The 72,089-nt window shown below is 38.0% G+C and overlaps 4 protein-coding genes and 1 pseudogene across 7 annotated transcripts in view; 4 read left to right on the top strand and 1 right to left on the bottom strand.

The window, feature by feature from the left end:
• Window positions 1-1,976, top strand: part of LOC137715008 (cell division cycle protein 48 homolog) — a 5,216-nt gene extending 3,240 nt beyond the window's left edge. The window contains exons 7-9 of the mRNA XM_068454207.1: window positions 1-273; window positions 524-883; window positions 1,426-1,976. The exon at window positions 1-273 is cut by the window's left edge and continues 9 nt beyond it. Of these exons, the coding sequence (XP_068310308.1) occupies window positions 1-273; window positions 524-883; window positions 1,426-1,719 (927 nt within the window). The 3' untranslated portion in view covers window positions 1,720-1,976. The remainder of the gene's footprint in view (window positions 274-523; window positions 884-1,425) is intronic.
• A 17,464-nt stretch (window positions 1,977-19,440) lies between these two features.
• On the top strand, window positions 19,441-22,347 carry LOC137716109 (uncharacterized). The gene is made up of 5 exons (XM_068455504.1): window positions 19,441-19,692; window positions 19,817-19,976; window positions 20,468-20,693; window positions 21,113-22,040; window positions 22,136-22,347. Exons 1-5 carry the CDS (start codon window positions 19,664-19,666, stop codon window positions 22,140-22,142), a joined length of 1,350 nt encoding a protein of 449 aa, XP_068311605.1. The 5' UTR covers window positions 19,441-19,663; the 3' UTR covers window positions 22,143-22,347.
• A 15,891-nt stretch (window positions 22,348-38,238) lies between these two features.
• Window positions 38,239-43,642, top strand: LOC137716216 (uncharacterized). 2 transcript variants are annotated; one of them, XR_011065655.1, is made up of 4 exons: window positions 38,239-39,433; window positions 41,878-42,032; window positions 42,262-42,418; window positions 43,124-43,642. XR_011065655.1 is itself a non-coding variant. In XM_068455636.1 (4 exons), the coding sequence occupies exons 1-4, from the start codon at window positions 39,388-39,390 to the stop codon at window positions 43,212-43,214; spliced, it is 441 nt and encodes a 146-aa protein (XP_068311737.1). In that variant the 5' UTR covers window positions 38,239-39,387; the 3' UTR covers window positions 43,215-43,633. The 2 variants fall into 2 exon arrangements, 1 of the variants encoding a protein (XP_068311737.1); XM_068455636.1 differs by having other exon boundaries at window positions 42,270-42,418; window positions 43,124-43,633.
• Window positions 43,643-48,041: 4,399 nt separating this feature from the next.
• On the top strand, window positions 48,042-50,523 carry LOC137714196 (high-affinity nitrate transporter 2.1-like; annotated as a pseudogene).
• Window positions 50,524-52,997: 2,474 nt separating this feature from the next.
• On the bottom strand, window positions 52,998-57,336 carry LOC137715940 (SNF1-related protein kinase regulatory subunit beta-3-like). 3 transcript variants are annotated; one of them, XM_068455306.1, is made up of 5 exons: window positions 57,105-57,336; window positions 56,774-56,867; window positions 55,304-55,360; window positions 53,796-53,883; window positions 52,998-53,721 (listed from the first exon to the last, which is right to left on the bottom strand). In XM_068455306.1, exons 4-5 carry the CDS (start codon window positions 53,820-53,822, stop codon window positions 53,395-53,397), a joined length of 354 nt encoding a protein of 117 aa, XP_068311407.1. In that variant the 5' UTR covers window positions 53,823-53,883; window positions 55,304-55,360; window positions 56,774-56,867; window positions 57,105-57,336; the 3' UTR covers window positions 52,998-53,394. The 3 variants fall into 3 exon arrangements, with proteins under 3 accessions (XP_068311407.1, XP_068311405.1, XP_068311406.1); XM_068455304.1 differs by lacking the exon at window positions 55,304-55,360 and having other exon boundaries at window positions 53,000-53,721; window positions 57,105-57,331; XM_068455305.1 differs by lacking the exons at window positions 55,304-55,360; window positions 57,105-57,336 and adding an exon at window positions 56,995-57,040 and having other exon boundaries at window positions 53,000-53,721.
• Window positions 57,337-72,089: the final 14,753 nt, after the last annotated feature.

The following is a 72,089-nucleotide window of genomic DNA, read 5'->3' as shown; positions in this document are numbered from 1 at the left end:
TATCCTGTTGAGCACCCGGAGAAGTTTGAGAAATTTGGCATGTCACCTTCTAAAGGGGTGCTGTTCTATGGGCCCCCAGGATGTGGGAAAACTCTTTTGGCCAAGGCAATTGCAAATGAATGTCAAGCTAACTTCATCAGTATTAAAGGCCCCGAACTTCTCACCATGTGGTTTGGTGAGAGTGAAGCCAATGTGCGAGAAATCTTTGACAAGGCTCGTGCATCTGCACCATGTGTCCTTTTCTTTGATGAGCTTGATTCCATTGCTACCCAGGTCTGTTTCCTCATTATTTAATTTAATATTCTGTCCACATAATTTTGCATAAATTAAAGCTATCTGAAGCATGAACTGAAAAGTTGGTTCTATTTGTCTATAAGTTTGAGTCACTGAAAGTTTTTGATTTCATAAAGTTAATTGGCTGATTAATATTAATTTACTTCTTGTCGCGATGTCTTTATTTGCACAGCAGTTTCCTTTTGGTTTGTTAGTCTTACTTCTTTTTACTTTTTACTGATTGTTGCAGAGGGGAAACAGTTCTGGGGATGCAGGTGGTGCTGGTGATCGTGTTCTTAACCAACTCCTGACTGAAATGGATGGCATGACAGCAAAAAAGACTGTTTTCATTATTGGGGCCACAAACCGACCTGATATTATTGACCCGGCACTTCTGCGCCCTGGCCGGCTTGACCAGTTGATCTACATTCCTCTTCCAGATGAAGAATCACGTTTCCAAATCTTTAAATCTTGCTTGAGAAGATCACCTATTTCAAAGGATGTGGATTTGAGAGCACTGGCCAGGTATACACAGGGCTTTAGTGGGGCTGATATCACCGAGATCTGCCAGCGGTCATGCAAGTATGCCATAAGAGAGAATATAGAAAAGGTACGTCCTCATTTGTCATTTTAGTTCTTCAAAGGTTTAATAAGTGTAGCTTCCCATTGATGCACGTTTAGGGTGGTAATGAATTTTGATAACGTAAATTTGCATGATTTCACCATCAAAAGAGGAATAAAAAAAAAAAAAGGGATTGCGTGTAGTCTTCGTTGGGCTTTAAAGATTTAGTGCAAACTTCAGTGTCGTGTGAGTTTAGGAAATTACAAATTTTGCTTATCCAAGTCAGTTCTGGAAATTGCAACCTCTGCTTGTTTGTTAATTTGGTTTGGTTTTCAAATCTGTGCATGTCTGATTTTGTTCTGCTCCTCTTGGGTTGTAGAGGGTAGGGAGCTTTATATGGCAATATTCTCTTTATGCAGACAGGGAATAACTTGAACGTGGTTCCATGTGCCAAAACGTGCAAATCTTTGTTGTTTGCATCCCGAAATTGTGGACCTTGTAGACTTGGCTTGATATTCACTGCATGTAGACATCGTAAAGTTAAGTTCTGCACAAGTTCTATATGTCATTAAAGTTTGGTGCGTTTGCAGGATATCGAGCGGGAGAGGAGGAGGGCAGAGAATCCAGATTCTATGGATGAGGACATTGACGATGAAGTGGCGGAGATTAAAGCTGCTCATTTTGAGGAGTCGATGAAATATGCTCGTAGGAGTGTCAGCGATGCTGATATACGCAAATACCAGGTCTTTGCTCAGACCTTGCAGCAGTCCAGGGGTTTCGGAACTGAGTTTAAGTTTACTGAAAATCCACAAACTGGGACGACCGGCTCTGATGCATTTGCAACTTCTGCCGCTGCTGCAGATGAAGATGATTTGTATAGTTAATATTATCATGTGCATGGTTCCGGAGGCGGTTCCGTCCGCGGATACGCCTTTTGTAGGCTCATGTTATCACCTTTGTGGAAGGCTTTCCTTTTCATGGTTATGACTCTCAAGTCTTTAATGTACTAAAGAGTTTGTGGGGTTTGTAGGATAACATGTTGTTTTTAAGTATATTGTGCTGTTAATCTTATTTGTATCAATCAACTGATGGATTGGAGAAGGCTAGTTACTTTGTTAATGAGATTTGTTCTCTTTAAATACCTACGTTGTTTGTATTGGACGAAAGCTGGTTAAGGTTGGCTGTTTGTGCTCCCTAATTTTACAGTGTTAGGTTTCCATGTCGTTTCTGAGGGGATGGTAAATGGAATATTTCTTTCTCATGTTTGGTAATGTTGGGAAAGTAACTAGAAAACTTCATTTTATGTCTCGTGTAGGAATTATAAACAAATTTACGTACGGCCGGTTTGATAATCATTTTGTTTATGAAGTAAGCCTGTAAACCATTTTTGTTTTTTGAATAAACGATGTTAGCTATAATAATATGGTTCAAATTTATCTTTAGCGAGAATCAAATTTAAGACCTCTCACTTACAAGTAAAGAGAAATACATCTAGATCGTAGTACTAAATAGCGAATGAAAACAAATTTGTTTTTGGTTTTGTTTTTTCCTTTGTCTTTATTACATTTTGCATCTTCCCCATTATCCTCTCACTCTTTCCATATGCCTTATCTCTAGTGTATTTCTCCTATGTTTCTAGCACAAAATGAAAACTACAAATTAAAAGTAAAAAACAAAGTAATTGACGAATAGACCATTAGATTTTTGATTTCATCTCTACATTATAGATCTGGCTACGATACATCCATATACTTAGTACAATCACCTATTTAACCGTTACATATGTCGTAATGAAATCCAACCACCATACCTAATTTCGCATGACATTTTAACTGTTTGTGGGGACATATTGGTCACAAAAATGTAATTAATGCTTACCTTGATTTTCACGGGAAAAGAAACTAACACCCAAATTGAATGGTGAGTTTGGTTTTTCCCTCTCATTTTTTAAAGGGAAGTGTTATTGACACTCCAAAAATTTTATTCTACACTCCTCATAAGTGTATTTTTCTTTCCCAATATAGAAAGTTTGAAGTGTAAAATGAGATTTTTGGAGTGCTAATAACAATTCCTTTTTTCAAAGGCAAGAAACATTTTCCCAAACATCGGAATGGAAGTGATTTTTCCAATCCCAACCCCTTTCCCGCCAACCAAACGCCTGGATTGATTGCAAATTGGATAAATGAGTTATGGACAAATGAAAACTTGATGAAACTCATATGTCGCGATCGCAAGGAGTGTAGTTATTTTGGTTGGTGAATTGCTCTGCACTTTTTAAGCTAGGCCAGGTTCTTACTGCCCTCAAGTTCCAATTTAAATTGGCCTCTATCTTCCTGTACTCTTCATATGAAATAAATTAGGTAAATAGCTAAAATAATTAATTACTTTTTCTTAAAAATTCATATGAAGTATAGTTGAAAATCAGAGTACCAAACGAACGAACAAACAAACTATGAAACTAAGAATATTATTAATGGAAAACAAACAAATAAGAATGCCGAGATGGTTATAAACGAAAGACGACGTAATGACTAAATTAATTTCTCAAACTAAATCACAAGCAATAATTATAGTGATCAAACCTAAAAAACCCTAATACGTAAAATATCAAAATTATTCAAATAATAAAACATCTAAGGAGACCAACAAGTATTTCCATTTGGTATTCCATGATTAAACTAGTCATGTGGGAGATTAGGGAGAGATGTATCTCAAAAGCAAAAGAAAGAATCACATTGGAGAAGCTTTGGTTAAAAAACTTCGTAAGTTGTTAACATATACATAAGACAAATATAACCATCACCTATGTGAAGAAAAACGGCACAAATTAAACTCATACAATGAAGTTTTGAGAAAAATAAATAAATCCACACTTCTCGCATTTTGTCATCATGACACAAAATTATATTTTAAACTCATAACTTTCTTCGTCCATCTCTTTTCAAAAATCATTGTATTCACCGATTATATTCTCACAACATACGATGTAGATCTACTATAAAATAGTAAGACCCACATGCATACTATGAGTGACAATGTTATGTGTATAACCGGCACATACAATGACACTTGTCCCCCATTCAATCCACCACGGATAAATGCCAAAATCATATACAAAGCATCCCTTGAATCCCTCTCCAAACTCTCCGTCATCAAGGTTTCTGGGAACTCTTAGCAGAAGAGCACCCCGAGCCAAGTGCGTGATAGTTCACAAACCGGCTAGGAGCCGAGGCATGCCTAAACCCTTTTGGCAAGCAGCCCTTCACTTCCCTCCCATGAAAAACTTGTTCCATGGGATTCAAGTCCCGAGGTTTCATACTCACATAGCGGTCTCCTCCTTCGGTGACGAGAGGCCTCACTATCGTGCTCGGAGCGCTAGACGGGATGTTTCTCGCAGCCATAGAGATGTCAAAATAAGAAAACAGGAGTAGGGAATGTAAGAGAAGTGCAATGCAAAGAATAGAGGTAGACATATCTGAAATATGTTCTTAGTTTTTTTGGTTCGTGAGGGTTTGAAGTATATAGAAGTTTGGAGGGTTTGAGAGGTTTATTTAAGGAGGGGGAATTGGAAAGGGGTTTTAAATAAGCTCGTGAGTAGCTGAACAATGCAGGAGGTTGCACAGCTCATTGTCATCGAGATATTAGTGTTGGGGTTGTGGTGGGTACATGCTTCTTTAGACAGTGGAGGAAGGAGGATGTCCGTGAGTTTTCTGTCATTGCACGCTTTGCACTCGGCTCCTTAATATCTTCCATTATTTCCCTCCAAAGTAACCTAATGCCCTCCCACCCAAAAACAAAATAAAAAGTGAAAAATTTTGATCGAGAGAGAGGTGCTAAGTGAAACTTCTTTTTAGTGAAAAGGAAACTTCATAGAAGCTCAATAACTTTTGTTCTTTTGTAATTTTGAGCATTATGAAAGATGAATATGAATTTAACAAAATAAGAGAATGAAAATGAATGTGAGATTAACTAACAATTTAGAAGGTGTGTCAAAATCAAATTATCATTGCATATAGTACTTAGGGTATAACATATGCCAGTAAGTTTGAGTCTTAATTCAAACTACATTAAAATGAGTTAGCTTGAAAGTGGTTGATAGTTTAGTTGGTTTAATTATAGCATTTTCCCTTACATCTCATCTGAGGACTCGAATTCAAATTTTCATCCCTCAATATTGTTTGTATAAAAACCACGAGCTGGTGACCCAGTGATAAAAAAGCAGATTACGAGGCTTCCTTAAAACTAAACTGGAGGTCTTGAGTTCGAAACTCGTTGCTGGTGTGGAAGTCGGAATTATGCCCAGGGGGAGGCTGAAATGCCTCCGTGAGTATTCCCGGCCCTTGGAAGGGGTCGATAACGTGGCTTACCACCAGTTGTCCCCCTTTTAGAAGAAAAAAAAAGTTTATATAAAGTGTTTATCTTCTAATGATTAAGAAGTTAAACAGTTTCAATTATGAAATTTGGAAAGTAAAAATGCGTTAATTCCAAGTTTGTGGATAAGATGGCACACCCGTGAGACGGAGAAATTTTTTTCAGCGTGCCAGGAACACCTCCAGTACACCAAGTGTCATAATACAAGTGGTCAGAAGTTTATTTATTTATTTATTTATTTTTTCAAGTATCCAGCAACTTGTATTATAACACTTGGTGTACTAGGCGTGTTCCTAGCACACTAATAATCTCTCTCCATGAGATGGGATGCAAGTAAGAGAAAATTTTTAACGAGAAATTTCAACCACTTGTATTATGATACTTGGTGTATCAAGTTTTGTTCCCAACACACTAAAAATTCTCTCCTCATTAACATCATCTACCCATAAGCAATCAATTATTAAATTGTACAAGGGTAGAGTTAGGGTTGAAAAATAGCCCAACTACTTCTTTGGTGAAGATAATTAGGACGTTTATCCACCACCATATTAAAATTGCCTCCCAACAAACAAAATGCTAATGCCTAAAATTTATATCAGATTTATGAAACAAGTGGGAAGAAATTAATGTATTTTATATCAGTAATAAATTAAGACATTAATGTAATTTATGAAAGAGAATTAATTTGCATGCTGCAATCATCCTTCATCGCAAATCTTTAGCATCATGTGTAACAACTTTTAATTGGACGCCCTATAGTCTCTATGGTAAAATGGCACTCCCTGAGGAAGTTGGGTGGGTTTGGTTTTGCTATTGTTGATCACAAAAGTTGGTTTGATAAGTGTAGATATCAGCAGCTACAATGCACATAAAATGTAAACATCTTAATGATACCAATACGGTAGGACGTACACTCATTCAGTGACAAATTAAAGCTAGGATTTATGTATTATTTGACATCTTTTCTTATCCTCAACTACAAAAGCTTTGACGATAAAATACTAAGTATGAAATGAGTTGTAAACTTGAACATCTAAATTTAAACCCCTACGATCCGTAAAGAACAGGATGAGGCTACGCATGCATGCATGCTGGCTGCTTGCAGATGAGGGCATGCAATCGCAAATAGTGCTGTGGAATGTTCCATGTTGCAGAAGTAGAGACATTTTTGAAATTTAAAAAGTATGAGATTCTTTTTGTTTTTGTTTTTTGTATTTTTGGGTTGAAAACAATCACACATGTCCCATGGTCATAATAACTGCGCAAGTACAAATATTAGATTTGAAGCACAACAAACATGAGGAACGTCGATACGTATTAATACGTTTGCCCATGGTAAGTGGCCTTGGATAGTTTCTCTACCAACAAATGGATCAGACTTAAAAGGAAAATATAAAGATTTGTACATGCTATAACTCTCTATCAAATTTTGAAAATTAAAACTTTTTCGATGAGTAATTCAAGTCTCAGTTAAAAAAAAAAAAATGATATAAGTAAAACTGATTTTAAACTCTTCATAATTAATTTTAGTTTTCAGTTTTTTCTCTTACAATATTTTAGGTCACATGCATGACACTCTAGTTCTAAAATTTGACATATATAATCTTCTGAATTAGACTGAACCGCTTGACTCTTGTTGATTGCAAACCCGTTTGAGGCCTCGAATCCTTCATAACAATGCTACATATATACTGTGTATCACATTCACATACACTTTCATTATGACCTCAAATTCATAATTAGAACCCTAACAAAATTTCATATTTGAATAGTTACCATTTTTTTGTTAAAATCAAAACTAAAAAGTAGAAACTTAAATTAAAATTTTAATATTGAAATAATTAGAATAGGAATCCTTGATGTATGATGGAGTCACAAATGTCCCATCTTCACCAGTTTCCTACCACAAATAAATGCACATTTTGAGATCCAAAAAGAAAATGGCATTTCTGAAATTGTTTGCAAAACGGGTGTTATAAAGACCAGACCCAGTAGCCAAGATAAGGTAGGATAACGGAACTACAATCTTACTCCTAGAAGCCTGGTGTCTTGCCTTACTCACTCGGAGGAGCAGTAAATGATGGAGTTAGTTGTGCACCAAATATCATTTTCTTCCCTTCCTAGGAGTATGATATCCCAATCTTTATTAATTTCAACTATCAAACCTTCATACTTCTAAGCTTTATGTATGTATTTATTGTGCACTTGCATATCTTCTTGTTTTTATGCATGTGCTCATCATGGATGCAAATTTTCACCGTCTTCTTCTTTGATGAAAATGCACCTGCAAAATAATAACACCTAAGATTAAGGCCAAAAACCTCATGGGCCCATGATGAATTTTTTGGGGGGGGGGGTCTTGGCCGAAGAATCTCCGATGCCAAAGTTTGAATTTGAGAAAGTGATGAGAGAGATTTGAATAAATACCATTTTGATCACCTTTGACTCTTCCTTGATTGAGCCGTTGTTGTCTGTTGCATGTGCGTGGGAATCCCGGTGTGCCTTGATGGTAATTTTGTCATTTTTACCCAAAAGTCAACATGTCACCTCCATAATTTTCTTGATTATTTTTGGTTCCACAAATGCCCCACACTTGTTGGGCTGCTCGCAGGAAAAGGGCTGTGTAAAGATCTTCCCTTACTTTAGGAAACAAGTAGAGATCTTCCATTGCTTTAGCAAACATGTAAAGATCTTCCCTTGCTTTAGGAAACATAATATTGTTTCCTATTTTGATGTAGATTCCCACATTAATTGGAAATTAGATCTTTCAAGGAAAGGGAAATAAATTACTTCTAAAGTCTATTTAAGTCTACCTTAAGTAGATGATTAAATCAACTTTAGAAAACATTTTATTCTACCCTATAAGAAAGAGAAAGCTAGAGGATATTTGTTCCCCCTCCTCTAGCAATCTTCTACACTTACCTGTGCAAAGGACTGTCTTTCATTGCTTTCTTCGTCTTCATGTTGCACGAAGGTAAGAAAAAATTAATTCTCCTTGTCTTCTTAATTTTTGGGAGCCTCAGGGCTTAAAATTTGGCTGGACGGGGTCGAGAATGTGTCAAAAAGTGGCTTAGAGAGGCCATGGCACTGTTGCCATGGGTGGCGTGGTGCAGCGGTGGCTCAGCTTGGGCCGAGGGCTAGAGGTGTGAGCCTAGGGCTCGGCGCATGGTTGGCTTGGGCCAAGGCGCTGGAGCACTTGGGTTTAGCCCGTTGTGCTAGGGCTTGTGTAGGAGAGAGGAAGGGAGGCTCGGGCTTCCTTCTTAGGCTGCCTTACGGAAGGCTGGGCTCCGACTTGTGCTGGTGTGATGGATTGGGCCGAGGAGGCACATGCCTCATTTTTTTTTTTTTTTTGATGGGCTCAAGCTCGTGTGCGAGAGAAAAGAGAGAGGGAGGTGCCGGGGCGCTAGGCCCCCTCCATTTGGATTGGGCCGCAAGGCCATTAAGCCGAGAATGGGAGATCCAGGTCGTGGGGCTTAGCATGGCTGCCCATCAGTTATAGGCCGTGGGGCCTGGCACATTTTTTTTTTTTTTTTGTGCAGTCGTTTAATGATTCTTTTTTTGCGTATTTGTAGAATTTCCTCAAGCATGTCTTCTTCAAGCCACAAGAGTGATGATGATGTGCCGCTATTGTATCATTAAGGTGGGTCTTTGAGTAAGGTGGGTTACTTTAAGGCTACTTACTTCAAAATTAGCTCCGATGACTCGTTTAGAGACTTTCTTGAGGCATACAGGCTCAGAGAGCCATCAAGTTTTACCCCTACTACTTTGTGTTGGGATTTACTTTTTCCATGCTGAGTTTCTTCCAAGAAGTTCTTTGCTCCATGAAGTGCGCCCCTGTTCAATGTCCTTTAAATATGGTTTATATGATGGTGTGGTTCTTCTATCTAAGCCAATTCTTCGACTTGGATTTGATTGTCAACGAATTTTGGTACTTTTTTGACATAGGCCACATTGAAGGAGTTGGGCAGCTGCGATCCCGCCATAGGCTTTTCGATCATTCAAGCAAAGGAGATCATGAATGAGCCAATGAGACTTTGGAGATAAGTGGAGAATGAGAGTCAGATTTTTCCCTTGAGCTGCATGTTTTGACGATTTTCATCACCGGTAAGTAGGCTACTTAGTCTCTAGGCTGCTTTGTACTTTTGCTGAGATGCTCTCTGATTTATTGATTGTCCTCATTTGCTTATGTAAATTCGGAATTCAGTTTAACTTCTAAGACTTCTCCAAATATGAAGAAGGTGTATATCGCTTTGGGTATCTTTATTGTGTACTGTGATTGGGGTCAGTTGGTTAGTCATCTTCGTTGGGAGAAAGATGGGATGCACCCGAGAAAAGGAGATAAAGTGAATCAAGGTGGAGGCATTATCTCGTTCGATCGTCGCCATAGAGCCTGTTGTGAATGAAGGTCAGAAAAAGAGATATTCCCCGCCTACTCAAGAAATGCCTGATGCGACAAACCGAAGACTTCATCCGCTACTTGTGAAGGTTCGCGTGCTGCCCCTAGGCTTATGATTGACACAACTTCTTCCAAATGGAAGAAAGATGAGGCTGCTAGATCTGAGCTAGTGACGCTTGCCATGCCAATGATAGCTAGTTCAATTGCTGATAGGATTGCTCAGCGTAAAGGTTCTGTCGTGCCTCTAGTGTCGAAACCAGTGCCAAGATGTTTGCTAGGAGCTAAGTTCTGGTTCATTTTTGGAGAGGCTCACTACCATGAAGAGTGATAAGGTGGACTCTGCTGCTAAAGTGGCGCCAATGCCTACTCCTTTTGGTATTGAGATCGATTTATCTACTGAGAAAAATGAGACTGCTTGCGTGGGCAGTTGTGAGAAATCCACCAAGCCTGTTTCTAGGGAGGCTGCAGAGATTGGTGCGCTCTTGAAACCAAATATGCTTGAAGATATAGACACGTGTGCCAAGCTTGTTGATGGCATTATAGGAGTTGTTTGCCTAAGTTTCTTTGCGAAGCATATGATTGAGTATACGAGAACTACTCTACTTGTTATGATACAGAAGATGATTATTTTGGTAACCGAGCTTGTGCTCGCAAATGCTATGACAGCTGAGCTTATTCCTTTGCCGAGAAGATCAAGAAGTTGGAGTCTAAGCTCGCCACTTTAAAGGGGTCTAATATCTCTGTCCCTACTTCTCTGCAACATGATATCACTCCCCAAGAGATTCTTGTCTTGAAAACCTTGACGCGATCCAAGTTAAGTATGAAGGTGCAAAGAAGGAGACCAGATGTTACATACCTCAGATTCAAGATCTTGAGCGTGCCATTTCTAAGCTTCATTTCGCTGCTTACGCAAAGGATGAAGAGTTGATTGCTGCTTATAACCAAGTGATCCACTTCAAGAAGATCGTTGATAGGGTCGAACTCCAAGTGTTATAACTCCAATGTGCGCTGAAGATCTACGAGAGTCTGAAGAAGGAAATAGATAATCTGCAGCACGTCTGTGTTGGTATACTGGAGGAGAACGAGCAGCTAAAAGGTTAGAAGGCTAGGCTTGAGGCTTCGCTTGCTTAGAGTTAGGCTGATTTCTAGAAGTTGGGTTATGTAGATCATCTCTTTGGTAGACCGTCTGACTTTGAGTTTACTGGGAAAAACTTCGAGACTTTCTTTATTTCTTTGAAAAACTTGCTTGCCTTTATTTTTGAGGCCTCAATTGGTGAAATAGTTGGAGAAGTTGGTGCCCAGGCTAGAGCAGCCAGGGGTGAAGCACCGGATGATGCTGCTGCTAAAGGTGTGGCACGGTCGAGTAGTCGTGGGATGTCCAAGCTGCTGAAGAGTAGTCTTCTAAGTAGCCTTTAGGATTTTCTTTGTTTTCCTTGTTACTTTTGTTTTGCTTAAACTTCTTTGGCCTTTGTTATTTGTTTATCAATTTTGCTAGAAAATTTAATAAACTTGCTTCCTTCGCTTTTCTCCATCTTCGCTTCTTTTGTTTACGCCCAACCTTTGACTTTTAGGCCAGCGGCATACATGCTACTTTTCTATAAGCAGACATGCCCGTGTAGCCTATGCAACTGTAGGTGTTGGTGTAGAATTTTTGTAAGGTTGTTAACCATAGGGTCAGCAGTCGGATGCCTTACTTACAGAAGCAAACGAGTACGCATGACCACTAGGCTAGTTAACCTTGGCTTTCTTCAATCCTTTGAGCTACGTGGCCTGCATCACAACATACTAAAGATTTTTGGGTCATGAAATTCGCTAACCTTTTGTATCAAAAGTATGTGGTTGTATGGAATTTCGTAGGCAAAGGTCCGAGAGAACTTCTTCTTCTTTATGTAACCAATTCCATGGGTCGCATAACAAGTATCACAACACTTTACGAATTAGTGTAGACCTTAAATGATCATTCCACGCTTGGCAGAGGTGAAGCTTATCGACTGCGTAACATGTCGGCAGTGGATATAGTTTCGCATATGCGCACTAACTTGTTTAACCTTTCACAAAAATGTGTGATTATGGAAGTTTAGCGCGACTTACTGCTCGAAAGGCAAGCTTTAGGCAGTCTTCCGGAAATCGTAGGCTACTTTAGTGCACTCGATAGCAGTTTTAGGGCTCCAGGACAACCGTCCGTAGAGCATACTACATAATGTGTTTCCCCCATCTCTGAGGCCCAGTTCCCTGCGGATTAGGCCAAGAGACCCAAAATCCTTCAGATAGCTAAGCCTTGAAAAAGACCATTGTGGCTACTTCCAGGAATCTCGACGCAAGCCATCGTGCACCTAGTTACACTAGGGTAGCTCGACTCATCTATGTTTGGATATTCGGAGTGTAAAGTTTATCTTCTTGCATTAAAGAGCAGACCCATGTGGGTGTTAGGGAATTGGTTTACTCTCTCACACTGGAGAACATGGTTGGTCCCCAGGGGGGGTGCAATTTTTGCGATAAGTCTCTAAGAAAGGTGCGATCTTCTTTTGAAGTGCAGAAATGATCAGTTATTGTAAGTATGCAGCTGAGCTAGGTTGTAAATTATTTCTGAATTCTTCATTGAAAAACGAGTGAAAAGAACGAAAACTTAGCTGTAAGGTAGAAACTACATAACGACTAGATAATCCTCAGCTTGAGAGGTGGTACTCGTCGAGCCGCTTGAGTCTTCGGGCTTTGATGTAGTGGGAGGTCACACATAGTACTCGTTCAGATTATAAGTTTTCCATTGCTTTTCGATCTCTTTGTCATTCATGGTGGTGAGGGTGTAACTACCTTTACCGCCTACTCTACTGATCTTGTACAGACCTTCCCATATGGAATCCATCTTTTTAGAGCCTTCTCTGTGGGCAGTGATGAAGGATTTTCTTAGGACTAGATCTCCATGCTAGAACTACTAGATTTTGGCCCTTTTGTTGTAGTTGAAGATGAGCTGTTACTGGTAGGCTGCGATACAGGTGATGACCTTATCGTGTTTCTCTTCTGCCGGATCTAAGTTCGTGACCATCTCCTTTTTGTTCTGCTCGATGCTTGGTAGTAGAGTATTGATACTTGGTATGATGATATTGGGATGAATGATTATTTTTGAACTAAATGCCAAAGAGAAAGGAGTATCACCGGTTGCTCGTCGTTTGGTGGTGCAATATACTCATAGACATTCGAGGAGTTCGTCTAGCCATTTTCCCTTCTTGTTGGAGAGGGATTTCTTGATGCAGTCGAGAATCATCTTGTTGGATGCTTCGGCCTGATCATTGCCTTGGGGATATTATAGTGTTGACATGTGCTGCTGGATGAACGACCAAGAACTCGTCTGGTGGTGTAGTTCGCTAACAGGCAATGCTTGTACCGGCTTGTAGCATTTGCAGCGGTCGCACTTTTGTACTAACTTCTTAGAGTCTTGATTCATAGTAAGCCATTTGTAGCCTATGTTACGAGCCTTTTGTGCCAAGGATCGACTTCCAGAGTGATTCCTACAAACGCCTTCGTCGATTGAACTTAAACCTTTAGGTCGTCGGGAGGCGTTAGGTACTGGAGATGTGGTCCGGTGTAGGATCTTAAGAAGAGAAAACTGTTCCACATGTAGTAGCATGCTGCATTTGTTTGGAGTTTTCTAGACTCCAATCTTTCCATAGGGAGTATGCCATTAACTAGGTAGTCTATAATGGAATCTTGCCAGTTTGAAATTGTACTAACCTGTGACACCTCGGCTGCTCGCTCAGACTCTATGCTTGGCTTGTCTAGATACTTCACCAGAATAACGCTTCGAGCTGCTTTCGTACCTTTTCTAGGTATTGTGTCATCTTTGGATGCTTTGCCATGTACTCCCCAGTAGTCTGGCTAGTGATTAGCTAGGAATCAAAATGAATTACAAACTTTTTCACCGCCAAGTCTTTCGCCATTCGGAGGCTTGCTAGAAGGGCTTCGTAGTTTGCTTTGTTGTTAGATCCTTTAAAGCTTAGAGTGATTGCCTGCTCGAGCATCGAACTGTCTGGAGTGACAAAGACCACGCATGCTCCCGAGCCATTGTAGTTGGATACACCGTTGATGTGTAATTTCCAAAGTCTTCATTGGGTGAAGCAGGCGTGGTTAGGGTATTCTTGGTTACCTTTGGGACGTCGTTGAGTCGCTTTGTTGCGTTGCCTAGGCTAGGCGTGAATTCTGCTATGAAGTTCACCAATGCTTGGGCCTTTATCATCGTAGGGAGTTGAAAAACTAAGCCGTATTGGCCAAGTTCCAACACCCACTTCATTACTCGTTAAGAAGCATCCGGACCATTTAGGATTGATCGTAGAGGATACAAAGTCATGATGATGACTGTACGAGCTTGAAAATATGGTTTGAGCGTCCGAGCCGCAACAATTAGCACCAAAGTCAATTTCTCGATCTTCAGATATCTGGTTTCCGTATCGAGAAGAGCTTTAGAAGTGTAAAATACCAGTAGTTGGGCCCCAGTTCCTCTCGTATGAGGGCAGAGCTTACTGCTATTTCTGAGACTGCCTGGTAGATGTATAAGTCATTTGTTGCTTCTGGCTTGGATAGTAAGAGAGGTGATGTGAGATACTTCTTTAGGTCTTGGAAAGCTCATTCGCATTCATCATCCCATTTGTCTCGTTATGCCCTCTTGATTGCTTTGAAAAAAGGCTTGCATCGATCGGTGGACCGCGTGAGGTAGCGGTTGAGCGCGGCTGCTCCTCTGGTCAAGTTTTGGATCTCCTTCAAGGTAGTTGAAGACTTCATCTCTAGGATTGCTTGGATCTGCTTAGGATATGCTTCAATTCCTCGTTGGGTTACTAGATACCCTAAGAATTTTCCTGAAGATACTCTGAATGTGCATTTGGCGGGATTGAGCTTTATCTTGTACTTTTTAAGGATGTCGAAAGTTTCCACCAAATTGCTGATGTGGTCTGCTGGCTGTTTTCCCTTCACCATAATGTCATCGACGTAGACCTCCATGGTTACTCCAGTTTGCTTCTTGAACATCGTGTTTACCAGTTGTCGGTAAGTGGCTTTCGCGTTTTTGAGGCCAAAAGGCATGACCTTATAACAATAGGTTTATCGCTCGATCACGAATGCAGTTTTCTCCTTGTCGGGCTCGTATATAACTATTTGGTTGTAGCCAGATTATGCGTATAAGAAACTAAGCAGCTGGTTCCCGAAAGTTGAATCTACTAGTAGATTAATTTGGGGAACTGGATAAGGATCATTTGGGCATGCTTTGTTAAGGTTGGTGTAATTTACGCAAACCATCCATTTGCCATTCTCTTTTTTCTTTACTAGCATGACGTTGGCAAGCCATACTGAGTGTGCTACCTTTTATATAGATCGCCACTCGTTCGGGTGCGAAATATTTTCTCTTTTGGATCACTGATTTAGCAATAGGGTCAATGTGTAGCTTGTGACAAGGTATCTTGGGTTCGATGTCAGGCATGTCAGAATATGACCATGCAAAGACGTCACAATTTTCTTTGAGGAAAGCCGTAAGTTCCTTTTTTTCTTTCGGGCTCAAGCGTAAGCCGATTTTAGTAGTCTTATCTGGCTACTGGGGATCAAGAATGATGTGCTTGGCATTCTCTTCGGGATTCCATCCCATTTCGTTTGCTGGCACATTGATTTAGACATCATCTTCTTGATCCGACTGCTGTAATTGCTATTTGGTAGCTTTATCGTCCCCTTGGACCTCGGTAGTTTCTACGGGGGTAAAGGTATTCTTTTGTGACTCCTTCATTACTTGCACAGTGCATCGTTGAGATATGGCTTGGTCAGAGTTGATTTCTCGTACTCCTGGATGCGAAATTAGATTTTTTGATACTTAACGGAGGTTACAACTTCAAACTTTATTAGCCAAGGTTTCCCTAGAATCCCATTATAGGGAAACGAGTCGCTTATTATCGTGAACATTTACTTTGAGACAACTGGCGGTGTTCTCAAGTCAAGTGTAATGTTGCTGATGGCAGTAGAGGTATGTCTGTTAAATTCGTTGAGTACCTCCACTCGATGTATGATTGTGCTTTCTAGGTCAATCTTCTGAATTACTGGGAGCTGAAGTAGGTTGACCGCATTTCCATTGTCAACCATCATTCTATCGACTATAGCATGGACTAGTTGGATAGATACCACTAGTGCATCGTGTGGGAAATCGACGCCTTCGGAATCCTGCTTGGTGAGGCCAACGATGGGTCCAGGTTGGGTGTTGACTACCTGGACCTGTGAGACTAGTAAAGACTGCTGGATCATCTTCTTCTTGGAGTTGTTCGTAGCCCCCAAGTGCTCAGATTCAGCAAAAATGCCATTGATTAGAATCGTCTTGGTTAGCGGTTTCTTCGTCGGCGTCTGCGTTCCTTCTAGGCTGCGCAACTAGCTTGTCTAAGTATCTGTCGACCTTGTCTTCTTTCATGAGCTTCTCAAGGTAATTCTTCCAAGTGTAGTAGTAGTAAGTTGTGTGACCGAGACCTTGATGGAATGCGCATTACTTGGTGTGGTTAAACTTGGAAGTATCTCCTTTTGATTGTTTCGGTAGCTTGAACCAAGGTTTGCTCTTGATGTCTCAGAGGATTTGGTGGATCAGGATCGAGAACTTAGAGTAGTTATTGAGTGTCTATCCTTATTTAGTCGTGGATCAATCCCTATGCTTAGCCTCATGCCTGCTTTTGTTGTTGTACTACTTCTTGTCCTCTTTCTTGTGAGCTATTGCCGATTCTCTTCAAGGCTGCCTGGGTGCCTTGGTTACTCACCAAGCCTCGTCCCAAAGTGCATGCTTCTTTGCCAAAGCGAAAGAGTCTGCCAAAGTTAGATCTTCTTTCATGATCAATTCACCAAACAGTGAGTGGTCTGCTGGGAGTCCTTTTTGGAAGGCTGCACTAGCTATCGAGTTGTCGCATCCGACTATCTTTGCCTTCTCTGCTTTGAACCTCTTCACATAGTCACGGAGCGATTCTTTTGGGTTCTTCTTGACGTTGAATAAATGATCGGACTTCTTATTGACTGAGCGATTCTTTTCAAGGCTGCCTACTTCGATGTGAAGTGGAGGATGTTCAATGCTGGCCTAGCTGCAAATGAACACTTTGCTTGAAAGGTTGTTTATGTTGATTATTGGATTGTGGCCCCAACCGTGAATGTATGTTTGTCCGTGGGCCTAGCCAAGAATGCACGCTCATCTGCGTGCTAAGACAAAAGTATACGCTATCTTGGGCCCCTATCGGGGGTGTACACTGCCTGAACTCTTGGTCTGTGGCTTGTCGAGGGGCTGTTTACCGGAACGCTATTGGAGGTTCATCGTCTGCTCTTGTCCTACTTTGGCACACCTTATCTAGGGCACGTTGCATCTTAGTACGCTACAAGAGCTGGTTAACCAAGGTTGTCTGCTATGTGAGGATGTTTGTTAGCTCTATGACTTGTCGAGACAAGTGTTGCTCTCCATTTGGGTTAGAAAACTTGGACATTATGCGTAGTGAAGGTGTAATGGACCCCGAGCACGAGTTTTGAGTTGGGATATGTCAAATTTGCAGAGAAATGGGGTGAAAATATCCCTGGGTCAGTCGTCGGTCCAGAAATCTGAAGTCGAGACGGTTGAACCGGTCTTGGACCGGTTTAGACTGCTTAGAAGGCCATGAAAGTGGGCTGCTCCACGTACGGCGTTTGTGGGTGTTAGACTTGGGCTCGGTTCGGAAGCGTGCTGTGTTAGCGCCGGGCCGCCACTCGAGTCGACTCACCTTGGGCTCGGGCCCGCTGGTCTTGGGCTCAGCCTTGGAGAGCACTGGGCTCTCGCTGGCCTTGGGCTCGCGAGGTCTGGGCTGCTCCAATTGCTGCAGCTGCTTGGCTTTGTTGAATCTAGGTTGGCTGCCTTGTGGCACGGCTTGCGCCTGCTGCTGTGAGGTGGCTTTCTCACAGTGGGCAATGGGCTTGCTGAAAGTTGCTGTCGTGGTTGCTATCATGGTGGCTACCACGATGGTGCCTCGTGGGGGTAGTGCCGCTCTATTCGTCATTGCATTGAGCCTCGTGGATCGCCGTGGTCCAAATCCTTGAACGTAGGAAGCTTCATTTGTTATGGTTTCTGAATTTCTAGTCATTGTACTTTTCTTTTGTGTTTATTCAAAACATTCTAGGAACAAGAACGTATGAACTAAAAATGAGCAAGAAACAAGAAACGTTGAATGCGAGAGTCTTCTTTGAGCGTGTGAATCAAGCCTCTCAATGAAAGCACCAATTTGTGAATGCAAATTTCTGTCATCTTTTCCTTTGATGAAAATGCACCTGCAAAATAATAACACCTAAGATTAAGGCCAAAAGCTTCAGGTGCCCACGATTAATGGGGGGCTTTGGTCAAAGAATCTCCTATGCCAAAATTAGAATTTAAGAGAAAATGTGTTTGAGAATTTTTGGGAGAGAATGAACTTAGCATTTTAGTAGGAAAAGTGGTCTATTTATAGGGGTATGGCCGGCCCTATTTGGAGAATAGGGTCCGGACACTTCTAGTGGAATTAGGGATTTAATTGCAAGATATTATGTAGTAATATCTTGCAATTAATCTAGGCGATCAATCCTAATTCAAATAGGAGAGTTACCTTTTGAGGTGGGGATTGGATGAGAAGTGATGATAGAGATTTGACTAAGTACCATTTTGATCACCTTTGACTCTTCCTTGATTGAGCTGTTATTGTCCGTTGCATGCGCGTAGGAATCCCGGTGTGCCTTGAGAGTAATTTCATCATTTTTTCCCAAATGTCCACGTGTCGCCTCTATAATTTTCTTGATTATTTTTGGTTCCACATTCATTATATAGAAAGTGAAGTTGTTGATCATTGATTGTATTGTAGAATTTTAATCTTGGCATGGATGGTTGATAAGGAACCGGCATACCTAGGTTAGATTAGTTGGCCAGGGTAGTGTGCTCGCCCTCATGTAGATCAACATAGTTTAGAATACCGCATTGTTAAAAAAGAAAAAGATGGTAAGCAAGCATTATAGAAATGAGAAAAATGAGATAATTCATGAATGGAGAATGTCCACAAACTTGAATTACTACATACACATCGATCAAATGAATTGAGTTCATTCAATAGCACTAAGCATAGGCACTGATTGATATTGACCTTAGCTTCGAAAAAACTCGAAGGAGATACCTGAAAGCTTTCTCCCTCAAGATTAACTGAGCTTTCTTCAGCCATTACATAAGCTTGAAAAAGAACAGCAGAAACAAAATTGGCAAACACAGGTCAAAGGGTGACACTGCTCTGATACCATGTAGATTTTTAGTTCCAAAGTATTTCTATTTCATGAAAAGTTCTGAATGTACAAGACAATATATGTAGGCAAAGAAAGTAATGATTATAGGCAACTATCTTTTCATGAATCAAGGAAAAGAAAAGAAATGGTGGCCGGCAAGGAAAAGAGAAAGCTGGTGTGAAACAAGGAAAAGAGAGAGCCTTGAAACAAAGCAAAGAGAAATGGTGGTCGACAAGGAAAAAAAGAAAGGAAAACTAATGATAAGACTTGAAAATTTTAAGTTTTAACGAAAATTACAAAATAAAAGGTAAAATGAATAGTATCATAAATGACTTTTTAGTGTAAAAATGTGGTTTTTCGTTAAAGTGAACAATACCGGAAGCTTTCATTAAAGTTCCCAAAAAAGAAAGCTGATTGATTGGAGAAAATTTTCATTGTGATTGAAACACAGGGGTACATTATGTATTTTTATATAAGTTGTGAGAAATTTTATTTTTTAAGTTATTAAATTTTAACACACATATTCCACAATTTGTATAATAACATGTGATGTACCAACGTGTGTATCGGTCATGAAAAATTTCTAGGACTGGTTGCCTGGTTCCAACGAGAAAGCTGACTGGTTCGAACACAAACAAACCCACTAATGAAGTATAATCCTCTTAACACACTCCATAAAAACTCAGAACCTGAAGTATAATCCTCTAACACACTCCAAACACTCCCTCTCTCTCTCTCTCCTCTCTCTCCTCTTTCTGTTCTTCGTTTACCACAGTTTCTGATCTCTGAAATGATCCACCGCCATGGCTCACCAAGCCGAATCGTCCCACTGGTGAGTCAACTCGCCACCATTAATTTTGTGTTACTTTTCACAATTTTTATATGTCGGAGTGTTTCCTTTCCGTTTTATTTGCATAAATATTTAAATTCTGACTGGGGATTTGATTGTTTTGCAGGAAGAAGGAGGACTTGTGGACGGCAATTCTGGAGCGGAAGAAGTCGCCGAACCGTCTCGTCGTTGATGAGGCCGTAAACGACGATAACTCCATCGTTGCAATGCATCCCGAAACCATGGAAAAGCTACAGCTTCACCGTGGCGACACCATCCTCATCAAGGTACGCTTATTTATTTTATTTATTTATTTATTTTTCGAATCTAATGAGAAGATAAAATTTAGGGTAGCTTGTCAAATAAATTGAAAGTTAAAATATCACGCTACGGTTTTGTTGGGATAAGGTTTTAGGGAAATTTTTTGTTGTTGCATAATTTGTATGTTCTATGAAACAACTTCATTTAGATTGAGAATTGGGGTTGAATCGCAAATTTAGTTCGAACCCAGAATTGGGTTGCTTTGTACTCATTGGTGTGGAAGCTTAAGTTTGAGAATTAATAAAAGAAGGAAAGTGATCACTTTTACTTTAGCGGAACCTGTTAGGTACATGGCATTGTCATGTAATAGATATTCGTTAATTGGATTTTGTCAACGAACTAGATCCAAGTGTTTCCACGTCTTACTTTATTTGTATGACATTGTGTTTTTTTAATTTGCGGAGGTTTTGATTTACGGCTCATGTGTTTATTTAATTATCTATGATTGGGTTTTCAGGGGAAGAAACGAAAAGACACAATCTGCATTGCACTTGCTGATGACACCTGTGAAGAGCCAAGAATCAGGATGAACAAGGTTGTCAGGTCGAATTTAAGGGTTCGACTTGGGGATGTTGTGTCTGTACATCAATGCCCTGATGTCAAGTATGGGAAGAGTGTTCACATTCTGCCTATTGATGACTCTATAGGAGTTACGGGAAATCTCTTTGATGCCTTTTTGAAACGTGAGTTGGTGACACCTTTGGTGGTCATTTGTTTTACTTCTAAAATATTTATCACTGTGGTTTACTTGTTACTTAGGCCCCATCCAAGACCTCCTACAATTTTTACTTTCCCTGGGTCACTGTGGTGATTTTTGGTCTAGGAACATATTATTGTGCTTTGCTCGTTTGTTTTTATTTCTCTATGTAGCCTCTTTGTAAGTGTTTATGATACATCTACATTAATTTATTTGGATTTCTTCCTACTCCGTTTTAACTGTTCATGCCATTTAGTTGAAAAATATAAGTTTGATGCAGATGCTTTGCACTTCCTCAGCATACTGTCTGCTATTTTGTATCGGATTAAATTTCTTTAGTTTTTTTTTTTCTTGAGGCTTGGACACTAAAACTTGGCTTGATATATCCCTTTGTTTTGTTTGTAGCCTATTTCTTGGAAGCTTACCGCCCTGTGAGGAAAGGAGATCTGTTCCTTGTTAGAGGAAGAATGAGAAGTGTAGAGTTTAAGGTCATTGAAACTGACCCAGGGGAATATTGTGTGGTTGCCCCTGACACTGAGATCTTCTGTGAGGGGAAACCTGTGAGAAGGGAGGATGAGGAAAGGTTGGATGAAGTTTGTTATGATGACGTGGGTGGTGTTAGGAAGCAAATAGCTCAAATCCTCAGTTGCGTTCTTCTCGAGCCTACTGTTTTTCCTGAAGAGGTTCTTTCTCTTGAGGAGCGAGCTTCAGTTGAAGAATGGGCATCGTGGCATGACGCCCTTGAAAAGCTCAAGCATAGTCTTGCCAATGAAGCCAGGGTGTTAAGTTCGGTTGAGGAATTGATTCCTTCTGGCGAGGCCTTCTCTTCCCGAGTCAACTTTAGGGGAGTGAAGGTTCGTTCTGGATTAGCTGAGGCGTTGGCCAAGTTTTTTGAGCGTACTGATGACGCAGATGTGAGCTTGATAGGTTTGTCTCCCTTTATGCGTGGGATGATCTTTGAAGAGCTTGGGCTTCTGCTTTACGGTATGGAGCATACTTCTCTTGTAGAACTCACAAAGCACAAACTTTTATGTTGGCGTGACATGATCAGCGATGTAGCCGCTTTGGGCATGCCGGTGGGTTCTCTAATTGAGAGGCTGGAAGAGTTTCGCGATGCCATGTTTGGACTTCAACTTGAAAAGAAAGGTGTCTTGGATCAATTCATCAAAGTCAACAAATTGATGTGTGCTCTCGAACTGCAACTTAAGGAACTAGAGGTTGAAAAGCTCAAATTGAAGAAGTTGGTCCGCGGGAGCTCCAAGGAAATAGCAGTGTGCCTTCAGCTTGCAGCAGATCAGTTGGTTGTTGGCACCTCTAGCAGTTCCTCTGAGAGGTGGTGTTCTGAGCTTAACTCCTCACCTTCTTATGACTGCACGCTTTGCCTAACTGTTTGCATTTTTTTGACCCTTGGCTTCTTTTTCTTGGCAGAGCATGAACCTTCAGATGTTGCTGCATCAGGCTATGAAGAAGATTGATTTCCTCACTCCACCTTTACTTTATTTGTAATTTCTGTTTGGACATCTATCTTATTGCTTTTCGAACAATGGTTATAGGGCCGCTTTGCTTTGTATTTTGCTTATTTTCCTTGAACTCTTTCCTTTGGTTTTGAGCTGATGTCGATCGCATCATAATGCTTGCAATGTCTTTACTCTTCTTGCCATGGTATTTGCTTTTTCATGCATGGAAGTGTGTAGGATGGACTTCTATTTAGCCTTTTAGACATAGGTTTAAGTTGTTGCCTGTTTTCCTGGGGGGGAAATAGCTGATCCTGCCGCTTGGTACTTTGCCAGTGAGTTTCCCTGAGGAAAGATGAAAAAAATGTCATTGCTTCCATAAGGAAATAGAGTAAGTCACAAAATCTTGACTTGCTTAGCATTAGGTTTTTCAATGTTAAGTTTCAATAGGCTTAGGCATGTTGCATAAGTATAGCTTTTGGAAAAGCTTTAGTTGCCTGACTCTATGGTTTTGCATGCCGTGTCGGCTTGGCATGTTACATGAGCATTGAATCATTGAGCAGCTTGCATGGCATTGATAGGCTTGGCTTGCATAATTATAGCTTTAGGAAAAGCTTAAGTTGTTTGACTCAATGGTTTGCTTGGCATGTTGGCTTGGCATATTATAAGCATTGAACCATTGAGCAGCTTACTTTGCATTAATAGACTTTGGCATATTGTGTAAGTATAGCTTTTGAAAAAGCTTTAGTTGGTTGACTCAATGGTTTTGCATGGTGTGTTGGCTTGGCATGTTGCATGACCATTGAACCATTGAGCAACTTGCATGGCATTGATAGGCTTGGCATGTTGCAAAAGTATAACTTTAGGAAAAGCTTAAGTTGTCTGACTCAATGGTTTTGCATGGCGTGTTAGCTTAGTATGTTGCATAAGCATTGAACCATTGAGCAGCTTGCATGGCATTGATAGGCTTGGCGTAGGTTTTTTTATAGCCTTGGTATGATTACTGTTATAGCTTGTTTAGAAGAAATCATTCTAGTTACCTTTGCCAATGTAAAGAAACGAATGTACCAAAGATTTTGAGAAAATGCTCATTCATTTCATTAAAATTTGGGGTACATCAATCGTTGCATGGCTTTACAAGGCCTCATAAAGTAAGCAAATTGACCATTACATAAAAGGAGGTTGTTCTTCTAAAATAAGTGTAAGTGTTCTAACAATTTTATGGCTTTAGTCACTTTGCATTGACATGTTTTGTTAGCGTACCTTCCTTGACCGAAGTCAAGTAATAGTAGCCATTTCGATATGTGGTACCTGCATTTTTTAGTCCAAATGGCATGACTCTGTAGTAAAAGTTTCCAAATGGCGTGCGGAAAGCTGCATTCTCAACATCTTTGGCAGACATCTTGATTTGATTGTACATACTGAAGCCATCCGTGAAAGACATCAGGCTTTGTCGTGAGGTTGAATCGATCATGATGTCCATGTTAGGTAGTGGAAACTCGTCTCTTGGGCATGCTGCATTGAGATCTCGATAATTGAAGCAAATCCAGATTTAAACAGTGTTGTTCTTTACAGGGACGATGTAGGCTAGCCAAAGAAGGTGCTTGATAGGCTTGATGTATCTGGTTGCAATGAGCTTTTCTACTTCAACTTTGATTTTAGCTTCTATTTCTGGGTGGAAATTCCTCATTTGTTGCCACATGGGCTTGATTGCAAACTGTGTATTTAGCGCGTGGCACACTAAGTTTGGGTCAAGGCTTGGCATCTCTTCATAGATCTAGGCAAAGAGGTATTTGAACTCCTTTAGCAGGCTGACTAGTTCTTTCTTTTCCTCAATAGTTAAGTACACACTAATAGAAATCAAATTTTGCATAGAGAGATCATCACTTAGGTTTACCTCCTCAAGCTTTTCTGCCACTGCAATGGATTCATCATGCATGCATTTTGGCGTATGCATAATTTTTTGCATGGATTCGTCCTCGGCAACATGTGTAGGCATGTCTTTAACTTCCTTGGGAACTTCATTTTCTTGGTGTGTAGTGTCTACATACTTGAGGCTTTCCCACTCAATGTGGTTAGGCCCCCAACTTGTCATAAGCGGTAAACGACGCGGCCATCGGGAAACACTTGTGAGATCCCGTATTTTTAGAGTTTATTTTAGGTAATATTACTACTGTGATTTTATCCCTATCCAACTCTTAGCTGAGGTGAATTACCATTCATCCTATTTATGTCTACGTGGCTAGCTATCATTTTTACCAATCCAAATTGTTATAGGAAAGAAGGATTATGTGCTTAGAGGGCACATATATATGCTGACTATGTGAAGCTACCTTGTGGATGTGTGCTTTATATTGCCATGCAATTGACACCTCTCAATAGGATAGTTATCAAGTCATTATAGTTTATGCAGTAAGTACTACCAAGGGCAGAATGTTAACGGAGGAACCAGTGTCTACCAAAGCTTGCCTAATGAACACATCATTGATATGTCCTTCCAGGTACAGTGACCTTCAGTGGTCAGGGAAAACCACTTCCATGTCTTTGTCAATGAAGATAATGGCATTGTTATTCTCGAGGAAAGCCCTTTGCGATTGGGCAGCATAACATTGAGAGCCATGATCCTCAGAAACATGCATAAGAGCTTCAGCAATAGCAGTTCTTGCTTCAGAGCCATATTCAAGCTAGTCAAAGAGGGATTTGAACTTCGAGTTTTCCTAAATTACCTGTGCTGCAGTGGGCCCTTGCCCTAGGGAAAGGTAACGCTCAACTGGGTCGGTTGTACAAAGTCACAACCATCATTTCCTGGTTGAATAGATGCTCTTCCGCGGCTTCCTTATTGTATTCTTCTGGGATATCGATGGTGAAGTCATCGTCACTTAGGCTTGGGGCAAAATCCATGAGATTTGCATCCTTATCTCCCCACCCTTTAGCTTGAGGCCATGGTGTATCATAGCTCTGTGGCTTGGAGTATTTGCACCAGTAACTCTTCTCCTGGAAGGTTCCTAAATGGCTTCCGGTGGCTTGGGATCGCAAATCCATGGATGGTAATCATTGTCATCTCCGGAGCGTGTAATGACAGCTACCCACTCCTTCCCTCAGCTTTTCGGTATAAGGTCAATGTCTATGGCTTACGTCTTGCATGACAGCTCTAGCGTTCTTTCACGGATTTTTTAATGGAGAATTTTTCGCAAAGTTTGGCATACAATAGAGGGATGTCCTACATACTGATGGTAACAACGATACCTATGATCATTTTTGTGTTCCCTAGAAGGGGTTTTGTACGGTTAAGGTAGCTTGTTGACCCCATCTGCAAGCATGGTATCAAAGATAGCTTGGAATTGCTCATCCCTACATGCTAGTGGAGGATAGGTTTCCTAATCGCTCTTCGTTTCCTTCCTTTTTCATGGGTTGTAATCAGATTTGTCATCCACGGCTAAGGCATGTTGAGCTTCCTTTTTGTCAATCTTCCAGGATTTCCCTATGGAAGGCTTGATCGACAAGCTGGTCTTCCTTACTGCATCCATGCGCCTCGAGAACTGGGTGATACCAATGTTCTCCAAATAAACTTGTAGTCAGCTACAATGTTGCTGATACAAATCTCTATAAGAGCTTCCTCGTTTTTCTCATCATAGCCATCAAGGGCAGATCTTCCCCATGCCTTTGGCGTGTATTGTTGAGCTGAGTTGTCATGACCCTTTCCTCATGCTGGAAGTACATTTTACAGAACCTTCCCGTTAGTTCTTCCCAGGTCTGGATGGAACCTGATGCAAGGGTCTTGTACCAAGTATAGGCATAATCAGTTAGGCTTTTCGAGAACTCCCTGAGATGGAGGTTGCAGTTACTAGCATAAGGACCTAAAGCATCAATGAAATGGCTTATATGTTCCTTAGGGCTACCCTTCCTCCCGTCAAAGAGAACAAGGTTGGGAGTCTCGTATCCTTTAGGATATGGCATGTGGAGAATGCTGGTTGGATATGGTGGCTCAAGAACATATTTCCAGTCTTCTGAGCTTCTGTGCAGCTCTTTTTCGAGCATGGCTATGGCGTCTTCCTGAGTGATAAAGGATAGTGCTTTCTCAGGACCCTTGCCTACATCAGCAGCTAACTTCTCCTAAGAAACCTTTTCCCTGGGCGTGCAATCCTTGTCATTGGTTTTCTCGCTTGGCTTCGGGGTTAAGTTTTTCAACTCTTTTACAAACGTAACAATTTGTTTTTGGGCTTCACCCAAGGCATGAATGGCTGCAATAATGTCCAGTATGTCGTATTCGTCTAGGTTTTCCTAGCTCTCCTAGCGTTAGCCTTCATGTTGAGACTAATATAGTCGGGAAGCATCCTCGCCTGCGTCTGAGGCATTGCCACTCTTGGTAGTGTTTCTTCTGGATCTGGGAGCCATTGAATGAAGATTACAACTTATCCCCAGCAGAGTCGCCAATTTATGTTGGGGGACTTTTAGGTCGAGGTGGACTTGGGCTTTGAGAAAGTCTTTGCATGACAATTGGACCTTGAGACTTGATTGGCTTGGTGTGTGACACTTTTGGGCCCCAACAGTTATAATCAAAAGGGAATTTGATCTGGTTCATATTTAAACAAACCCATCTCTGCCTCTCTCAGACTCCGCTGATGGATGTCGTCTATCAGTTGGACAACCACCGCAACACGGACTCCTCTCAGATCTGGGAAACTCAACGTCTCCTCAGGGAACCTAGTAAGTGATTCACTTTTTTTCCCACTAATTATTTGGTGCTTGAATTTGAGATTCTGCTTAAATTCGTTTGATTTGTCTATACGTTTGTTTTATAAAGAAAATAAAAAGAAATGTGGGTTTGATAGTTATTATTAGGCTTTAGATGTAATATAAACATGCCAATGTTGTTGGGGTCTAAGTGATGGAACTCTGTAGGAGAGTGTGAAGCCTTTCTCGTCTAATTTGGATTTAAAATTGTTCTACGTTGGAAGACTGCATTTAATTTCTAAAGTGAATAAAGCGGTAATTGCAGGTTACAATGTGTGCACTACCTTTGGGCTTGTTCCAATGATGTCAAGGCCGTGCGTAAATTTTCCCTGTAGTGTGGCATTAAGAAGATTGGCTGAACTAACTCATTTTTTTGATAGACGAATAATTGATGGAATTACAAATGGAGTCTATATTGCGAGTTTTTTCGTAGGAGAGGGTATCAAATATGTAGGGGGCGGTCGAATTTCTTCTTATCTTTTAGTGTATGTATCTTATGTATTCATTTTTTTATTAATTTTTTCTTTTTTTTAATATTTCTAACTTTGAATTTTCTTGTTCTTGATTCCCATCCAGATAATAAGTTTCATAAACGGGTCTTTTTTTATACCGTGTTTCTTTAAAGTGGAATTGATCCTTTGTTTTTTCCTTTCCATTCACTCGGACCTATTTCGTTTCATCAATTTTGTTCTTGGATTTTTTTTTATCTGCGTATGTTTTCAAATGCTTTGGTATTTGTCTTTACATTTATTATTTGATTAGATTGGCAACATTTGTGATAATTATCTTATTTGTACATGAAACTGGAAATTATGTACCTTTTAAATTGATGCGAGGAGAGTAATGAAACCCAAATGTGCATTTGGGTGAAAAAAAAAACCGTTCTGAAATTGAGTCCTTTTGAGTTTTCGGAAAGAGATTGAAAAAGGGCTCATATTTTTGGTCTTGAATGATAATGTGATATTTACCATTTATACCGCTCGACCCACAACAGAAGCTCAGTTGAATAGTTCTCAGGTACAAATGTGTACCTACAATGTTGTAACTTACAAGTACTCTGTGGAATGAGATAAATGGAGTGAAGTTTCTTACAGCTTGCTAATGTTTATACTTGAGATATAAAAGTCCTACATAAGGTATTTCGAGCCTTACATGAAATATAACTAGGTTTTATTCATGATATTTAATTTTCTATCTTTTGTATTAGTATCCTTACAGTGCTTAATAAACACAGTTAATGAAATGATTAAAAGCGTTTTAATATTTTGGAAAGTTTCAGAGTCAAATTTTCCAAAGAAAGAAAAAGATCGAACATTATGCATGTATGAGTTTGGATGTGTTTGGACTTTGGATCATATCCATTACACAACATTTGATGCTTTCTTTTTTCTCAAACTACTGTGTTATGGCCTCTTTTTTTTCTTTCTCTCATGGCTCGTCAAATCGGAAAGATGTTGAACGGGAAAGAACCAAAGTTTTGGAGTTTGATCCACCTTTTCTTTAATAATCAAATTTTTGAGAGTTGCAATTCTTTTAGGACTAAGAATTTGTTATTTTCGTTTGAATGATTATTTTTCTATGTTTCAGACGTAATTTCAAATAAGACTAAACCAATTGATAGATAAAATTAATTTTAAGGTTTCAAGATATTTTTATATATTCTTCTCTCATAGGAGGCAACACATGTATATACTCAATCCTTGTACTACAAGGAATATTAAAGACATAAAAGGAGAGTTATACCCAAACTAGGAAACACAATTACATTCCTATTGTATTATTGTTGACTCACGCCAACACTCTCCCTCAATTTGGTGTATAGATATAACCTAGGCCCAACTTGTCAAGTGAGTCTTGAAACCTTCTTGCAGAAACTGCATGAGTTAGAATATCTACTAAATGTTCTTCTGTCTTCACAAACGGAATGTCAATCAACTTAACATCCAACTTTTCTTTGATAAAATTTATATCCACCTCAACATGTTTGGTCCTATCATGCTGCACCGGATTGTTAGCTATCTCCCGTGCTGCTTGATTATCACAATACAACAACATAGAACCTTTTGGTTTAAACCCTATCTCAATGAGTAGAATTTGAAGCCATAGAAGCTCACAAATACCATGTGGCATTCCTCTGTACTCAGCCTCGACCAAAGACCTTGCCACCACATTTTGCTACTTGCTTCTCCATGTCACAAGATTACCAGCTATAAATGTTAAGTATCCCGACGTAGACCGTCGATCAGTGATATTTCTAGCCTAATTTGCATCGGTATACCCTTTCACCTACATATGCCCATACTTTCTATACATCAACCCTTTTCCTAGAGCTCCTTTTAAGTAACTCATAATCCGCATTACTGCTGCCATATGATCCTCACTAGGAGCATGCATAAATTGACTCACCACACTTACTACGTAACCAATATCTGGCCTTGTAAATGACAAATAAATCAATCACCCTACCAATCTTTGATACCTTTCTTTATTCACTAGGACTTGATCCTGATAAAATGCTAGATGATGATTCTGCACCATAGGTATATCCACTGGTTTACACCCTAACATACCAGTTTCAGACAAAAGGTCCAATACATACTTTCTCTGAGATAAGTATATTCCTTCCTGAGACCTAGCCACTTTAAATCCCAAGAAGTATTAAAGTCCTCCAAGATCTTTCATCCCAAACTCAGAAGACAAATGCCCTTACAGACGTTTGATTTCCATTGTATCATCACTTGTGACAATCATATCATCTACATTTATGATAAGCAGAGTTACCTTGCCATCCTTGCGTTTGATGAACAACTTATGGTCTGTGTTTCCCTGTCTATACCCATACTTCTTCATTGCCTGGGTGAACCATCCAAACCATGCTCTGGGTGACTATTTAAGGCCATACAATGCCTTCCGAAGTTTACACACTTTCCCACTGGAGTTCGCAGCACCATAACCTGGTGGAATATCCATGTACACCTCTTCCTCTAAATCACCATGTAGAAAAGCATTTTTAACATCAAACTGTCTCAAAGGCTAGCCATGGTTCGCAACAAGAGATAATAAAACTCTAATGGTATTCATTTTTGCAACAGGAGCAAAGGTCTCCTCGTAATCAACCCTAAAGGTTTGGGTAAAACCTTTGGCCACTAGCCTCGCCTTGTATCTATCAATTGTTCCATCTGCCTTATGTTTAATAGTGAACACCTACTTGCACCCCACTGATTTCTTTCCTTTAGGAAGTCAGACCACACTCCATGTATTATTCTTTTGTCATGCTACCATTTCAACTTGCATTGCTTTTGTCCATTTCGAATCTTTCAAAGCTTCCTCCACTCTGGTGGGTATTTTGATGGTTTCTATTTGCTAAACAAATGCATAATATTTCGGTGAAAGTCAATGAGTAGAGACATAGTTTGAAATGGAATACCACACATTTCTTTCTGGAGAGTACCTGTCTAGCGGTTTTCCTCGATTTTGTCGAGAGGCAACATATAAGATGGTTCCCGAGTGAGTACTTACCTTGGGAATATCCATTGAAGTGTGAGGGAGTTGTTACTGTCTTCTAACTCACTGGAACTATTACTTAAATTTGGGGTACTCGGACCAACACCAGAATTTCTATTTGGCCCACTTAGGCTGGTAGCTGCAGATAGGCAAACAGCAGCAGCATCATAATTTGGGCTAAGACAGCAGCGTTTACATGCGACCCATCATTATTCTCGTTGGGTATAACATGCGGCCCACTTGGGCAAGCATCACAGTCCTAGCCCATTTCCTCTGCCATGGTCAGCACACTCATCAGGGCAGTCACAGTTAGCTTCATCTAGGCCAGTTTCATCAGCAGCATCTAAGCCAATTTGGTCTAAAGGCCCGTTTGGGCTATTTACAGAAATAGTAGGCATAATATCGAACTAGCCATAATCTTCACCAGAGGTTTTCACCCCTTGAGGAGTATGGCTGGGAAGAAAAAATAATTCATCTTTAGAAAAGGTAACATTCATGGTGATGTACGTATGTCGAGTGGATAGATAATAACATCTATAGCCTTTTTGTTAAGGATTAAAGCCAAGCAATACACACCACATCGCACATGGATCAAGTTTACTTCTTTGATTTTTGTGAAGATGAACATATACCACACAACCAAAAACCCAGGGTTCGAGATGAAGAGTGGAAGGGAGCAAAACATGATCAGCAAGCACGGCTAAGGGGGTTTTAAAAGAGAGAACACGCGATGGCATTTAGTTCATGATATAAATAGCATAAGTGACTGCATCAGCCCAATATGTCTTGGGTGCACAACTACCAATAAGAAGATGTGCTGATTTTTTTGTTCGGCAACTCCATTTTGTTGTGGGGTCTGAGGACACAGATTTTCATGAAGAATGCCCTTTTTCCGTAAAAAACTGAGAAAGATCCTGATTAAGATACTCACCATCGTTGTCTGACCAAAGCACTATAACAGGGAGTGAATACTGAGCATAGACCATGTGATAAAATGCTTTGAAGATGTCACCCACATCACTTTTATTCTTCATAAGGTCCAACCAAGTCATCCTAGTGCAATCATCAACAAATGTTACAAACCAATGCACACCATGTTGAGTAGTAACCGAAGATGGCCTCCACACATCAGAATGAATTAACTCAAACGGAATTGTTCTTTTATGAAAACTTGGGGGATAAAAAGCTCGATGACTTTTAGCTAATGTGCAAACATTACACTTTAACGAAGAATCTGAAATATTACCAAATAATGACGGAAGTAATTTTTGAAAATAACTGAAGGAAGCATGACCAAGATGACGATGCCACAACTGAATAGTCTTTAACTTTCCACTATCACGACCTTGAACTTGATGAACACAACCTTGTGTAATATCATCAACATAGTACAACCCCCTACTCTTAGTACCACGCCCAATGATCGCCTAAGTTCGGATATCTTGAAGTAAACAGAAAGACGGAAACATTTGCACAACACAGTCTAATTGCTCGGTGACCTGTCCCATAAATAACAAATGGGTAGAGAGTGTGGGAACAAGTAAGCAAATGTGTAAGGGGAGAGTAGGATTGAGTGCAATCGAACCGGCTCTTGTAACTGGGGCAACACCTCCATTAGCAGTGACAATACTATCCCGAGGTTATGGTGTTGTAAAGTTAAATAAAGTATGATCATAAGTCATATGATCAGTGGCTCCGGAGTTAATAATCCAACTTGTATCGACATCAACAGATGCAATCAAAATTGTGCCAGAGTTACCTGGATCATCTGATTGCCCTTAAGAAGCAATCAAATTCAATAGAGACAGTTGTGGGCTCGGATTGTCTGGGTTCGAGCTCCAGTCTTCATGAGTCTTCACTGGTGGGCTAGGCGGGTTCCAATAGAGACTCTATCAATTGCTTGCTGCCCTTTTAGATTTCGGGCACCAGGTTCACATGCTTGCCGCCCAATTAGGTTGTGGATTAGAAGTGGACCTTGTTGTCCAATTATTTTGTGACCTTCATAATCAACCAACCCATGTTTTTTTTCGTTGGAGATTGGAACCAACATTTGGTTGTCAGCCATGGAACCAACTTTGCTTTAGATTTCTAGTTTTTGGTTTTTCCAATAAGTGGTGTCTCTTGCTTCAAGACACACGGTTTGCTAGTTTAGGTTTATATGCTTTGGGAGCTTGGGTTGTAACGAGTCTAGTGGTCTCTTGTTTCGAGACCTGGGTTTGGGATTTTAATAAAGGTCTCTTGTTTCGAGACTTTTGAGCTTGGTTTCAATGGCTGTTACGCAGACAACAAAGTGAAGCACTGAAAACAGTAGTGAACAGGGATAGGATTTAGAGAATGAGATAGGGCGAAACCTATTATGATGCCAAGATAAAATTAATTTTAGGGTTTCAATATATTTCTCTATATTCATCTCTTATAGGAGGCAACACATATATATACATACTCAATCCTTGTACTACAAGGAATATTAAAGACATAAAAGGAGAGTGATAGGAACATATTTATACGACTTTATTAGCTTGTTTCCTTGCATTTAGTGCGTTAGTTTCTATTTATTATAGTGATTTAAGCTATTTTCGTGTGTTTGTAGGTCCAAATGGCAAAGTTAGCAAGAAAAGGCAATTTGGAGCATTTTAGAGTAGTTTTAGGCTTGGAATGGATAGCACATGCATGGAGCAAGGTGGATGGATGTTTTTGAAGATCAAAAGAGGCTAGGAATGTGCTTAACATCTGGAAGATTTGATTCAAGACATTGAAGATAAGGAATCAGCTAAAAAGAATGAACATTATCTAAATCTTATCCAAACCTTATCTTATCTTATCCTATCTTAATCTTTTCCTACCTTTATTCCAGCTACAAAGGGGAATCAATTTCACATTAAATCACCTAAATATTTGGTTCTAGAAGCTCTATTCTCTGCCCTAGATTGGTGTCGCATGCCTTATCCCTTGTCCTTCTAGAAACCTGCCACAACACCCCCTTTCTAAAAGCCCTAGAATCTACCACACCCTCTCCTTATTCTTCCTAGTTTCTGCCATGTAACTAATCATTTTTCCAATACAAATTTGCCTTACCCTATCCCTGTCCTCCAAGGATTTCTGCCGTGAAACCCTAGCCTTATAAATACATAGCATATCTGCCGCACAAAGAGGGAGTTTTGGAGAGAATTCCAGAGAGAAAAATACACATCTATCGCAGCTTTGCAAGGAACGAAGGAGAAGAAGAAGCTTGGAGCCATGCCTGCCATCCAAGGTCATTGGAGTACTGCAGTGTTTCTAGGTGTATTTTATCCTTAGTTTTAGTCCAATGTTTGTTTTAATTTGGTTTTTAATTATGATGGACATGTAGAACTAATTTCATTTTAGTTAGAGGTGAATTCAAAGCCATGAACATATATGTGATATGAATTGATTTCTTCTAGTTATTGTTTCGTAAAACATGAATGCGATTTACTTATCTGTTTGATTGATAACTCATTCTTGTATGTTGATTAAGGGTGCACAGTTAGTTTGCATGCATGAATCTGATGCTAAAATATAAGTGAATTTCACCTAATAGTTATGAACTTATATTTATAAGTAGTGGAAATCACTAGTCATGATTGTGTTAAGTAAATCCATGGCAGGAGTATCATGTAGTTCATAGTTACAAATGCCTTGTCAATGCTTATGATTTTCATAGAACTTAATGATCTTTGATATGTATCTCTATCATGTAGTTCATATAGGGAACTTGATAAGAATAATTTGATTGCGTTGCTGAGTCCAATTCAATGAAATTAGGAAAATCTGAGAGTTAATTTGTGTAGTTCACAATTAATTTGGGGCATTGTCATTCATGGTTTATAGGAATAATAACTGGAAATCGATTTGTGTTGCATATGTGTCATGTGTGGAGAAGAACCCTCTAGCTAGCCTTTCACCTTAATTTCGTGCAACCTTTACTTAGTTCTGGAACTTATTAGTTTTAAGTCAATTTTCATCCAAACAAACCCCCCTTTCATGTTTTGAGTCAACTTAGTTAGATTTTCCTCCAAATCACCCCTTAGTGCTTGTTTTGAGTTATTTGAGTCAGCTTAGTTTGTTTTGTGTCAGTTTAAGTTTAGTTTTCTATTTTTGAGTCTAGTTTAGTGATTTAGAGTTTAATTTGTGTAGATTAGCAGCCCTCCTAATCCCCGACCTATAACGATCTCTACTTTCACATACTACAACTATCAAAAAGTGGGTTTAATTTGTGTGTTATTTTATATCACATCAGAGAGTTATAACCAAACTAGGAAACACAATTACATTCCTATTGTATTATTGTTGACTCACGCCAACAATAATCACATTTCTATTGTATTATTGTGGAATTTTTAGGTAGACGGGCTAAGGGCCCACTCCAACAACACCAATACTGTCCCCACTTTACCACCTGCTCAATCCCTCAGGTGTGGGGTTTTATCACAAAAGGCCTTGACGTTAATTAGAGTGGTGTAATTCTATTTAAAGTACTCTTCTCTTCTCCCTCTATCCGATGTTGGACAAATGGGGGTTCCAACATTGATGATACATGATACTGAGATGAAATTAAGAACTAGATATTCATTGTTACAATCATGAATTCTTATTTTTCATAGTAGGCTTAGGTAATGAATTGATTAAGTTATGCCAGCTGTAAACATTGAACCATGCCGATTTAACACATTATTTTGATGCTAGTACATTATTTTAAGGTTCCAAAGCTATTTGAGCATCTCTGCATGATTTTGGATATCCTTATATAAGTTAGTTGTTATCTGCATTGGTGATTGATGAGATTTCTGTTTTTTGTGAACTGTGCTAGATTGTTAATGGCCCTGAAGTTTTGGCCAAGTTCAGTTGTGAAATTGAGAAAAATGTTAAGGATCTATTGGCTGATGCTGAGAATGATCAAATGGCTCACGGTAAGGGAAATATATATGTCAAGTGCACTTAGGTTGGTTTTTCAATAATTGCTAATGTCATTATGTCCTTAATTCCCTGGAAGATCAAAGTGGTTTGCATGTGATAATCTTGATAAAATGGATGCTATTTGTAATGTATAAATATTTCTTACTCTACACTTTTTACTAAGATTCCTTATAGGCAACAAGGGAATGTGGTTAAAGTTACATTGCATGAAGAACTTGGGTCCAATGATTGCAGTAGAAGAGGATAGGATTCTGAAGAAAAGCTAGTTGTAAATATGTGGGATTTGTGGAAAATAATTGAAATACATGTATATTGTGGGATTTTTTTATTTTATGAAAATTTAGAATTTTTTGTTTTGTTTCAAATTTTTTTTTTTTTCAAATAGAACCAATTGGGCACAATTTGAAAACTGTGCGCATGATTGTCTTTCATTTGACATGCTTGTCAAAATTAAGGCACAAATAGGTTGTTATTGGTGCTTTCTTTAGGAGCACAAAAGCAATCTTGTGCCTTATTACCAAAGGGCACGCCTATAGAGGGCACAAACAATATTATAGTTGTTGCACTGTTGCTATTGGTCTATCGGCACATACGTTGGTGGTCTTTGGCTTCAAAGGGCACAAATAATTTATTAAGCGCAGTGCCCATATTTTTTGTAGTTCTCCCAACAAATAAAATGCTACTGCCTAAAAATTTATATCAGATTTATGAAACAAGTGGGAAGAAATTAATGTATTTTATCAGTAATAAATTAGACAGTAATGTAAATTATGAAAGTAAGGATTAATTTGCATGCTGCCATCAACGCAAATCTTTTGCATCATGTGACACAACAACTTTTAATTGGACTCACTATAGTCTCTATCGTAAAATGGCACACCCTGAAGAAGTTTTTTTATTTTTTATTTTTTATTTTTTATTATTATTTATTTATGGGGGTGGTGGTTTTTTTTGGGGGGTGGTGTTTGTGTTTGGTTTTGCTGTTGTTGGTAACAAAAGTTGGTTTGAGAATAACTATTCGTCTAGTATTAGACACCTTTTCTTATCCCCGCCTACAACAGTTTTGACAATAAAATACTAAGTAGAAAATAAGCTGTAAACTCGAACATCTAAATTTAAGGGGTAAAGTACAAAAAACTACCTCAATTATTGGTGTCACGACATTTTCATACCTTATCTTTTAAAATTGACAATATCATACCTCATCTTTAGAATTTGGTCCAATGTTATACCTTCCGTTACTTGACCGTTTAGTTTTCAGTTAAATGCTGACATGACTTGATTCGAGGCCCACTTTCTATTTAAAAATCATTAAAATATTATTAAAAACTAAAAAAAAGTATTTAATATTTTTTAAATATTAAATTAATAATAAAAAGTTTAAAAAAAAAAATTTAACCCTCTCAGTTCATCCCTCCCCATCCCCCTCCTCTCTCTTCTCCCCATCTTCTTCCCCCAACCTGCAACCCAAAAAAAAAAAAAAAATCCAATTTGTCTTCCCCCGCACCCACTCTCAATTTGTCGTCCTCCCTCCCCATCCCCTCTTCTCCCTCCTGCAACCCAGAAGGAAAAAAAATAAAAAATAAAAAATAAACCAGATCTTGTCGACGGGAAGATGGGTGTGCAGAGAAGGTGGAGGATGGTTGCGAAAGAGGATGTGAAGAATGGATGAGAGTTGTGGATTTGGGGTTGGCAGGGGGTTGGGTTTTGGGAGGGGGGGGTGGGCGGCGTGGGGACAAAATGGGTTCACTTTGGATTTTTTTTTTTTTTTCTTTTTCTTCTCATTCTTCCTCTTTCTGGGTTGCAAAGGGTACACGAACTGGGTTGGGTTGAATTTTTTTTTTTTTATTCTTCTTCTTCTTCTTCCTTCTTCTTTTTTCTGGGTTGCAGGGGGGCGCGAACTGGGTTGGGTTGGATTTTTTTTTTTTTTCCTTCCTCTGCTTCTTCTTGCTCTTCCACAGGGGGGATCGATGGGTTTTCAAAATAAAAAATTTCTTTCTTCCTCTTCTTCTCCTTCTCCTTCTCCTTCTCCTTCTTCTTCCCCAGAGCGAGTTGATGGGTTTCCAATTTTTATTTTTTTTTTTTTTTGTTTTTTGGTTGAAGATGAGGAAGGGAAGAAGATAAAGTTGGGGAGAGAGAGAGGGGAGGGGACACAGAGGGATTTTTTTTTTATACTTTTCTTTATTATTTTAAAAAATATTAAATAATTTTTTTAATTTTTAATAATATTTTTTTAATTTTTTAATAAAAAAATGAGTCACAAATCAAGCCACGTCAACATTTAACTGAAAAGTAAACGGCCAAGTAACGGAAGGTATAACATTGGACCAAATTCTAAATATGAGATATGACATTGTCAATTTTAAAAGATGGTATAAAAGTGTCGTGACACCAATAATTAAGGTAGTTTTTTATACGATCTGGCAAGAACAGATGAGTGCTGTGGAATGTTCCATGTTACACAAGTAGAGACATTTTTGAAATTTAAAATGTATGAGATTCTTTTCGATTGTATTTTTGGGTCGAAGATAATCACACATGTCCCATGGTCATAATAACTGCGCAAGTACAAACATTGGATTTGGAGCACAACAAACATGAGGAACGTCAATACATCATTAATACATTTACTCATGGTAAGTGGCCTTGGATAGTTTCCCTACCAACGAATGGATCAGAATTAAAGGAAAAATATAAAGATTTGTACATGTTAAAAATTAAACTTTTTCGACGAGTAATTCAACTTCTCAGTCGTAATTAATTTTAGTTTTCAGTTTTTCATAATTAGAACCCTAATAAAATTTCATACCTCAATAGTTACCATTTTTTGTTAAAATCAAAACTAAAAAGTAGAAACTTAAATTAAAATTTTAATATTGAAATAATTAGAATACAGATCCTTAATGTATGATTGAGTCACAAATGTCCCATCTTCACCAGTTTCCTACTAGGGCTGGGCACGGGCTCCAAAATAATTTTGGAGGAACCGACCTTACCGGTTTTAAACAGTAACAGGACAGGATGGTTCGGGTAGTTTTGGAATCGGATCTAACCTGGTCTGTTATTTACTGGACCTGTCCCGCCCCGCCCCGCGGGACCAACTTTTTAATTTTTAATTTTTTTTTATATATATAATTTATAAACTGAGAATAGGCAAAAACAAACAGCATCTATCTATCGAAACTTTCGACATAAAAACCGAGAATCTGAACCAAATAAAGTATAAGCATATCCAATCACTGAGGTCCTAGCTAGAAGATCAACGGCATACCCTAGGGGAGACACCGGAGGAGCATCAGCTCAAGAATCCTCAAGCACGTGGTGTCGTCGTCGACCACTAGAACCCTCAAGCTTGCCGGAAACCGATCGGGAATTGCCATTTCAATGGCGGCAGGCGGTGAACAAACACCACCACCACCTTTACGCGATCCGTAACTACTCGCAGTAGTGCACACGCTGGACTGCGCCACTCTCTGCAAAGCAGCCATTGCCACCAAAAACCACCCCCACAACGACGCAAAATACACACACCTGCTGACTATCAAACCCTAATTTCCCATTTCAATGGACTAGAATTTCCATTTGCGGTGACTGTGGAGGGCGAAAGTGGAGCCAAATGGAGGGAGATCCGCGAGGGGAAACCTTAGAATTGGGGATTAGGGTTTCGGAAAATGATCAGACAGAACGAATCAGACGAATCTGATGATGATGGTGGCGGCGAGAGAGGAAAGGAGATTCAAGGAGGAGAGATGGAGGGAGGAGAGTTGAGTGAATTGGGTCTGAGGATGGAGTCTTGGGACGAGACAACTCAGTCTCGGATAAGAATAAGAGAGAGAGTGGGTGATAGATGGTTTTATTTACTACCACAAATAAATGCAGATTTTGAGCTCCAAAAAGAAAATGGCATTTCTGAAATTGTCTGCAAAACCAAGGGCGTTATAAAGACGAGACCCAGCAGCCAAGATAAGGTGGTCAGGATAACAGAACTACAATCATACTCCCTAGAAGCCTGGTGTTTTTGCCTTACTCACTCGATCGGAAGCGCAGTAAACGATGGAGTTAGCTGTGCGCCAAATATCATTTTCTTACCTTCCTAAGAGTAAGATATCCCGAACTTTGATTAATTTCAAGCATCAAACCTTCAGATTTCTAAGCTCTGTGTATGTATTTATTGTGTACCTGCATGTCTTCCCATTTTATGTATGTGGTTCATTATATAGAAAGTGAAGCTGTTGATCATTGATTTTATTTTAGAATTTTAATCTTGGCACAGATGGTTGGTAAGGAACCGGCATACCTAAGTTAGATCAGTTGGTCAGAACAGTGTGCTCGCCCTCGTATCGATCAAAATAGTTTAGAATACCTCATTGTTAAAAAAGGAAAGGATGGTAAGCAAGCGTTATAGAAATGAGAAAAATGAGATAATCCACGAACGGAGAATGCCCACAAAGATTGACATTATTGTAGAATTTATTCTGCATTTGAGAGTGATTACGAAAGTGGGTTCCAATGATTTGGTTATTCCACCAATAGCCCTTAAATGTAATCTTTATGGAGGAAGCTGGTTGCCGTTGTCGTGGGTTATCCTAATTAAAACTAACATAAAAGATGATCCTTTTTTCTACTGATTTGTCATTCAAGTTATTGTTGGGCATGCCAATAAATGGGGACACTTAAAAATTAATGTTGGTTAAAGAAAGTGAGTTAATTGATCTTCCTGGGAGGTGCTTCTTGGTTGGTTTGGTGGATGCGAAATTAAGTTATACAGCTTTCTTCTCTGAGAGCATAAGTGCTTTTTATTTCAGTAACTTGCTTTTGATGGGTGTGGGTATTTGCTTCCTGTGCTGATGTGGGTTCAGAGATTCTGCTGAGCAATGCCGTTTTTAAGTAGGCGGGAGTGCAAAATGTAAGATGGGGTTGGGGAGAGGCAAGGTGGTGAGATTAGGATTTAGGTTGAACCTTAATCTGGCTGGTGGGAAGCAAGGTGGAACCTGAAACATCTGAAAATAATCCATAACTAGATTCTACCATTTGTGTAGGTAATTGGTTTTTCATTCGACGTGGGGTTGATTTCTTCTTGACACTGAAGCACTCACATGTATCATGTCGGCAGCCCTGATCTTGAGTGAAAGTTAAACAAAGGTTCTCTCTATTAATATTGGGTGGATCTGATTGTGTCTACTGTTGATTTTCTTTTTTGGTACATATGGTCATCAAAGGTCCAAAATGAAGAACTTTAATCGACACTAAGAGAGGTTTAGCAACACCTAATAGATCCAATAATCAGCATGCTCACGGCCCCAAGGGGGCATCTAATGCTGTGAGGACCAAACCAAGTGTTAGGCCATCAATCGTGCTAGTTCCTGCCCTGTACACACAACCCAACTGACACTGTCAGATCTTATGCAGAAACTATTGTAGAATCATGTACATTGCTATCTAGTCAGGTGCCATGTTGAACGATTTTTTGACCTAATTTGACATGTGCTTGTTTCTACAGTGTTAAGTAAGCTCTATTGGGATTTGGAACACTGATCTAATCTGTTGCTTGAAGTTAGGGATGTTAAACAATGAATAATCAGACCTATATATAAACAGTTTTACTGTATTTATCCTCTTCTTTTGTCTGGATTTGAGGCTTATAAGCTATAAATTAACACGAAATATGCACAGCAGGAGCTTTTGTAAGAAGTGTAACTGAAAACTACAATCATAACATGATAACATTTCCATTTGTTTGTTCTTTGTCATATTATTAAGGATCAAAATTCTAGTTTCTGATCACTTGCTAGTCCTTTTTTCTCTTGGCTAAAAATATAGTAGTCCATTCGAAGGTTTTATGTATGCTTAAATCATTGAATTCATGCATTTCTTTCTTGTATTCCTTCGACTACAAATAGTTCTGTCATATAATGGTAAAGCTTATAGCAAGTTAATGTCTTGAATCTTTTATTTCTTCAACATAGGGTTGGTTGCTTGTTCTTATTGAGAAGTTTATTTCTGTCGAAGTCAACGGTTTATTCATGCTAACTCATACTTGGAAGTTTAGGCCATTTCATATGACGGTTCATGTATATTTTCATTTAGCTTGATGTGCTTCCAGCTCCTTTATTTCATTGTTTTAAACTTAAAATTCCAATATTGTGCTCTGCGTTTTCTACCAGCTGATGTATTTGACTCATCCCAGTAAACAACAGGAATACACCTGAAAATATTTGAGTTATGGTTTCAATTTGTTTCTTTCCTTTAGTTTCTACCACGTGAAGTATAAGTTAATTTATTCCTTAAACTAACGCCTTAACTCTTTCTTTGTATTATTCACAAGCTGCAATGCATACCACTTACTTTGGTACTTAGTGTTGATTGAAGTACAATTGCTAATCAACTTTGTGACAATTCCCTATAAGCAAGCAAGAGCTTTGTTAAATTACTTACCTAGTTCATAACTCTCTTAACTATATAAGGACTATAGTCTATAGTGTTGAACGATTCTCTTCTGATAGTGATCACTTTATTGATTGGACCGTGACTTTTGTTCTTCAGTCAATGTAAAGCCACGAGAGCAAAGAAGAAGACAATCATCATTGGTATCTTCTGCCCTACCTGAAACAGTGGCTTCAATAGCGATTGCTGCTACAGTCGTTGGTACAGCAGCTACGGTTCTTGCAAAGAGAACCAAAGCTGCTGAAGAAGCTGAGGTATGTACATAATTATAAAACAACAAAAATCAACTCAACGAAGCATTATCTCCAGCTAAGTAATAATTTACAAAGACATAAATTCATTTCTTTAATGAATGGAAATTGATAGAACATGTAACAATTCAATGCCAACGGAAAAGGTACTGATAGGGCGATTATGATAACCGTGTCACATCTCTTTTCGTATGCTTGAGCTAGCTATCTATCCAAATGAACTCCTTTTCAGAAGTGCAGGTTCCTATGAAAATATGCGAAGCCTGTCGTGGTTCTGGTATATGTCCTGAATGCAAAGGCGAAGGCTTTGTACTCAAGAAACTCTCTGACGAAAGTGCTGAGAGGGCAAGAATGGCTTCTAAGAATATGGCCACTCGATACACAGCAGGGTATGTACACTTCTTTTGAGTTTCTCTCACATTTCTTCTAGGACCTTTCTCTTTCTCACTCATTTTCATTCGATTAACACTTAAATTCTGTTGGAAAATTTAATTCATAGTTAATTTAACTATTTTACTTGAATGGAAATTATATATGATGGGTTGTCGCTGTTCAATTAAAGAGAAAAGGTGCAACCCTTGCCTTTTAATTGAAGAGATGAGACTACACAACTATTACGAAGAGTCACTTCCACAACTATATAAAGGCCTATCAAATTAAGTCATCTGTCAATTTTTTTTTTAGTTGAGTCATACATGTTCATGTGAGTCATGTCATATTTAGAGATTAAGTGAGTCTGAGAGAGTTCAACACATGCGGGGTTCACTGGAGCCTTGTGATTTGGAATGCCACTATTACAAGGACATGGTCGTTGTATTCTAAAAGACAAGCGTCAATCAACCATGAGCACCGTAGTTGGGTGTAAAATTGTCTGAAGGACAAAGTGTCTAACATTTGCCTCGACCGACTTTTAGATGGTTCTAATCTAATGTAGATGGTTCTAATCTAATGTCATGTGCATTAGCATTGTGTTTTCTTATGAATATGCATTAAATTGTTTATTTAGTAGCATAAATTATTTGTTGTTTTTATATGTGATTTATACAGCAATTAGACTCCATTTTTTCCAACAAATTCTTCTGAAATGATATCAGGCTTCCAAAGAAATGGAGCTACTGCACAAAATGCTCTTCTGCGCGATCATGCCTTGCCTGCAGTGGCCGTGGAAAGATAGCTTTGCTTTAACCATCTTTGTGCTTTGAATAGAGGAGACGACTTAGTGATGAACATGTAAAAGAAAATTCGTCTTCTAGGGCGCTTGTACTTTGGAAGTGTTCTCTTTTGTTTTGTTTTCTTTAGTTGCAGAAATTTCTTGTATATCAGGTAACGGGTGATGTATATATTCTTTTGTAATATATTTACCCCTTATATTTGTACTGTCACAAACATCCGAATTTTAGTCACTTCCATCGATACCAGAGAAAAAGTCACTTGAATATATTGATGAAGGAAATAATTTATTCTGATGTTTAGTGAACAAGTTACACTCTATTGTGTTCTTATATACTCTAGTGCAAGAGTGTGTACATGTTTTGCAGATGGGAGGGACATAGAGAGAGAAAGAGATTAGGGTTCTAGCAACATGTGTTTGTTATATACCATCTCCACTGATTATATTGAAAAGGATAATCTATTAGTTTATGTTAAATTCATTTTGTTTTAGAGCATCTCCATCCATTAGTGTGGGTTAAGGACAATTTTATTGCCTTGTGCAAGTCCACATGTTGGAAGGAGGAATAGGAAGGGTGATTACTATTCACAAATATATTTTATATTTTTTAATGTTTTCTTCATCTTATTCCCAAATGTCATTATCATCGTAGAATTTTGTTTAATTTTAAATATTTAATTTGCAAGTGTGTTGAACTCTGTAAGAATTTTAAGTTAGAACTTTGCAAGTTTTTTGGATTTTTAAATTTTTTTGGTTTTTTTATGATTCTTTTTGGATTTTTTAAAGTTGTATTAATCCTGATCGTCGAATTTTCAATTTTTTGAAATCAGAGGCTCACAAAGTGCCACGTGGTGGAGCTGCAAAATTTTCATTATTTAACTGTTGGAAATCCAACGGTCCTAATCAACAAACCGTTGGAAATTTGGCTGTAGTAGCATGAAATTAGAGCGGTTAGGCTCGGTGGGTTCATGTGGGGGGGGTGGGGTGCGGGGGGCGGGACCCCTCCTTGTTTGCTACAGACATCCCGTGGCCTTCTCCACGCGGGCGCAAGCCCAGTCAGTAGGGTTGCCGCCTTTTGCGAACTGCATCCCAATTTTTCCACCGATGGAGAATCATTTTTGGGTCCAAGGGCAATTGAATCCAATTGCTCTTGCAATTGGGCTCCCATTGGAGATGCTCTTAACGGTAATTGTGTGGTAGAATAAGTTAGATCATTGGAATTATTAGAAAACCTTATTCTAATTCTTGAAAAAGATGAATTTTAGACTATTTTTTTTTTGTAATATTAAATTTATTAGAAAACTTTATTCTAATTCTTGAAAGAGAAAATTTTAGACTAAAATCATGTGTAAGATTAAAATCTAAGCCGTTGATACATTTAATCAACTCATTTATCAATCATCTTTAGATGTTTTATTTTTTTTATTCCAAAATTAATATACTAATTACTTTTGATTCTAATTTTCATTTCATTCATGATAATATATTTTGTTGTAGACATTTAGGTGAACTAATTTTTTTTCATAATATATTCAGATACACTTTGTTAAATTATTTAATATATTTTGGTATATCTATTTAGTACAGACATTTAAATATATTAATTCAATATAATACATTTCAGTACCTACATGTTGGCACATACATTTCGCTACAAACATATAGGTACATTAATTCATTATAATATAATTTAATATTGATATTTAATTACATGAATTCATTTTAATATATTTTCAATACACTTATGTATTTACATTTTTTTTATGTGTCATTATCTTTTTTAATGTTTTATCATTTAGGTATATAACCAGAGGAAGTAAAACAAAATATAGAAAACTTCATTTTAATCCTTAAAAAAGATGAGTTTTAGACTATAACCTTGTGTAAGATTAAAATCCAATTTTAGTCCCTAGTACATTTAATCATATCATTTATTAGTTATATTTTGATGTTTTATTTATCTTTTTATTTTTATTTTAATGTATTAATTACATTTAAATTTAATTTTTATTTCATTCATCATAATATATTTTAATGTCTACATTTAAGGAACTAATTTTTTTATAATATATATTCCGATAACAATTTTTTATTTTCTTCATTTAGGTACATTAATACATTTGAATATTTCGGTATATCCATCGGTACAAACATATAATTACATTGATTCAATATAATGCATTTTGGTCAATATAATGCATTTCGTTAGGTACATTTTGGTACACACATTTGAGTATTGATTTTTAGGTACATTAATTCAATATATTATATTTCGGTACATACATTTAGGTACGTATATTTTGGTACATACATTTCGGTATTGACATTTAGGTACATACATTTCAGTATTGATATTTAGGTATGTACATTTCGATATTGACATTTAGGTACATACATTTTGGTACATACATTTCGGTATTGACATTTAGGTACATTAATTCAATATAATACATTTAGGTTCATTATAATATATTTTGGTACAATCATGTAGGTACAAATATTTCGGTACAAAAAAGTCAATTATATATTTTGGCACAATCATTTCTATACACTTATGTATTTATATATTTTTGTATCACAAATTTCTTTTAATATTTTCTCATTTACATTCATTTATAATTAAAAAACTAAATATGTGCATATTAATAAAATAAAATTTTAATGTGGAGAGATTAAATAAAAATACACATTAAATAACAAAAATTGAATGTATTTTGATAAAAGTACACTTCAAAGGATTAAATTGAATATGTAATCTAGCACCAGGTTTTTTTTTTAATTTTAATCTTTTATAAGGACTAATGTTCAAATTCTAACAAAAACATTGATGAGCATATTTATATCAATTAATGCTAATTATTTATACATGTGTATGTGTAATAAAATCATAAACTTGAGAGAATTAGTTTTAGACTACTAATTTTGTGACATCCCACATCGTCCAGAGGAGTGATCCTTATATGTATATTCTCATCCCTACCTAGCACGAGGCCTTTTGGGAGCTCACTGGCTTTGGGTTCCGTAGGAACTCCGAAGTTAAGCGAGAAGGGAGCTAGGTCAATCCCATGATGGGTGACCCACTGGGAAGTTGCTCGTGAGTTCCCAAAAACAAAACCGTGAGGGAATGGTAAGCCCAAAGCGGACAATATATCGTGCTACGATGGTGGAGCGGGCCCGGGAAGTGATCCGCCCCGGGACGGGATGTGACAAATTTATTTCGTTGATCCAAAATTTTCGGCAATCAATGAATTTTTTTTTTTTCAAAAAATAAATAGAGACCATATTCCAGAATAAATTTCATTCGATAGTTTAGAGAGAATTCAAGCAATTTAAGCGTTTTCGACAAGAGCACATTCAAAACTCATGCAAATTTTCGTAGTGTTTGCAGAAGTTATTATATTACAAGTTGGGTGTTCATAGATTGCATTATTAACCAATCGAAGTGATAGTTTACTACTTGCATATGTATAAGTTAGGTTTATGCAGCTTGGGATTACTCCAAGGATTATTAGTCGAAATGCCTCTTGAAACTATCATTGAGTCTCAGTTTATCCCCTACAATTAGTTTTGTCTCACTTTGCCTCCAGAAACTGACATTTTCAACTCTTTTGTCTCACTTTACCCACTTTTGTTAATGGACTGTTAAATTTAAAGGTATTTCAGACATTTCAATTTTTACACATTTATTTACCTTTATCCCACACACTAAACAAGTGTCAATTTTATTTTTGACAACCTTGATTCAAACGCACAAATTCATTACAACAAAATCATTATACCATTAAGCTATCATATCTAAAATACTTCGCAAACCAAAAAAATCATTTAAAGCAAATGTGCACAATTTGAAACAAAAAATTTGTTGAGCACCGATTCCACTATGCATGAGCTTGTTCAAACTATGCACATTTGCTTTAAATGATTTTTTTTGGTTTGGGAAGTATTTTGGGTAGGATAGCTTAATGGTATAATGATTTTTTTTTTTTTTTGTAATGAATATTTTTTAATTGCAAAGTTTCGAGCCAATACATGGATGTCTTGCAAGTGAAATGACTCTACGAACCAATGTAACCCTTGTTTTGTTTGATACAATGATTTTGTTGATCGGAATTTTTATATTGATTGAATAATTTATTTTTAAAAATGCCCAACATTTATGCATTTGAATTAGAGTTGTCAAAAATAAAATTGAGACTTGTTTAGTGTGTAGGCTAGAAGTAAATAAATGTGTAAAAACTGAAATGTCTAAAGTACCATTAAATTTAACAGTCCATTAACAAAAGTGGTTAAAGTAAGACAAAATAGTTGAAAATGTCAGTTTTGGGCAAAGTGAGATAAAATCAGTTTTAAGGAGTAAACTCAACGGCAGTTTCAGGAGGCATTTCGACTAATAAGCCTTACTCCAATTAAACAAACAATATTAAAATGTAGTTTCCTTTTATGTGTACAAATTCCAGGCCGACTTAATTAATTCGGAGTTCATTGACTTCATTGATACTTGGTTTGGTTGTCCCTAATATGCAAGCTACTTGTTAATTAACCAGCTGGTTGACCAATTCGGAAAGGTTACGGTGGTCCCTTGGGATATATGATGAGACTTTTACTATTCATATCGTCATATGCGGCGAAATGGATCACACAAATGTTGAGAATCTTACTCTTGCCCGTTGGCTCTTCACAACCCTTCACAATGTCAACTCCAAGCCCTATATAAATCCCACACTCCCTTAGTACGTTCCTCACACAACACAACGAATCCATTTCAGTTCTCTGAGAGCTGTTTCAAAAACCGTTCCGAGTTTCAAAACTCTAAATCCAAACCCCAAAATCCGGAACCCGAAATGGCAGATACCGAAGGTGAACCCGGAAGTTCCATGCATGGAGTGACCGGCAGAGAGCAAACCTTCGCATTCTCAGTAGCATCACCAATTGTCCCAACAGACACGACTGCCAAATTTGACTTGCCAGTCGATTCGGAGCACAAGGCCGAAGTTTTCAAACTCTTCTCATTGGCCAACCCTCACATGAGAACCTTCCACTTGTCTTGGATCTCCTACTTCACTTGCTTTATCTCAACATTTGCAGCTGCTCCTCTCGTCCCTATCATCCGAGACAATCTCAACCTGACCAAGCAAGACATCGGAAATGCGGGGGTTGCCTCCGTCTCCGGCAGCATATTCTCAAGGCTTTGATGGGTGCGGTGTGTGATTTGCTAGGGCCACGCTACGGCTGTGCGTTTTTCATAATGCTCAGCGCACCCACAGTGTTTTGCATGTCGTTTGTGTCTGACGCTGGGGGTTACTTAGAAGCAATGTTTTAAAAGACTCGCCTCAAGGCGCGTCCTATGAGGCTGGGCTTGAGGGTTACCGCCTCTGTTTTGAGAGAGTGGGCGGAAGGTGTTGCCGGAGCCGTCTTTTTTTTTTTTTTTTTTTAAATACTCCCAAAACCAAATTTTGGGTAAGGTTTTAACTACCTCATACCTCTTCCAATTGCACTATCATCTTTCTGCCTTGTTTTCCTGATTTTTATTTTTTATATAAAGAATGTGTGTGCCGTCTACGTGCATTGTTATATGTGTGCTCATTGTGCTTTTCATCCTCTATTTTTTATATATATATATAATATGTATATATATATGTGTGTATATGTATTTATAATATATGTGTGCTCTAGGTAATTATTGATTAATAATCTTTTTTTTTAATATAATATATGTGTATGCTTAGTGTATATATTAAAAAATTTAGATTCCGTGAGATTGGGCTATCCCTCGGACGCTTCTCCCATGCCTCACGCTTTTAATACATTGCTTAGTAGTTAGGTTTATGATCGGTTTTTCTCTTGCAACATTTGTGTCGTGCCAATACTGGATGAGCACAATGTTTAATAGTAAGATTATTGGGCTGGTGAATGGGACTGCTGCTGGGTGGGGTAATATGGGCGGTGGGGCCACCCAGCTCTTGATGCATTGGTGTTTGACATCATCGGCAGATGTGGAGCAACTTCTTTTACTGCCTGGAGAATTGCATTCTTCATTCCTGGGCGGCTTAATATCATTACTGGAAATATGGTGTTGACACTTGGCCAAGACTTGCGTGATGGGAATCTTGGTGCCTTGCAGAAGAAGGGTGAAGTTGCCAAAGATCAATTCTCCAAGGTCAGTATTTTTTAAAACAAATATTTTTTTTTATTATTAATTCAATCACTTTCAAAGACCTAAGAATTTTGTGTAAGTTGCTAATTAATTTTATTGATGTCTAATTGATCAATTTGATTACTACTGTTCAGGTTCTGTGGCATGCTATCACAAACTATAGAACGTGGATTTTCGTTCTTCTCTATGGCTATTCCATGGGTGTTGAGTTGTCCATTGATAATGTCATTGCTGAATAGACAGGTTACTTTTTGTTTATTTAATTACTATTTTTTTATTATAACTATTTTTACCATATGTTTTGATGAGCAATGTAATTGAGTATATATTAGGTAACGTTTTCTAATTATGCATGTATATATGAATAATGTTACATTTATCACATATTTGTATCATTTTTCTAATAAAAATAGACTCATATGTGTCAGCTCGCATACAGCCGCATTAATTTCTTTCTTGGACTGTACTAATTATGTTTAATTTTGTCTAATCGAATCAACAGATTTGATCTAAAACTTCACTTAGCCGGCATCATTGCTGCATCATTCGGCATGGCGAACTTTGCGGCGCGTCCCTTTGGTGGGTGAGCTTCTGATCTAGTAGGCAGGTACTTTGGCATGAGAGGCAGGTTGTGGACTCTCTGGATTCTCCAAACCCTAGGAGGAGTCTTCTGTATATGGCTCGGCCGAGCCAATTCACTGCCCCATTCAGTCTTTGCCATGATCCTCTTCTCTATAGGAGCCCAGGCTGCATGTGGAGCTACCTTTGGCATCATCCCCTTCATCTCCCGACGTTCCCTCGGCATCATCTCGGGCCTCACCGGTGCAGGTGGGAACTTCGGGTCTGGGTTGACCCAACTAGTGTTCCTTTCAACCTCAGCGTTCTCAACTGCCTCAGGATTGTCTTGGATGGGGGTAATGAATGTGTGCTGCACTCTTCCTGTGACTTTGGTGCACTTCCCACAGTGGGGGAGCATGCTCCTTCCAGCTTCCAAAGATGTCGAGAAATCGACAGAAAAGTTTTACTATGCAGCTGAGTGGAGTGAGGCGGAGAAGCAGAAGGGGTTGCACCAACAGAGTCTAAAGTTCGCAGAAAACAGTAGGTCTGAGCGTGGTAGGCGGGTTGCCTCTGCTCCAACTCCACCAAACACCACACCTTCCCATGTTTAGCCAACAAAGGGAAGGATCAACATGCACCAATTGGTCCAAGTGGAAAACTCGAATTATCAGAAAGAACTGCTTCTACGTATATGAATGTCAATCTATATAAAGAAGATGGCATACGAATTGGTACAAGTTTTATTCGTATTATCATCCATGATAAATTTTAATGTATTTACTTTTGCTCTGTATGATTACAAAACTCATTATGTGTTTTCAACCCGACCTGAGTCGACGCCTCGAAGGATCGATGGTTCCTGGTCACCATTAGCTGTTAAATATAAGAATCATTTAGACGTTTTATTTGGGGAGTGCTTCCCTCACCCAAGGTGTGTAGGCTAATCTCAGATTCGCTACAATGCTTATATATGATTTGACCATCAAATTAGTGATTGTACCAATACATTGTAAGTATTATAGTCAAATTTTAAGGCCTGACCAATCTAATTGCCACCATATCGGTGAATCTTTTACAATCAAAAGAACTTTAATCCCGACAACTAAAAATTCAATCACTTCATAATCCGCCACATAAGAGACATTTCGCACAAAATCACCAACAAAACAGTTAAGGGGACACTCTTTACATACAAGTAGTGTCGACTCCTCAGATAAATTGCAAAGGAAACAAATATTGTCCACTACAATAGGTACTCCGGGCACAAAGCTACTAGTTACATCATGATAAATCTCAACGATGCCATCATGAGACATGAACAAAAGGCACAAGCCCAAAAGGGTGAATTTAACACAAAAAAACCTTGAAGGGTAGTGGAAAGTTGAAATGTTCAAAATAACCTTGAAAAAAAAAGTTATGTGCAAGCCACATGACTTATTTTGGTGGAAAATTTAATGGAGTTAGGATGAGATCATAAAATGATTTCAAAAATTTGACATGACAAATCGCTCTAAATTTTAGTTCATATGATAAACTGAAAAAGGCGTATAAACTCATATGATATTTCAAGACTTTCCCTTGTGTACAGGGGCAAAATAGTTTCATGCCAAATATTGTGTTAAAATATATTGCTAAACATGAATCCAATAAAGCGTAATACTTGTGCAAGCCTTATAATTTGACAAAATAATATGTTAAACAAAGTAAAAACATAAATGTTTATATAGCGCCTGTGTGTATATACATCAATGACACATGACATGTTAATTTATACCAGTAATTTATTGCAACTTGCAAGTTTAAGGTGGCCAAAATGCAGATACGTTAAGCTAAAAAAACATACATGTCCTGCAATTTGCAAGTCAGTCAAGGGCTAACGAGATGGATGACCTTTGACATCCATTACAATTCATCACATATATCTTTTATTAAGTTGCCTTACTCGTTATATATACTAACCATTATCAAATTGTGTATTGTTGAACACTTTGGCCCACGAAACTCCTACTTATAATTCCCAGATGACAGGTCAAATGTTTCATCTCTTCTCTGTAGGCTTTTCTTTTCTCATTTATCGACAGCTTGCTCGACCTGTTTGATGGAGACACATAAAATATGATTTATTATGCAATACTTCACCTTTCAATTGCTCATAGACTTCTTTGAGTATTGTTTTTTGAGGGCTTTCGACAACACGACTTGGTATTTTGTAATTGGAATTTGTTGGCCATGCGTTGGAGGGACCTGTAATTGTGGCCTTTATTGTCTGTTTAAGAGATGCGAAAAAGCAATTGTGTTTGCTGGCCATGCCATATTATAAGAGCTTTTAGTATTTTGGAAAGAACTCTCTATGATAAGTACTCCATGCATGTATTGGTCAGATCCTACAAGTGAAAGATAAGAATGCCTTGGTTGGTATTCGATCTAGATAAATCCAATTATTTATTCCACTTCATCCGAATTGATATGTATTTCTTGAACAATAAAACTACGAAACACATAATGCCATTTCTATCTATATATCTTCAAACATATGACATGAAAAGCGGATCTAGGTTTAGCCTTTCATATATTATCTTCACTACCCTTTATCTACATCTCTATTATCTTCACTAGCTATGTGACTAAAGCACCTTTGCGAAGGTCACTACGTGACACTATGCGTTGTACCAAATTCAACCCAATTTTGTGTATCGACAAATTGAATTATCGAGTTCTAGTGGTATTCATAGTGGTGGATAATAGTTTAGGATTTGAATATAAGTAACAGGGAATTATATATAAAGGTTTAGCCTTTGTTATATTCTGTATAATGTTAGGCATACTAAATAAATTTGTTCATCAAATGTGGCACCAATCAAATTTGAATCTCATTATGTATAATGTTATAAAGGTTTAGCCTTTGTTATATTTAGTACAATTGCACGCACCCAAATTTGAATCTCATCCCGTGGCTTTTAGTAGTTTAGAATATTATCAAAAAAACCCATCCATATTGTATTACAATAATCCTCTTACTTCCCCCATTTGGCAAGGATAAGTAGTGACAGTAGGAGTTGACTACTCACATTACCAAAATAATTGGAGCACAAAATAAAACAAATGAATTATATGCTTGGGAGATAAGCTTCTAGTTTTAGGTCAAATACATATATATTACGAATAATTGAATGCATGTTTCTGCAAGAGTTGCGAACTTCATTCAACCACATGATGTGCATTGGAGAAGGCTTCCTTATCTGTATAAAGCAGGCATTTTATATTCACAAATGCAATCAAATGATCCCAATCATTTCAAATAAACAATTCTCACATGAGATCATAACCTAACCAGCCAACTCCACGGTATACCAAGTCTACCCTGAAGAATATATCAAGTCTACAAAGAACTCGGCAGAAATCAAACCTAAGTTCATAAGTTTCTGTGAGGAAATAAGTATCTTTCACCACTAATTTAGGTGTATCCTCCTAATGTTCGATTCCTAACTGCTGGTAGTGCCCCTTCTTTGAACTGGTTTGTAAAGCACAACTGTAACAAATTTTGAACGAAAGCGATGAGTGAACCCAAGTGCGACCACAGACTGTGGGGTCTCCCGTTTCTCAATGTAAAGATGGTTGAGTGTCACGTTTTGCGGTAAGGGAAGAGTTCCAGTAGTGTCTGCACTTGCTGGGTAACTAAGTAACGTCTGTTGTAGCTGTGGAGGGACAAGAGGTGGATCCTGGGCCTCGTCTTCATTCCCTGGGTACACATTGTTGTAACTTGCATCGGGTGATCTTAAAACTTCAAATCCTGCAACAGTTGCTTCATCCTGCACACAAAGTGTTAAGGTTGCCCTATTTTGTTTGTGCTGACAATAAAATCACTAATGTTCTGAAGACTTACATAATCATCACCAAATGAGTTGTTCATGTTGGAACGGGAACTAGCAGGCACAAGATCATCAACAGATGAAGATTATATAACTAATGACCTGAAAGAAAGTGGTATACTTCCATGAGACTCGCAGATAAGCTATCAGTGCATGAACATGCAAACATAGGAGTCTAATTGCAGACCAAGAAGAAAGCCAGAAAATTCTACCATTTACTGCAACATGTTAAAGTCCAGGACAAACAACAGAATGGCTATGGGACCCATGTATATTATTCAATTTTCACTTTCTGATACTAAAGAAATCTAATCTGATATAGTTGCAAAGAAAACTAGAAATCCTAAATTGCAGAATCAAAATCCTATCAGCTTTATATAATTATTTCACTTTAAATGGAACCACACACTTACAGTATAATATCCCTCCCACTTAAGAGTAGAATATCGTTGTATCAAAACCACACCCTTTTTTTCCTGTTACACACCCTTGTTCAATCATGTTCGTTGTTTTCGTTTTATTTAATTATAGATTATTAGTTTTGGGTCAAGCAGTCTAATGGTTTAGGACAGAAAAACTAACGGAAAGGACAAAATGTTGCAACTCAGGATTAGTTTGAGCACCATAGCAACTTTTATGCAAGTTCAGGGACAAAAATGCAACTTAAGGTATAATTCAAATACCATATCTACAATTTAGCGGTCAACTTTTTTACATAAATCTAAGATATGTTCTAAACTACAATTATAAACAATAATATGTGCATCATTTCTTACATTTAGAAGTGGATATGCCTAAAGTAAACAAATACAAATCACATATCTGCATCATTTGAATAGCATGAATTATGAATCATGGATATGTATATGATTTATATATACACTCCCCAACCACATTGAAATGGCAGTTTGATTGATGCCGGACCTTTTCAAAGTAAGCACCATTAATGATTGCCACACTGATGATGTTGCAGAAAAATTTATGGATGGATAGGGTAGTTTCAGGAAATGGGATAAATGATTTAAAGGAAAAACCCAATAGTTCAATGTATCTCAACAGAATAGTAAAACAAGGATGAAAACAGAATTAGGGAAATATATAAACAAACTTTGGTGATTATACCTATGGTTTACTTGGTTAAAGAAGCCAGGGACAGAGGGGAATTATGCCCCCAGAGGATCTTCTGGAGGAAATTTCTAGGTTGATCTCTAAAACTTGGAAATAGGCCGCTGGCCATAGTAATACAATTTCAAACTTGTGAAATTTTCTTTGACCATATATCTTAATTTATGAAAGAAACAAATTTAAAAACAAATCCGAACTTAAGAAAGAACCCCAAGATCACTATGACATCCCATCCAAGCAAATACCATATAAAAAGAAAAGTGAAGCAACTGCATATTAAAAGTTTCTTTGTGAAAAAACGAAAGCAAAGAACAGTACAATCCCTTTTCAGTAAAGTTTCTCATCACCAGACTTAACCCAAATCAACACTTTAATGTATAGACCAACTATTTCTCACCCTCTAAGATTCTTTCAAGGATGCAGTGATGGACTTCACTCATCACTGACACTGCTTCTGAAATAGTGATGAAGAGCAAAACTTCAGTCTCGTTACATAAAAAATTCAATAAATGAAATCACCAGGAGAGGTCCAGAAGGCGCAAATTATTAGAGCTGATGATCAAAATGTTTACTCAGCTAAAAAGTGTTAAGCAAATCTGTCACAAGCTTCTTACATTGCCCAGGTAAAAGTATTTATCTGTGATGTTTTAGGCAAAAATTCATTGATGCGCAGTAGGCATTGCCTCAAATGTACACTTTAACGAATAACAACACATATTCATTAAAAAATAAGTACAAAAAGGCCTAGTTACAGCATTGAGGAAGCTTCAGTTCAATTAGAAATCTCTTGTGCGGTTAAGAAAGGGAAATTAGTGCCTTTAGTTCAATAAAGTATTTACTTTTTCTTCTTTTTTTTGAGATAGAGTAAAGCAATTCTTTATATAATAGATACAGAAGAAACTAGATTAGACATTGGATCAGTGGTTGCCATAGAGCTAACAGGAGCAGATCGCAATAGAAAGAATGAAGGATACAGAAAAAATGATGGTAAGTTTGTAGAGTTATATAGGGATCGTGAAAAAGCACGTACACTCATACACATTACTCAAACAAACACACAAGTACACCAAACCAAACAATATCAATAAGTAATACGCTACAAGAAAATCTACACAAAACTTCCATATGCAATCTTCTAGCTAACTGCATCACATTGTATATCCTGCTATTTTCCCCTTCATATTTTATTATAATATTCAGTACCAACAATGAAAGCCTCAACATTAAGAAAGAAAAACCAAACCTATGGAGCTATTGCTCTGAAATATTACCCAAATCCTCCTATTAAATCATCTTTTAGTGTAAATATGGAAACAGTAAGCTCATAACCAACAAGGTATCCACTACGAACTCTAGAATTCTTGGAGCAAACTAAATACTAAAATTCCTAAATTCCTACAACCACAAGGCCTAACATCTAACACAATTTACAACTGGAAGGTCATCTTTGAGCCCAAATGAATTCAGAACAAACAGACACATGCACGCACAACCGTTGAAAATAGAATTCTTTGAACTAAAGCTAACCTATATATCCTCAGGAATAAATGCTATTCTCTAAGAATGTAACCACTTTGATTTGCCTTTTTCAAGGGTATGCATAATGGCATTTCTTATTCTAGTTCTGCCCATACATAGCACTCATCGGCATCCATTTTTATAAATTGAAAGCTCAATCTTATACTCTTGTTTTAATTATTTCAATATCTGGGTCATATATTGTTCTTTTATGAATTGTACAAACGAAAGAAGAATCATCCTGCAGGGAATTATATCCTAACACGATTAAACGGGGAAAATCCATAAGATTAATCAACCTCACCAGATATCAATATGCCGGAAATTGCATTTCAAAGAAGAGACTTACCTGATTGGAGTGAAGCTCCAACCTTTAATCACCAATCAAAAACTTGTCAGTGCCACCTTACTCCTGGAACCAATTAGCAGACCCAACACTTCATCTGGCAAAATCAGGCAAACCCAGATAGAATCAAAGGCAACCCATCAGATATTTTACCAAAACAGAACCACCCAATATTCTAAAGGCTGCAAATTTTATGGTTAAATCACAAAATGAAAAAACTTTACGGCAGAGCAAACCCAGTTTGGGAATAAGTTCAATTCAGTCCCATACAAGAAGACCTACGGTGGGATTTCAAGGTAAAAGCAAACCGGAAAGAATCCAAGAAAATCTTTACCTGATTGAAAATTTATACTGAAAAGAGTTTGAAAGGGGGGCAGGGGATGTTGGTTGGAGGAAATGGCTGCAGGAAATCCAGCTCTAAGGGCTTTCTTCTAGGATATTCCGCCAGGCTTGTCCGCAGCGCTAAGGAAAAACAAAAATTTCAAAAACAAAAAAGAAGCATGCTGTTCTTCGTTTTTTTTGTAACAAAATATATTATATACGCTAAGAAAAAATAGTTGGTTTAGCCTCATAATTACTTAGCAATAATATGATTTAAACTTGTCTTTGATGAGAATCAAACCTAAGACGGAAGACCTCTTACAAGTAAAATGGAATACCACTAGATCATAGTAATAACTAACTTTTCCTTCAAATTTTTAATATGAAAAGGAAAATTATAACATCGAACTTATCAGGCAAGAAGGGGCCCTCACCCTAATGATTTGTTAGCCAAAATGACTTCTGAAATTGTTATAATTTTTTACTTTGTCATTGATAATGAAAATCGATTGAAGGGGTCTCTGAATTTGTCAACCGTAATTTCGTATATCATTTTTGTTTCTCAATACCCTCGTTAAGTTGAGGGATTGGTTTGACAAAAATACGCTTTAAAATGTGGTCATATGGTTATTCATGACAATTTAACGAGGATGTTGATAAATTTTCACAAGACCAAAATGATTTACGATGGACAAACTTAAGTACCAGTTCTATTGATTTTTATTGTTATAAACCAAAGTTAAAAGTTATGGGAATCTCAAATATCATTTTAACTAAAAGAGTTGGCCAAGTTTTAAAATAATCAAGAAAATGACATAATGTAGTAGAGCATTTGCAACGAAATTGGCATCTCGAAACATGAGAGGAGTGAACATAATGTTCTCAAAGAATTGAATTACGTTGGAGTGGGTCCGAAAAAACTGAATCGTTTACCAAATTAAAACGAAAAAAAAAAAAAAAAAAAAAAAAAAAACCAAATCGAAACCAAAGAAACCGAACTGAACCGAAAGCTATTGGTCGGTTTCAATTTTAGTGGTTCAGAAATTAAATCGTAATTAAGTGCAAAATGGCGTCGTTTTGGTTTTTACCCTTAACCCGCTATCCCACGTTTATAATTTCTCAGCGCAACAAGACCCAGTCGCCCACACCTCAGTGTCTGGACACTTCCTCACCCTCAGTCCTCACTCCTCAACGTGACAACGCAGGTCGCCCACCTCGACGGACAATTCTTCCTCGTGACTTGTGGTGCTTGCCTGCTCTGCTTTTAAGGTCAGATCATTAAGGTATTCCTCCATCCTCATCTCGCTTGCCTTCTCAGCTTCGAATTCGGAATTAGAGCTATACCGGGGTACCTCCTCAAATCATCAAATTTGTCTTCTCGTAAGAAACACAAAAGTTGTTCCAAGTGTTATTGCATTTAAGAGTGTGAAGTCGGTGCATGGTTATTCACTGCTAATGTTGAGTATTTATGTCCATAAATTGAGTTATTGAAGACGTAGCTCGTTTAAAAGCAAGGCCTCAAGCTCAAGCTCAATTAATTCAATTAGTTCTCATACTCGAAGAACGTCATCTACCTCATCACAAGTACGTAGCGATCTATATAAACAATTTAATTCGTAACAAGTATTTCTTAGGACTCAAATTGTTTAATGTAATTGATTTGTTCTTGTAGGCGGACAATGTCGTCAAAACCTATGCCTCAATTCTCCAAGGAGGCACCTCAACAAGTGCCTAGTCCTCTTGGTGGATGCGAAGAACGCTCTTGGGCGACTTGACGAGGAAATAACTCAAATGAGCACGTAAATGAAGATAAGATCTCTTGGTACAAACTACAAAGTAAACAAAGGGTCAGTAGTTTGGGATCGCTTTGATAGGAAAAATGTATAAGCTATAACAAAAGAAATGGTTCATGCATTGCCTAATCCAAGAAAGTGAAGAAATCTACGAAGGGTATGCACTTGAGAAGCTTCAAAAGGATTCATTACACAAGACAAGGCATGGGGAGCTAAAACTCCATTAGAACTAATTCACACTGAATTTTTGCAGACCCATGAAGACCTCTAAACAATTGAAAACATGTATTTCTAAATCTTCGTGGATGACACCCACACCCGAGCCACGCGAAAAGCACTCTTTACAGTAAACACTCCTTTCTTTTCAAAATGCCACACCAACCTGGCGTCTGGCTTCCTAACATTCAAGGGACTGGAACGCGTCAGGTCAACCCCAAAATCTGAGAACAAAGAGCCCATTTAGGACACATTCCATTTTTGAGGCTTGTCTTCGATTAGGTCTCGGTCATAGACGATATTACACACATCCGGCTTAGGTGTGAACACCTTGTAAGAGGAAGCAAAAGGCAGCCACCTATCAGTCCAGGTGTTGATCGAATCAACACTACCCACTTAGCACCTGGATCCTCTTTCGATGATGGTTCTAGCAGCACAAATGCTTTTCCAGCAATAGGAAGCATTGCTTTTCACAGAGGCATCCAAAAACGAAGAAGTGGGGCAATACTTAGCTTTCAAAACTCTCGCTACGAGAGAGGAAGGATCACAGAGCAATCTGGTCAATTGATTTTATTAATTTGAAAATAGAGTTTTTGCTAAAATACACCAAAATTTCGGGTTCAAACCAAATTATCTATTTAATAATTGATATCATACTTGTCATGTTATATTAAAATTATGGTATTAAAAGGCGCTAGCAATAGTCGGGCAGTGAACTCAAGCTTAGCGCCTAGGCGGCTAGACAAGACCTAGGTAGTTTTGGAAATTTTGAGTAGAATTTCAGTGTTCCCCATTGCGCACCACCAAAAGATCCCATCACTTTATAAGGCTTTGTCCCTTATAGAAAGTGATTGGAGTGATAGACCATGAGAAATAAAATTGGGCTCCACCCTTGGAGTTGGGCTTTGGAGTGTATTAATTAATTGATCATTAATATATAATTAATTATCAAAATATAGGCCTTGGGCCTTGGGGCTCTTGGGCTTGGGCTCTAATAATTAAAAGCAAACACCCCTCTGAGAAGATGTCTCCCAACAGATGCATTCATTCTCCATACATGTTGCAAATAGGGATAATCATATTATATATACATCCATCTGCATGACATTTAGAACACATAAAAACATAATTCTTCTTCTACAATCCAAAGCATTATTATTGAGAGAACCATAAACAAATTCGCCATAAGTTAAGTTTTCCGGTGCTGGAATTTTAACTTGATCGTTGAATCCTAGCGAAACAGACATCCGTAGAACTACAAGCACTGAGTAGGGACGAAATATCTGTTTTAAGGACATTGAGGGACGCAAGCCTTGATCTTTAGTTTTTTCTGTTTAATATTATTTCATGTTCATACTCTATTAAGTTAGTTGTTCGCATTCATCATTTATTAGCATATATAAATTTATCACACATTGTTGATATCTATCCAACAATCTTGAAACAGATAATTCATGGATCAACAATCTATGAATGTGAATGGCGCTGTGCCAAAATACTCTGAAAGTCTGAAAAGTTCAAAGGGTTAGATTTTAAGAGATGGCAATAGAAGATGTTGTTTTTCCTAACAACTATTAATCTTGCTCATGTTGTCAAGAAAGAAGCTCCAAAGTCTAATGAGAATCCAATGACAAAAGAGACTGTCTTGGCAATTGAAGTTTGGAATCACTCTGAGTTTTGTTGCAGGAATTATATTCTAAATAGTTTGGATGGCAATCTCTACGACATTTATTCTTTATGCAAGACTGCAAAGGAGTTTTGGGAATCCCTGGACAAAAAGTATAAGATTAATGATGTTGGTTCAAAGAAATTTGTTATCGATAAGTTTGTCAAATATACTATGTTGGATTCAAAATCTGTTGTCTCTCAGGTCGAAGAAATCCAGAAATTAATCTATGAACTGCACTCCGAGGGATGCGAGATCAATGAACATTTCCCAAGTTGGGGTGATAATAGAGAAATTGCCAACTTTCTGGAATGACTTCAAAATTTATCTTAAACACGAGCGTCGTGAGATCAATATGGAGGATTTGATTATGAGGCTAGGAGTGGAAGAAGACCACAAAAAGGCAAACCGTTCTGGTGGGTTTGCTACCATTGAAGCCAATGCGAATTATGTTGAGGAAGGAAACTCTAAGGCCAAGTCGAAAAAGAATAAGGCTCCCAAAACCAAGCAATTTGTACAATCTGCCCTTGCTCCTAAAGGTAAGAATCTAAAGAAGATTAAGGGCGCCTGCTATGTGTGTGGCAAATCTGGTCACAAGGCACAAGATTGTTATCATCGCAAAGATGGAAATCATGCCAACGGAAACAACAACAACCACTCTAACATGGCAATCACCGATGAAGAGTTGGCTGCTGTTGTGTCTGAGGTCAACATGGTCTCAAATGTGAGTGAATGGCTGATGGATACTGTTGCTATCAAGTACATCTGCGCTGACAGAAATCTTTTCGCTGAATACCATCCTGCTGCCCTTGGAGAAAAGTTGTATATGGGCAATTCTACCTCATCTACGATGGCCTCGTGAAAGGGTTATGTGGATTTGTGTCACCGCAGATGTGGCTGATGGCCTCTTTGTAATTACATTGAGTTTCACGAGGCCATCAGCCACATAACCCTTTCCAACAAATGAGGCAGAATTGCCCATATACAAATCCACATAGCCCTTTTTCACAGAATTGCCCATAAAAGTGGTACTCAAACTCAATGTAATTGTCGTTGATGATGGTAATAAAATAAATGCTTCTACTTATTTTGTTGAGTCTTATAATATTTGGCATGCTAGATTAGGATATGTTAATTTTCGTTCCATGCAAAGAATGGTTAAATTAGAATTATTACCTAAATTCGAAATTGATTTTAATAATAAGTGTGAAACATGTACTGAATCGAAATTTGCTAGGCAAATGAGAAAGTCAATTTTGGAAACATCAAATGAATTACTTGGATTAATTCATAGTGATCTTTGTGACTTTAAATCCACACCAACTCGTGGAGGAAAGAATTATTATGTCACTTTTATTGATTATTGCAGTAAGTATTGCTATGTTAATTTGATTCATAGCAAGGACGAAGCTTTGAATATGTTTAAGACATATAATGCTGAAGTTGAAAATCAACTTGAGAGAAAAATCAAAGCACTTAGATCCGATAGAGGAGGAGAGTATGAGTGTACTGCCTTCTCACATTTTTGTGCACAACATGGAATTATACATTAAACAACGGCTCCATACACACCACAACAAAATGGTGTTGCCAAAAGAAAAAATAGAACATTCAAGGGTATGATTAATTCTATGTTAAATAGTTCTGGGCTTCCACACAATTTGCGAGGTGAAGCTTTACTTACTGCAAATGCCATATTAAATAAGGTTCCTCAAAAGAAGATGGATGAGTGACCTTATGAACTATGGAAAGGACATAAACCCACTTATAAAACCCTAAAAGTGTGGGGTTGCTAAGCAAAAGTGCAAGTTCAGTTACAAAAAAGAACGAAACTAGGACCTAAAACTATTGATTGTGTACTCATTGGATATGCAAACCATAGTGCTACTTATAGGTTCCTTGCTGTAAAATATTCAGTTTTTGACATACATGTTAACACTATATTAGAATTGGCAAATGCATAATTCTTTGAGGATATATTTCCTTACAAAGAAAAGGAATCTGGTTCTGATACAAAGAGGATTCATGATCATAGTCATGATGAAGCATCTTCTTCTGGTGTCGAAGAAAATGATGTGGAACCAAGAAGAGGAAAAAAGAACCAAAGTTTCTAAAAACTTTGGATCAGATTTCATTGCTTTCTTGTTCGAGAATGAACCTAGAACTTTTAAAGAAGCAATGTCTTCTTCCGAGGCTCCTTTATGGAAGGAAGCAATTAAAAGTGAAATGGAATCCATTATGGAAAATAACACATGGGAATTGGTTGATTTACCTCCCGTTAGTAAACCAATTGGTCATAAATGGATTTTCAAGAAGAAACTTAAGGCAGATGGAACCATTGACAAGTTCAAGGCACGTTTAGTAGCCAAAGGTTATCACCAAAAGGAAGGGTTGGATTATTTCGACACTTATTCTCCAGTTTCTCGCATAATGTCAATTAGGACATTAATAGCGATTGCGGTTGTGTACAACTTTGATATACATCAAATGGATGTAAAAATATCATTTTTAAATGGAGAACATGATGAAGAAATATACATGGAACAACCTGAAGGGTTCGTGCTTAAAGGACAAGAAAGCAAAGTGTGCAAATTAGTTAAGTCATTATATGGACTTAAACAAGCACCAAAACAATGGCACGAGAAATTTGATCATACTTTGTTGACACATGGGTTCAAAATAAATGAATCTGATAAATGTGTCTACATTAAGAGTAATGATAAAATTTGCTTTATTGTCTACTTGTATGTGGATGATATGCTCATAATGGGAAGCGATAAAGATGTAATAAACAAAACAAAGAAAATGTTGAATTCAAGCTTTGCCATGAAAGACTTAGGTCAAGGCGATGTCATTTTAGGAATTCAAATTAAGGGAAATAGTGAAGGGTATGTCCTTACACGGTCCCATTATGTAGAAAAAATATTACGAAGGTTTGGTCAATTTTACTGCAAACCTACTGCAACTCCTTTTGATGCTAGATGCAAGTTGGATAAAAATAAAGGCAATGCCATATCTCAACTTGAATATTCTCAAGTAATTGGAAGTCTAATGTACTTGATGACTTCAACTAGGCCCGACTTAGCTTATGTAGTAAGCAGGTTTAGTAGATATACAAGTAATCCGGCACAAGAGCACTGGGATGCTTTAGCAAGAGTGTTAAGGTATTTGAAAAATAAACTTGACTATGAATTACACCACACAAAGTATCCACCTGTTGCAGAAGGCTTCAGTGATGCCAATTGGATTTCTAACACTACAAAATCCAAGTCGACAAGTGGATATGTTTTTACCTGGGGAGGTGCAGCAATATCTTAGAAATCCTCTAAACAGAACTGTGTAGCTCATTCCACCATGGAGTAAGAGTTTATAGCTTTAGACTTGATTAGAGAAGAAGCCGAGTAGCTTAAACATTTTCTGGAGGATATTCCAGTGTGGCCAAAGCCTGTAACTGCTATATGTATACATTGTGACAGTATGGCCGCGCAATCAAGGGCCAAAAGTCATGTATACAATGGAAAGTTGCGACACATCAAGCGTTGGCATAATACTCTTAAAAAGTCATGTATAACATGTGCTGATATTTATCCAACAAGCAGATTAAGTAAATTTATTAGATATCGTGTAAATAAGTGCATATTTATACTTACAAAAATACATAATTGTATTGGGATACAAGCATATAATGAATGTTCGTCCAAGTATTTAACAAGTCATTTACAATTTATTGAACAAAAATAAAATCCAAAATGAAAGTTATCGATTTTTTGTCTATGTGAGAGTCTCAACCTAGGTGGGCTAAGCGGGCGCCTAGGCGGGCTAGGTGGACTGCTAAGGAGGTCTAGGCGCCTTGTCTAAATTTTCAAACACCCAGAGATTAATTGGGACAGTGACCAGCAGTCAGCTGCCTAGGCGGCGTTAGGCGAGAATTTTTGGAACGGTAACTAAAATACAAGTGTACCTCCAATCAAAACAAAAGGTGCAAACCTACAACAAAATAGCAATTGCCTAGAGTCAAGAAAACCATCAATTAAAGAAAGTATCATTGTCATTCATATACATGTGGGGGAGGTAAGATGTTTGTTGATTGTCGAGTTTATTTGTTTGAGCATCACACCATCGCCTAATAAATCCGGTAATATACATGTATACCTAACAAGTTAAATAAACTAAGAGGCACAATGCCACCAAATCATTTTCTTCTGAGCGTCGGGTCCCATGTCCTTAGTCCCAAGCTTAAAATTCCAAAAGCCACGCAAGTGCTCATAGCACCAAACACTTGCTAGCTACCCAAGACTTCTGTGTTCAGCACAAGCACACTGCCGTGGCATGCTGGCCCTTCCGTACCATTTCCTTGTGTTTTATCACTTTCAAGTAGTGTGCTTCCCATGTGACACTCTTCCTCTAATCCCCCTCATGGGCCAGATCATCCCCACATCTCTTCACCTATCTCTATAACACGATACTGCAACCAATTAGGGATTTCCCAATTAGCTGCCACCTCGGGACCCCATCTTTAATGGAGTCCGAACAAGGATGACGACACTACCTGCATCTAACTTGCCTTGTTCCGTTTATTACCTGATACATGGAGTGGAGATGGTCGGAGAATGATTAACTCAAATCCTGCTTGGCCTTGTTACCGATCATTGCTCTTTAAGAACAGCAACACTTTGGTTTCTAGTTCGAGTTTTATCCATGGAGTTCACCTATCTCTACCATTGATATTATCGAAACCAGGGCTGAATTTCACGTAGATGAAGCAGCAAATGTTTGTAATCAAATTTACACGTTATTTTATATGAGAGATTAGAGAAACAAATGTTTGTAAAGACACACACACGTCATTTTATGACGACTCATCATATACGTAGTATATTTACATATCATACTGTTGGAGTTATGTATGATCCAAAATCTCTTGATTATTATTCCACTTGCATTAAAGATAATCTCCATGGCTTCCAGGATCCAAATACTTATATTTGAATTCTCTACCTGATTACACGACCCAGTTGCAGTACGTAGTAGAAGAATGTCAATATCTAAAGCATAGATGTGGCCAATTTAGACCCTTTAAATATCTATCATCTGTTTATGGCCAGCAGCATACCAAGTACCAAATTTAAACCCGATAAGAAAATTCAGAACCAGTGAAAATGTAGCTTGTGGCCCTTGGGATAGAAAATATAATATCTAGTTCTATCATTGCAGCGTACACTTTTTCTTTAGGCTGTAAGAGCAATGATATCAAGGGAGAAATTTTATCCTATAAACTCAAAATCTCATGATGGGATGAATCTCAAATTTTGATTTTGAAAAGCACCAAACATAACCATTGATTTCCATTAATCGTGAAGCATTAGTATTGTCAAAGAAAACCATCCCTTGCTTGGACACCATCGGTGGTGTACACTTTCTTATATTCCTTGCTTGATTTAAGCAATGTTCCTGATAGATCTGGCAATTTCTTACACGATCCGTTAACATGACATGAAAATAACGGGTTTCGGATCAACACGATAATTAATTGGGTCATTATCGGATCACACAATAATAACCCGTTAATAACAGGTCCTTAACAGGTTTACACGAGAATGACATGCGGGTAACCTGTTTTGACACAATGAGGAAAAAGTTATTTTGATGATTTTAATATTTTAAACTACTAAAAAAACATACTATAAAATACAATAGATATAATGAATATGTATATATTGTTTATTAATTATTATTCTATATAAATTTTAAAATTCAAGTTTTATTTATTTATTTATTTTTATAATATATTATAGGCAAAGATTGAGATTAAAAATTATAAAACACATTAAAAATAAAATATCAAGTAATTTAAAAATACCAAACACATTAAAAAAATATAATAATTAATTTACATGTGCAAAAAATATGAAAAAATATGCAAACGCTTGTAGTCGCATCCTCTACGCTTCGAGGATGGGTATATGATCTTTTGAATTTTTAAAACCACACAAACTCTAATGAATAGTATTTTTAAAGGAGTTCAAAATAAACAAAATTCAAAATCATTAATGTATAAGTTTGAAAGATGTGAAAGCATAATAAACGTTCACAATTGCATCCTCAACGCTTAGACGATGGTTACATGGTCATTTAGATTTTTAAAACCCTCAAAATCTCATGAATAGTGTTTTTCATTTGAGTGCAAAGTTAATAAAATTAATAATAATTATTGTAGAAGTGTGAAAAATGTAATCACTCGTAATGAAAAGCTTTACAACTTTCATGAAGGGGTCAACTCCGAAATTTAGTATGTATATACTAATTTAGTATTATGTTTTACATTTTTTTGGGTCAAATTATGTTCTTCATTTTCATTTTTATTAATTTAAAATATATTTTTCATAACGGGTAACGGGTCGGGTCATATTACATGATAATATTAACGGGTTGATTTTGGGTCGGGTCATATTACCAAACTTTAATGGGTATCACATGACACGACCCATTAAGCTATCGGGTATGACACAAACACGAGAAACACGACACGAATGCCAAATCTAGTCCTAGGTCTCTTTTCTTAAAATAGTGGCATTATTTGACCAAAAAACATAATAATGGTCACTGTTAAGATAGGCTGTGAAGAATGAAGAAGAAGATAGACAAGAGAGAGAGAGAGAGAACAATCTGTAGACATGTAATTTTCGTTGTATACAAAGAATGCATCGCAAAGCTCCACGTGGCATATGACTCATCACAAATGGACAAGTCATCAATGACATGTGGCACAAATCAAGCAAGGGAATTATAAAATATTCCCATAATTCGGCTAAAGGGAGAAAAATCCTTTAAATTCAGCAAAAGGGCCCAAATTGCTCTCAAAATTGGAAAGAAAGTTAAGGCATCTTCATAAATCAAGCAAGAATTGAAGATTGTTCACCAAATAGGCAACAAGGCCTCATAATTTCGGCCAAAGGAGTAAAGTGGCTGAAATTAAGACACAAAACATGCCTAAATTCTCTCGTGGACGAATCAAGACACAACTCAAGGCCAAATCCACCCAAAGGCAAGCCTTGAGAAACCTATAAATACAAAGTCCTCTCATAAGCATAAGGGTCGAAAAATCTCTACATAGAAGAACCTCTGCCAAACCTTTGAAGACTAATACACTGCCAAAGCTCTTTTCGAAAAACATTCAACCAAAGTCGAAGCTTTCTCTCGACCAAAGTCGAAGCATTTCCTTGAAGAATCAACAAGCACTTATGCTGATTCCTTCAAGACTTTGTTGCAAGCTTATAAACTTGTAGCAACGTTCATTTCAAGATCAAGTCGCCAAGACCCTTAAAGCGACAAAATTCCGCATCAAACACCACATTTGCCGCATCCTTGAGGTGAAAATCATCCATGCGTTGTTTTCAAACTCAAAACTTGAAGCAATCGTTCAACCGTTTGTCCGAGATCAAGTCATCGCGACCCTTGGATCAACAATCACGCATCTTCATCAATAAAAATCTACTTTGTACACGTGTTCTTATTTCATTCGATACGGAATTTTGTTGTTTACAAATTTGGCACACCTAATGAGACATCTCTGCCTCTCATCTATGTCTTCAAAACTCGCACAAATGGCATCAAGAAAGGATCAAGCTCTTCCCACTACCAATGCAAAGAACAAGGGCATCTTTGCCACAAGTGGTGGCACTTTGGGCGTCACAGCCCAAAGCAAAGCAGGAACTCTCTCTCTGTCGTGCCTTCCACCTCTTCATCAACTTTGCTGAATGAGTAAGAGCACCTAAGGCACGAACCTGTGATCACCCTGGCCTCATTAAGGGCACCAAGGGAAGAAAGTCCGAGGAAGTACTCTGAGTTTTTAACTTCTGATGCCGACTCAAGCACCTCGTGTCCCGTAGCCATGCAAGTCATGACTACTAGCATAACTTCCATCAAGGAATAGCTAGCTCAAATAAGTGAAGCAATTGCAAGGCTGACAAAAATCATGGAAGATAAGGACTTGCAAATTGCTACGCTTGTCAACCATCTGGAGAAGCATCACGACGACAAAGCTAAGTCGAAGGTTGATCCACCAAAGGAGGAAACCGATGAAAATGAAGAACCTCTGGTGAAAAAAATGGTGGAGAAGCTGGACCAAGCAACAGCGCTCATAGAATCTCTCTTTATCCAGCAGCTACAGGAGATGATCACTAGCACCATTAAGGCGTTGTACCAAGGAAGCTCGCATGACTCCGTACTGTACTCAAAGCCTTACTTCAAGAAGATTGACGCCTTGAGGATGCTAAGGGGTTATCAGCCGCCAAAGTTTATGCAATTCGATGGAAAGGGTAATCTGAAACAACATATTGCTTATTTCATCGAAACTTGCAACAGCGCTGGGACAAATGGAGACTACCTCGTCAAGCAATTCATGCGCTCGCTAAAAGGTAATGCCTTTGACTAGTACACCGACCTCGAGCCCAAATCCATCAACAGCTGGGATCAACTTGAAAAAAAGTTCATTAACCACTTCTACAACACTTGCCGCATCGTAAGCATGCTAGAGCTGACGAGTACGAAGCAATGGAAGGATGAACCGATCATCGACTACATCAAAAGATAGCGTTCATTAAGTCTGGATTGCAAGGATCGGCTTTCTGAAATCTCCTTCATTGAGATGTGTGTTCAAGGCATGCACTGGGGGCTACACTACATTCTCTAAGGCATAAAGCCAAGGACATTTAAGGAACTGGAAACTCGTTCCCACGACATGGAGCTGAGTATCGCCAACCATGGGAAAAATGAGCCAATCACCAACTTCAAGAAGGATAAGGTGCTTGCTCCAAAGGTAGATAAGACTGGGAAGAAGCCCGCCAATGAAGCTTTTGCCGTTAACACTGCCCCCATCAAGATCTCTCTTGTGCCCGTCAAGATCTCCTTTAAGAACAAAGCGAATGAGATAAAATGAAGTGAGCCTTCTCATATCCAAGATAGGTACAAAAACACCTTGAGGGAGCTGAAGCAAAAGACCTACCCTTTTCCGGACTCTGATGTGGTCGCAATGCTAGACGACTTGCTAAAGAAGAAAGTGATCAAGTTGCCTGAATGCAAATGCCCCGAAGAGATGAATCGCGTTAACGATCCTAGGTACTGCAAATACCATCGTATCATAAACCATCCTATTGGCAAATGCTTCGTCCTTAATGTAATGACATGTCCTCAAAAATTATAGTTTTTATAATTTTAAAATGTGAATTTATGAAAATGCCATTCAAGGCAAATATGTTGACTTTTGTTGACCACCTTGTCGTGCCACATAAAATCTATTTTCTTGGCAATTTGGGTAGTACTCGTTGCTATGAACACGTGGGCGCAAACAAAATGTAATTCAGAGTTATAACGAAGAAGTTGTGGGCAAGTAAAAAGAGGGATAAAATCGTCATTTGACCATTTTCTAGAAGGCTCCAGATTACTGGAGAAAAGAATGGTCATGCCATATGTGTGGCTGTGATGGAAAGGAAATTAGGAATAAGGAGGGGTGTGGACCAATCAGTGAAAGGAAGAGAGAGAGTGACCAATAGGGAGAGCAGGAAAGGAAAGAAAATGAGGGAGAGGAGAAGCATGGGATCCACAACCTGTTTCTCCTTTTCCGACCAAACCAGAATGGTAGCCATGGAATCCAGCTGTTTTTCATCCGTTTTTCAGCGAATTACATCACTTAACCACCTAAAACCAACTCCACAACCTTCCTTCTTCACATTCCACCCAAAAATCGAAGGAATTGGGCTCTAAATTGTGAAGTTCAAAGTCATTAGCTCCGACGACAACCTGTGAGTCTCTAAGCAGCGATTCGCCATTTCTGAATGCAATCTCATCGATCCCCACCATCAAACAACTCCCCTTGAGCTCAAGAATAATGCCCAATCATTGGTTGGAGCACTGAAATCGATTTGAGGTGAATATAGAAACACCCTTTATAAGGTTTCTGAAGGGTTTTAGTGAAATTGGGGCTTTTCAAAATTGGTCTTAGTCACAGGTATGAAAGTTTTTCATCTCATTGAGATCTTCATTCCTGTAAAATTTGGGAATTCTTGGAGTTGTTAGATTTTTCGGCAAGTCGGGGTGGCAGAATCCGAATCCGCCAACCGTTTTCCAAAATTATAACGTTTTAGTAGAGTTTTGCTAATAGGTTCCTAATTGTGTTTAGGCGCATTGGCAGGAAGTGATCACATTCTCGATAGTTCGAGCTGCTTTCGGGCAATGGAAAACTTGCGAGTGAACCCCTTCATAACTTATATATTTTTATAAAATATTAGCCTAGCATGCATTTCATATTTCATGCATTTAATTTGTTTGATATTATGTTTTACGAATTTATATAATTATGGTTTATATAGAATTCATGATTTAATTAAGTTGCTTTACGAAATATTATGATTTATCGAAAATTATGTTTTTACGAGCGGATATGAATTATTGGATTTGCGTATATGGATTTCGATTATGATTTATATGATGGATTTACGGATATGGATTCATTATGATTTATATTGATGAATTGAGCTAGAAAGTTTCTATGATTTATAAGATTGGACTTTGAGCTTTCGAGCTCCAGATTTGAGTGGGATTTTGAGATATGTTTTTGGTGCTTACTTAGTGGGTTATCATACGGCACATCCGCACACCACGGGTATTATGTCTATGGCCATAGGACATAGATGATGGAGGAGTGAGATATGATATATTATATACCCCTAGCTTCACCGTCGAAAACGGTGTCGGACAACTTCACTAGCCACGATTAGTGTTAGTATGGATGTTATGCTATTTGATTCAATTTCACTTGTGGGTGATGGACAGGTTATTCAGCTTTACCTTCGGGTGATGGACAGGTTATACAGTTTCACCTTTGAGTGATGGACAAGTACTGCCTTCGGGTAACTATGATACCCCTAGTTGAGTACAGCACGGATATGATTTACGATGTTTCACAAATGTTTTACACTGCATGCTAGGGTTTTTCATAAAACCTATATGTAATATTATATGTGTGCGTGTGTGTGTGTGTGTGTGTTTTCAAAACAGGGGGTTAATATGTTCTACAATAAACTGGTTTTCTTACTATTAGTATTATTATAATTTATGGTCCACTCACATTTTCTGTTTTTACGCCCCCTCAGGAATTAGATTCAAGGCATATGATCACAGCGTCAGGACATTCCCATTTAGGCATCTTCGAGCCTCTTCGGTGTGAGTCTCATTCCTTGGTTCGTACCTTTCTATAGTAGTTCTTTCACATTATTTTTACTTAGTTGTATGCTGTAAACACGATTCTGCTTTAGTTTAATCTGTT

The sequence above is a fragment of the Pyrus communis genome, chromosome 14 (genome assembly GCF_963583255.1).
Source record: "Pyrus communis chromosome 14, drPyrComm1.1, whole genome shotgun sequence".
Lineage (NCBI taxonomy): Eukaryota > Viridiplantae > Streptophyta > Magnoliopsida > Rosales > Rosaceae > Pyrus > Pyrus communis.
The sequence above is the reverse complement of the archived record's forward strand: the minus strand, read 5'-3'. Positions and strand labels throughout refer to the sequence as shown.

Coding starts and splice junctions, on each gene's coding strand:
- LOC137715940 (XM_068455306.1), bottom strand. CDS start 53,822: ATGAACAACTCATTTGGTGATGATTAT. Junction 53,722..53,795: donor ACTCATTTGGTGATGATTAT/GTAAGTCTTCAG, acceptor CTTTGTGTGCAG/GATGAAGCAACTGTTGCAGG.
- LOC137716216 (XM_068455636.1), top strand. CDS start 39,388: ATGGAGTTAGCTGTGCGCCAAATATCATTTTCTTACCTTCCTAAGA. Junction 39,434..41,877: donor ATTTTCTTACCTTCCTAAGA/GTAAGATATCCC, acceptor TTTGTTCTTCAG/TCAATGTAAAGCCACGAGAG. Junction 42,033..42,269: donor AAGCTGCTGAAGAAGCTGAG/GTATGTACATAA, acceptor TCAGAAGTGCAG/GTTCCTATGAAAATATGCGA.
- LOC137716109 (XM_068455504.1), top strand. CDS start 19,664: ATGGCTCACCAAGCCGAATCGTCCCACTG. Junction 19,693..19,816: donor CAAGCCGAATCGTCCCACTG/GTGAGTCAACTC, acceptor ATTGTTTTGCAG/GAAGAAGGAGGACTTGTGGA. Junction 19,977..20,467: donor GCGACACCATCCTCATCAAG/GTACGCTTATTT, acceptor TTGGGTTTTCAG/GGGAAGAAACGAAAAGACAC.